The sequence below is a fragment of the Tachysurus fulvidraco genome, chromosome 22 (assembly GCF_022655615.1).
Source record: "Tachysurus fulvidraco isolate hzauxx_2018 chromosome 22, HZAU_PFXX_2.0, whole genome shotgun sequence".
Taxonomy (NCBI): Eukaryota; Metazoa; Chordata; class Actinopteri; order Siluriformes; family Bagridae; genus Tachysurus; species Tachysurus fulvidraco.
Genome location: NC_062539.1, coordinates 13,322,651 through 13,383,709, shown reverse-complemented (window position 1 = coordinate 13,383,709; position 61,059 = coordinate 13,322,651). Strand labels below are relative to the sequence as shown.

At 38.9% G+C, this 61,059-nt stretch overlaps 1 protein-coding gene and 1 long non-coding RNA gene across 3 annotated transcripts; one reads left to right on the top strand and one right to left on the bottom strand.

The window, feature by feature from the left end:
• The first annotated feature begins 337 nt into the window (after positions 1-337).
• Positions 338-47,777, top strand: cdh12a (cadherin 12, type 2a (N-cadherin 2)). Its single transcript, XM_027142706.2, has 12 exons — positions 338-934; positions 13,916-14,287; positions 21,008-21,302; positions 26,939-27,058; positions 27,552-27,719; positions 29,713-29,900; positions 36,170-36,420; positions 38,444-38,580; positions 41,118-41,239; positions 41,549-41,663; positions 45,321-45,572; positions 46,867-47,777. The coding sequence occupies exons 2-12, from the start codon at positions 14,069-14,071 to the stop codon at positions 47,376-47,378; spliced, it is 2,379 nt and encodes a 792-aa protein (XP_026998507.1). The 5' UTR covers positions 338-934; positions 13,916-14,068; the 3' UTR covers positions 47,379-47,777.
• On the bottom strand, positions 37,300-45,420 carry LOC125139960. Of its 2 annotated transcripts, XR_007139152.1 has the most exons (4): positions 45,286-45,420; positions 41,116-43,550; positions 38,593-38,848; positions 37,300-38,493 (listed from the first exon to the last, which is right to left on the bottom strand). It is a non-coding gene; the product is annotated as an uncharacterized LOC125139960 (long non-coding RNA). The 2 variants fall into 2 exon arrangements; XR_007139151.1 differs by lacking the exon at positions 45,286-45,420 and having other exon boundaries at positions 41,116-43,813.
• Positions 47,778-61,059: the final 13,282 nt, after the last annotated feature.

The following is a 61,059-nucleotide window of genomic DNA, read 5'->3' as shown; positions in this document are numbered from 1 at the left end:
AGAGAGAGAGAGAGAGAGAGAGAGAGAAGGTAAAGTATAAAGAGCTGGAGATAATTGGAGACAATTAAAAATAGCAGGAGATTAGGAAAGAAACAGAGATCAAAGGAAGAGAAAACAGAGAGAGAGAGAAAGGGAGAAATGGAGTAAGAGAGGGGGAGGAGATGGAGAAAAACAGGAATACAAAGATATCATGATAAAAAAATTAAGAAATAAGTAGAAAAGAAGACAAGAGACAGAAGCTGAAGGGGGAAAACAATGAGAGAGAGAGAGAGAGAGAGAGAGAGAGAGAGAGAGAGAGAGAGAGAGAGAGAGAGAGAGAGAGAGAGATGGAACTAAAGAGTGAGTAAGAGGAGCAGAGGGGGCGGGACGTGTGTGAAAGCCGCAGCATGTTTTTCCAGATCGTATCTGCGAGACCTTCGGACTCTGATTTAGCTGTGATGAGCTCCTGAGGGACGGATGCAGGGGTGGAGAGAGGGATAGATGCAGGAATGGGAAAAGAGACAAATAGATGGATAGATACAGTGACAGATAAAGAGGCAGAGTTGCAGGTAGGTTTGGATTCTGCTGCTTTTCTTTTTCCACTCAGGAGAAACAGCTTGTCGATGTCCTGAGTGAAGCGGACAAACGAGTCACGCTCTGCCTCTGATCAGACACTTTCTCATGTCGGCTCACTGCTTGCTCTGATGTGAGGTCAGCTGTGATAGATGAGTCCAGGTGTTGGACGGCCAGTTCTGCAGCTGTTCTGCCCTTTTCTGAAAATGTGACTGCGGAGCCCGAGGGTCAGGACACTTCACGTATCAACACAGTGACAGGTGGCAGAAGTACTGCTGCTGAGGGAGGAATCTGAACGCCACGCCAACACCAGGAAACTAAAGCGTTTATCTTTCACGTCGTGTCCTGCTGAAGTTGGAAAAAGTCTTCAGAAGCTCGACTGGTACGTTTGATTTAATTTTCAGTTTTGACGCAGATTTGATAATCAGTTTGTTAAATTTTAATGTGATTCTCAATCCAGGATATGAGGCGTACCTGTAAAGCAGGTTGTAATTTAACGTTATAAAATGTTTTGTTTTTTCTATGGCATACGATGGGATTCATTTTCACAGAAACTATATATATTTTTTTTTTTTTAAAAACAATGTTCGAAATGTAAGCAGACGTGCCTCCATTATTGTGAAGCCACAGAGGCCACACCCCTTTTACTTTGAGTGACAGGTCTACTTTATTGGTGCTGAAAGCATAGAGACCATACTTTCATTGATGGATACAGAGGCCACACCTCCTTTACTAATGTTGACAGGTACTGAAGCCACACCTTCTTCAATAGAACTTACAGGGACAGAAGGCACGTCTTCTTTACTCATACTGACAGGTACTGAAGCCACGCCTCTTTCACTAAGACAGAAGGCACAGTGGCCACATCTCCTTTATTAAGACTTACAGGTACAGAGGCCACATCTCCTTTTCTGTGCGTGACATTTACTGACACCACGCCTCCTTTTCTGAGACTGACAGGTACTGAAGCCACGCCTCTTTCATTAAGAGGGAAGGCACAGAGGCCACATTTCTTTATTAACACTGACAGGGACAGAGGCCACATCTCCTTTTATGAGACTGATATTTACTGAAGCCATGCCTCCTTTTCTGAGACTGAGAGGTACTGAGGCCACGCCTCCTACACTAAGATGGAAGGCACAGTGGCAATAGGACTGACCATGTGACAGGCCACACCTCCTTTACATTGACTTAATGCTTTATGAATCAGAGGAAATAACCCTTTAATAACATAAACGATGCACAGTTTAAACGTAAACACTGCATATCAATCATTTACCTTACAGGCCGAAAAGGAAAATTGATCTAAACAGCATTATTCGTTTTTCACTCCTGACACCTTGACAAGTCATTTGCCGTGTGACTCAGTAACATACGAGCAAAATCTTACAGCTCGTAACTATTACTTACATCACACTGATGAAGCTGAGATACTTAAAGTGTCACAGAACTTGAATGCTAGATTAAAAAACCTGTAGAGCTGTGATAAATACTCTAATGAGGGGCGTGGCTTAATATGCTATCCTTCACTCTGAGACACTTCTAGCAAGTTACATCTACCAAATACATCAATCATTTATCACAGTAGCTTCACTTACTAAATTAGCTTTCTGAAACTAGGCTAATTTTGGTACTGTATATAGGTTAGCTTGCTAAACTTGTTACATTAGCTTTTGCACACTTGTTTTGCTTTAGGTTGCTAACTTGGCTTTTACTCCCAAGTAATATGTGAATATTTTAGAACTCACTCACTGGGTTAGCTATTGCCTACTTAGTTCTCTCATATTCTAGAATAACTGTTGCTCACTAGCTTAGCCTTTGATCACTGACTTAGTGTTTACTAGCTTGCTAGCTTTCCCTCTATACTGTACTGTAGGTTACATTTGTTGAAATAAAAGTTCTGTGTGACTCTCTTGTGAGCGCTGTGTGGCGTGGTGTAGCTGATGTAGCCACTGGAATGTTCCTACTATTTTTTCCTAAATGCTATTTTATTCCTTCAACTTTAGTGCTAGCACCAGTGCTAACAACGCTGTGATGTAATCCATACAGGTTTCTCTGTAGCTCCTAAAATCGGCACCATCTAAGACTAATGATGCATTAAATTAGATTCGGACAAAGCCCTGCAACGATCTTTTATCTTCCAGAATCTTCCAGCGTGGCCGATTTAGTTCAGTGAGCTTTGCCGTTGCTAGCAGTGTCATCATGTCAGCGCAAGCTGAAGAAGCACCGTGGCCAGTGGCTGCCTGTTGAATTTCATGAGGGTGGAGGAGGCAACAAAATAAAATCACTTTTTATGAATCATTGCAGTGTAGCCGGTTGTAACGGAGAACATAGAGAACCTCTACAGCAGTGAGCTGGAGTGTGATGAAAACAATAAATATAGACCTTGTCTTCTCGGGCAGCCTATAGTTAAGGTTCATGCAATTATATCTATATCTTTAACAAGTTTCTTGTAGATACGGTATGCTAACTACATTTTCACATCTAATGCTAGTTTGGTTATGCTTTACCTGAGATTAGCCCTGCCCACTTTACCGTGTTGTTCAATTATTCTTAATTTTGTATTAGAGACTATGGCCATGTATCATGTCGTGCTGTTAGAGGAAAATACTCTGTGACATTGTGATGGTGTGATGAGGCGGAGTTACTGCTGCTACACTAAGATCCAGGTCTGAGATCATCAGTTTACAGTCATTTCACATTCTGAAGTGTTTTAATGACATGTTTTTAATTATTTGATTTTATTAAAGAGCGATCTTTCATACTTTTCATAAAATTTTTGTTATATTAAATTCTCAGGAAAGAAGTTAATCCCTGTTTTCACTTACATTATAGCAGCTATAAACAGTCACAAGCCAGTTGGAAAGTTTTGGCACACTGGTACAGTACATAATTCATTCATTTGTGTTGAATTAATGCTTCATTCATGTGTAAAAACATCTTGATTATATATTATATATGATTAGTTTAGACAACAGGCCATGCCCCTTAATGACAGCATTTCAGAAATGTCAGTGAATGGGGACACAGTTGTGTTTTTAGTAATTAATAGATGCTAAACATTAATGCTATAGCTTGAGCTTAATAGTTCTCACTCAAGTGTGTGTATGTGTGTGTAACTCATTTGTGAAGCTATTCCGTTTCTTGTCTCTATCACACAGCATTTCCAATTCCATTAAAATGAATTCCTTTAGAGCTGTGCAGCATTAACACACAATTTGCTTTGTTCCTCGCTGTTGTTTTTTGACAGTTCTCCTGAGGAACGCTCCCACAGAGAACCATCGTGAACAAGCATAGCCTTGGCCATTGTGTTTGTGTGTGTGCTGCTTTGTGAATACCAAGGCAGTTCATTTGAGCTTTATCTCGAAGGTCCACCGATTCTGTGAATATGAGATTAGACCCGGAGTCTGAAGCTCTGAGAGAATGAGACGCACAATAAAATGCTCGCATGCCTACATCTGTCTATTTACACTGGTCTTTGTGAACAGCACATACGTAACAGCATCCGGATGAAATAGGACAGAGTATGAAAGTGGACAGGAGGTTAATGTAAAACACATAATGTTCTTCTTTATACCATTTTTAAAAATAGAAATCAGAAAAAGTACATTTCTAACCCTTGGGTCTGGTGAAGACTTATGTGGTGGAAGTGTGTTATTTTTGTACAGCAGCATGATCTGGAGTGCGTTATTGCTCCTATAGCACTATACCATATTGCCAACAATGCTTACGTTATTAATGAACGTTTGCAATTACATTTAATATTGTGGAACATCTGAGAGACAAGTTAGCTCCTGTTCTCACTTACATTAAAGCTGCAATAAACCGTCAATCTTCAACAGCCCAGCCCCCCCTCTCTCTCTCTCACACACACACACACACACACACACACACACACACACATAGTTGTATAATATCAGGCCCTTAAGTGTTGCATGTAGTGTACATTGTATATACTGAACATAGTGTTTTTTCTCCTCTTCTTTTTATGATAATTTTATCTGTCTAGCATAAATGGAGTAAAAGATAAAATCTGAATACATAAAACCAAATCTACACAACACATAATGAACAACGCAATACCCTAGGATTGAAAAACTCAAAGAGATAAAGCAATATATATATATATATATATATATATATATATATATATATATATATATATATATATATATAGAGAGAGAGAGAGAGAGAGAGAGAGAGAGAGAGAGAGAGAGAGAGAGAGATGTGTTCAGAACTTCTTTAGATTAGATTAAAAGTGGTGCAGCTCATCTGGCGAATCTCCCACCGTGGAGCCAGGACTGGATTTGCCTTTGTAGTCGTGGACGATCCGCACCACCTTGCCACGAGCACAGTGACTCAGAACCCTCTCTCTGGGAGTTGGTTTGTCCTTGTACTTCTTTTTGCAGAGGTGAAAGCTTTTGAAATGTCATAGCAGAGATTTCTGAGGAGCGGCTTGTCACCCGAGTTAAAAGTGTAGATCTGTGCTTAAGGTCTGCTTGTGTTTGAGCGAGAGCGTCTTTTTGGGTGTTAGCATACATTCGTCAGAGCTCAGCGTTGGAACATTAAGCCTGGTTGTTAATGATCAGAAACACTTTACTGCTACATGGAGTTTTATAGGGAGAACCTGGCTTCAAAACGCCTCTGAACACCTTTAAATGCTAAGAGGATTTTATTGTGAAGAGTCACTCGAGAGTACGAAGGACATCAGAGAGAGTTTTACAATAAATAACAAATTCTCTGAATGTCCTTCTGACATATTCAAAGAGAAGACTTTATGTTATGAGGACTTTATTGATCCTGGGAGAAAATTCTAGCTTTTGCCATAAGAATATTAAGAATAACAAATTAAATAAGAATATAATATAGATAACTGTGATAATAAATGAAAAAAAAAAAAACATTTCATAAAAACTGACACTCCACAACTGAAAAGTGACTAAAAGTGAAGTGTTGATTTCTTTTTTGTCAATGCACCATTCAGCCTTTACATTAAAACTACTAGCATGTGACATAAATAACGTTAAATATCTGTTTACATCGGCATCTGTCAGGGTCAGATTCAGAGCAGCAAGCAAACACTAAGTTGATGTGTTAGAAGCAGGAAAAATTTGGAAGTGTAAGAATCTTTGACAAATTGTGATGGCTAGGCGGCAGGCTCTGACTGGGTCTTACTGGGTCTTACTGGCTCTGACTGGGCCTGACTGGTTTTGACTGGGTCTGATTCGGTCTGAGCTTCTCCACACAGTAGGTGCTGCAAGTTGTTAGTGTAAGTGTTGTTAGTATATAGTGGTTAGAACCTACGAAACATGCTCCAAGCTACAACAAACTGTGACCAGGCAACAGGGTCATGGGCAATTAAGGCTCCAATTCCCATCTGGTCCGATCCATTCAGAAGAACTACTGAAGAACAAATTCCTGAAGTCATGAATGCTGACTCTGACAGAAAGGAGTCAGATAACACAGAGCATCACAGCATGCTGGAGTTGTGTAGCTGAAGAGGGTCAGAGTGACTGACTGCTTAACACCAACTAAAGCTCCTACAGTGGACACACGATAACTGGACGCCTGCTCTGGGTGTGTGTGTGTGTGTGTGTGTGTGTGTGTGTGTGTGTGTGTGTGTGTGTGTGTGTGTGTGTGTGTGTGTGTGTGTGTGTGTGTGTGTGCGCTGCTTACTTGGGGGAAGAGATGAAACCAGGATACACCATGGGAGCAAGGCAAGCCAGCAGAGCCAGAACCATGCTCCAGGCAATGTTCTTCTGGAAAACCTCAAGTCCTGCATTCATGTAGATGTTGCTTTGACACATACCACCTACCTAAACACTACTGGGTTTACTTCTTCATGGCAATGGTGTTCCCTGATGGCAGTTTCCTCTTTCAGCAGGATGATGCTCCCTGACACACTGTAAACATTGTTCAGGAATGGCCCAAATAACATGAAAAAGAGTTCAAGGTTTTGACTATGACTCCAAATTACCCAGCTCTAAATCTGAACGAGCAAATGTCAGATCCATCGAGACCCACCTTGTAATTTGCAGATACAAAGATACCGGATACAAAGATGCCAGATGCAGATACAAAAATGCAGATACAAAGATGCCAGATATGACAGCACACCTTCAAAAGTCTTGTGGAGTCCATGGTTTGATGAATCAGAGCTGGAGAAGCACAAGCTACGCAATATTAGACAGGTGGTTTAAATGTTATGGCTATTCAGTGTATATTTAAAAAACTATAATAATAATAATAATAATAATAATAATAATAATAATAATAATAATAATAATAATAATAATTTATGAAGGATCTGAAGTTTTTTCATACAGCTTCAATGTCCTTAATGACTGTAATATAATACAGGTTTAAGGTGATACAAGCATGTGTTTTAGTTCCCATATTTTTCATCATTATCTGGTTTGTTGCTTAGTTTTGAATGACCGACTTTCATACAGATCTGGCAACCCTCATGACCCAAACTGAGGCATTTATCTTTATTTAATTGAATTGGCTTCATGTCTAGGATTGTCCAAGGATTTCTCCTTTCTATCATCTGTACTGTGTGTGTGTATGGGTGGAAAGTATTACATATTCATAGGTACATTCCAACTTTTGACATCTTTTCACTGTGCCAGGAAAGGAGAGAAAGTCAAAATTTGAAACAGAGGCAGCGGCCAGGGGCAGAGTCCCATTAACAAGCTGTCTGCACAAAACACCAGAAAAAGTGATGGTACTGTCGACTTCCTAAATTATAACTTTTAAAAGCGGGGAGAAGTTTAAGAGTTTAAGAAGTTGAGAGAATAGATGTGGCAGATCAAGAGTAGAAAGGAAGTGAGTGATGAGAGGAGGGAAGGAAAGGAGGGAAGGAAGATAAGGACAGAGAACAGAGGTCACAGGATAGAATAAAAAAGGAAGGAGATGCACTAGGACTTTGTTCTACAGAAATAGAGCTAAAATGTGTGTAGAATATTCAGTATCTATTTAATTTCAGGTTCAATAATAAACCCTTTAAACCTATAAAATTGTTAGTACTATTTTATAAGTCCTATTCAGCGAGTAATAAAAATCCTGGGTTTCCTCTATGTATTAGATAACAATGTATAGAAAAGCATTGTGAATGAATGAATGAATGAATGAATGAATGGTTCTAGAGGATACGTCTGCACTGGGGCAAAAAACTCAACAAAACAAACACCAGGTTAATTAAAATGGGCATTAGCATAGTCATGAAGTTCCATCCATCCATCCATCCATCCAGCCATTTATCCTTAATAACTGCCTGGTCAGGGTCACAGTGGTAGGAATAATAACTATGTGTGTGTATGAGTGTATAAATATTCTGAAGTTGAGTGATGAAGCTGAGGATGAAGAACTGTCAGAGTCACACCATGCTCACACTGCTGATGTTTCTACACCCGGGTGTTTTCTAGCGAATTCCAGACTTTTCCAGAAGCATGTAAATTTCCACTCTAGGTTTAAAGGTGTCACTGCATGAGACTTCTGCTCTACATACACTCAACTCTACATTCCTTTGCATTTCATAACGTGTTTAAACCTACAGTAAATCTGCATCTATGTTCAAACTCACCCTAACAACCTTCAGAGTTCACGTTCACAGTTTCCATATTGTTTGCTTTTGCCATGTTTATTATATAATAATAAATCTGTACCGTCATCTGCCTCATATTAAAAACCATGTACAATAATCCAGGTTTTCTCCAACTCACATTTTTCCTAGCATTCAAGAGTACACCGAGAGTACTGTATGTGGCAAATCATAAATTCATTGATTGTTGTGATTTTTCTTTTCTCCTCTCTGGTGTTTTTGGCCAACACTTTTCTCTCCCCTGGGCCAAGCCATCTTTCTCTCCACACTCAGATTCTCAGCTCACTGGTCTGTGCCAGCCTCGGAAATGGCTGGATGAATATTAACTCATGTTTTACCCAAACTTCACATAAAATATGCAGGAAGTTTAAGAGTGCAGGAGAAATGTAACTGGATTTCATACAAGTAACACCAGAAAAGACTGAATGAATCAAGCGGAACAAAAACAAGAATGAATTGTAAAATAAAAATAAATAAATAAATTGACCGAATGTTAAAAAAAAAACAACAAAAAAAAACAACATATTTTTTTCATAAAAAAAGAAATCAGATTTGAAAATAAAATAATTGCATATAAATCGCATGTGAAATTATATGAATTCTGTAGGAATCATATGTGAAGTGAAAAGAATCTCTTGAATCACGTGAAATAATCCCTGAAAAGAGATGAATGGTGTAAAATAATGTAAAAAAAAATGAACAGCTCAAAATATATATATATATATTTGGACAATTGAATCAATCAAAAAGAAATCAATTTTAATAATCTAAAAGGAAAGATACATTGATCCTGTGTGTAAATGTCAGTAAAAATAAATGAATCGTGTAAAAAGCACATCATGTGACTCTTTCCCTGATGTGTCAATATAAAACCTATACAATCAAATCACAATCCTCAAGCCTCTAAACATGAAATCTAGTCCTCTTTACAAGAGCAAATGGAATGATTTTCTTTTTACCTTGTTGAATTTGACAGCAACAGAAGTAAACAGAGCTTCATGTCACGTTTTAATTAACTCTCTTAAGAGCTGTTGACAAGCCTGGCTCCGAAAAGGTCAGTAAGCTCTTCAAACAAAGAGCATGTGAGACCAGGAACACTTTAGCGGATGTAATGCGTTTCTTAAAAACAATACAGGACAATATTGACATGTCCTTCACTCAGAGACAAATCTACAGCCCCTGAAAATCTGCTAATTGGTGTCCTAGCCCTTGCTGCTGATTGCTCCAGCATTTCGTTCCTGTCTGAATTTCTCCGAATCAGTCCAGGATCTAATCTTTGCCTCCTATTATTTCAGGCTACAGGTTTTAGCAGGTATTTGTAACATGAATTTGAAGTTCATCTTATCCGCATATTCCACAGGATTCCAGTATTAAATTATGCTCCAGATCGTAGACCAGCGCGGCCCGATTGTGTCTTCCCCGAACGGCGTAATCACTCACGCTGAAAAACGAGCAAGAAGAGGCAAGGAGCCAATATGGCGAAGTGTTAATAATAATGAATAAAGTTAGAAAAAGACAATCTGTTCACAGCTTCTCTCTGTAGGTTTGAAAATGATCTTCTACTTACACCACAGTGCAGCTGAGATCTGGATTCTGACTGGTGTTGATTAATTGCCCCTCGCAGGTTTACATTAACACACCAGTTCTGATACGTTTCTATAGTAACAGTTCATTCACAGGGAAGAAATGAGGATTAAAGAAGATTAAAGATGTTTTGTCAACGTCTTCTTTCAGGAGATGTTAATTTAACATTTAAGGAAGGAGTCTCCAGTGTCAACACTTTTTCAGAATACTTTCTCAAGAAAGAGAAACAAAGGCTGGTGATAGAACTGTTTATAGCTAACTGAGATCAGGTATTTGTTCCACAACATGAAAAAGTAATTAGAAATGAATAAAAAAAATTGCATACAGTATGCTGGCCTTTGTATCGTGCTTATTTTTTAAATGGTGTTACACAGTGCAGTGTTAAATATTAAAGCAGATCCATAATCAAAGTCCATGTTCATAGCATCGAATCAACTAATCAGGAACTAGCGTAAATTTAGCATAAAGCTTAAAATAAATAAATAAATAAATAAATAAATAAATAAATAAATAAATAAATAAATAAATAAATAAATGAGAAAAGACACAAAACAGAAATAAAGAAAATACAAGGACTGAACGTGAATACACAACACAATTGGCAAGATTTCACAATGAGACAAGGACACAGGTGCAAACACTCAGGTAACACAGCAATCACAAGACACATGAATAGAATTACAAAATCATTTCAAACATGTTTCCTGTATAGGCCACACCCACTTTTGGTTTAAGTCCTATACAGAATTGAATATTTAGAGAATTACACAAATACAGATAGTGGTATTGTGTTACACTCCTACTCTACACACATTGTCAATGTTTGTGTTTCTCAGCTTGTATTATTTCCAGATTTTTTATTTTATTTTGTAGAACAGGTTTATTTGTCCCTTTGGGCTGTTTGGTATTTGTTATAATACTCACATCAGCTTTAAGGAGAGTTTTCATAGCTGGTGCGTAAGCGTGGCCATGTTACGTCACGTCATTATGTGTTAATCACCCTGCACGTAAATCAGTTCACAATTAGGAGTGAATACTGCAGTAAATCATGCTCCAGAAGTGAGACACAAACACTCCATGTGTCTTCCCTGGATGCTGTAATCATTCACCGAGAGGCGGACAACCAATCTGGTGCAGCGTTAATAATAATAAATGCAGCTTTAGAAAGCCAACAATCTATTTGTTCTCTTTCTGTTGTTCTCTCTCTCTCTCTCTCTCTCTCTCTCTCTCTATCTATCTCTCTATGGACTACATCTTCATTTTAATCATATCTGCTGGCAAAAATAGCATCATCACTCTGTATTTTCAGGGAAACGAAAGCATCAATTTGCCGATTCGCACCACTGCCATGTTGACTGTGTGCCAGAGGCAGCATATGTCACTGCTGCCGACTCTAAACATGCTAATCCCTGCTCACTAAGAGCATGTTTTACACAAAGTTTTAAAAGAGAGAGATATTGCCTGTTAATTGGAATTCACTTCAATCAGAGTTACATTGGTTCTCAAACCTAATTATGTGCTGGTCTGATTAACAAACAAAGGCACTTGTGAGGTAAAGACTGTTTGTAGCTGCTATAAGATAAGTAGTGAGAGAAAACAAAGGCACTTGTGAGGTAAAGACTGTTTGTAGCTGCTATAAGTATTGAGAAAAAACAAAGGTACTTGTGAGGTAAAGACTGTAGCTGCTACAGTATATGGTAATAATGATGCACTAATGTCATGTCATTATACTGCTGCCTTCACGTGCTATCGGATTTAGCATAAAATTAATTTCCCGCTATAAAGTTGCACAAGAATGATGCATGTGAATTTGTAATTTTGACTGAAACTCAGAGATCATTCCCAAATTTCCGAGAGTGGGGGAGTCCTAAACCTTCAACAAGGTGGAAGAGAGTGGAGTTTCTTTACTGAATAATGTGTTTTGTTCATCAATGCCATTTTCTGTGCACTATTCTATGCATGGTGAACATTTTTACATAGTAAAATTGCTTGTATTTCTGATTGCAAAGCACATTGAATGTGACATACTCGTAATTACTACAGTACTTCAGAAGAGGAAAGTAGAATCAATTGCTGGTGGCATTAAAGACTTGTGTACGTGGTGTTAAAAGAAAATCTAAATAACTCATCACTCCATGTACAGTAAATGATTATTTTCCTTCCTATTTCAGAGACAGACATCACAATAGAACATTTTCAGGATACAGCAAACCTTGAATTATAATGTCTTACATTTTTTGTCTATCATGACATTTCCTTCCTTCTTCTAGCAGAATAAATGCAGAAGAATATTAAGAAATTACCTTCATTCAGTTTTAATCTCGTATGTGTGGGTGTGCTGTCAGCTCACTTCCCTTCTCCGGACAACCCTTTTGCTTACCTCTTAACTTTCTGCTTAGCCGCAAGCTCCTGGCTAACAATAGCCAGTGTTTCTTTAACTGAATGTGACAGTGCAGGTTCAGTGATTCGGCCAGTTGCAGAAAACTGAAACGACGAATGTTTATTCAGCAATAAGCAGCTTAGTTCTGTAACTACTCCAGACTGCTAATGCAAAGCGCCCTGAAGCGGTTTCCTGTTAGTCACGCTCCAGAATAACAATGCACATCTTACACATCAGCCAAGACTGTTTACTTAGAGAGAGCGGTTTATAAAACCAGACAGATTAAATTCTCACTGTCTTTTTATTGTGTAGAAGCTGCAGGACCCTCACTTCATTGCGTGATACCATTATTTACAGCTCTAATTCCTTTCATCCAGATGACTTTAACAATCCTGTAAATGCATTACTGTAAAGAAATACTTCCTGGTGTTTATACATTTTCATCTTTTCCTGCTATGAAAGTAAATAAAAATACATTCTAATCACTCAGATGTGCATTGCTAGCTGTCAGGAATATAGTTTAAAGTTTGGGAACACTCTGTGTCATTCATCGGACACTAATGAATGACGGTTTGTTGTGTAGTTGGGAGAGATGACAGATGATTATATTCCTACAACAGAATGTCCGAAAGCATTTTATTTTCTTTAGACTCCTCCCATCAATGTTAATCTGTTCAGGTAAGGCGTTCCACCGTCCAATTCTCATTGAATGAGATGTTACTGTAGAAACATCAGGATATGAATCGAAGTGCAGAATCAGACAGCGCTGTGTATAACGGGATGTAAGTCCGCTCTCCTGGGATGTACAGTACCAGCGATATGAGCTGCATGTCTGCTTCAAAACTGTCATCACTTGCTATTTGAGGCTGTCTTGTGATTAGCAAATACATTTTCCTCCAAGGCATCTACAGTAGCACGTTAGATTTGCCTTGAAGTCTTCTCACACCTTTAACTCACCCTTAAAGGAAAGAAAGAAATCACTAAAACACACCCCCAACCAGCTGTCATTTGTTAGCTGATTAGCATTGTTAAGTGACATTTTCTTTACTGTTTTTAGCCACATTAGCATTTTTGATTGACATTTTCATTCATGGTTTCTTTTTGTCTACTAGGTGGATAATTATGGAGAACGTTCTCCACAGAGATCCGAGTCGACCTGCCCTGGATTTTCATATTTTCAATTTCAATTTCACCTCAATATACCTTCGGTTATCACACAACATAGTTCAGGCGTTTTCTCCTGTAGTTGTGGAGTGTGTGGTCTTCTATTTTTTGACCCTGAACCTCAGGGCTAGCTTTTCCCCAGTGCTTGTAATATCCATTTGCATAATCAGTCCATAAGCATCCTTGATCCTGAAGCAGACTCATTTTAGAGACTAATGCATTGCAAACAACCAACACATTACAATGCTAACATACTCTTGGAGTCCTGTCAAAACACTTACAGCCCTAAAGTTGCAAAATTTATTCCTATTTTTAAATTTCTCAAGCCTCTCAAAACTACATTCTAGAGCGCTAATTATCCTTGAGTTTGCTCCAATTCCTTTTACGCTGTGATCCATAAAAAAATACAAAAACAATCCTCTCTGTTTAGTTACATCATATCCAAGAAGCTAAAAAGACAAACACATTACTGCTTCAGAGACAAAAACGGAATAGGGCATTACAGACAAGACATCCAATTCTTTCTCCTCTATACATATGGATGATCCAAACAACCCTATAGATCATCCTGGACGTGCGCAGAAATATGGAACGGGAATGTTCTGATCCATGTAATCTCCTCTTTCCTACAGGTAGAACACTGGACAATTTCAAGCTGCTCTGAATCTTCATCAATGTCATCGAAACACTGTGGCGTGTTTTACCCCGGATTCGAAGCTCGTCTCCTTCCAGTTTGCAGAGTCATTTAGTATTCCAAGCTGAAGGTCCACAAAGAAAGGTTTCCAATGCTCATGGGGAACTGTGTGCTGCTGTTCCTCTGGTGTCTCCTGGACAAGAGCTTTGTTTCTCCAATGCACAGGTGGGGAAAGGAGCATCATGGGGCCCTGAGGGACCACAGGAAGCCCGGCATGGCAGCCGTTCAGAGAGTCAAACGAGGATGGGTGTGGAACCAGTTTTTTGTTCTGGAGGAATATATGGGGTCTGAACCACAGTATGTTGGAAAGGTAAAGCACATATTCAAGATTTTGTAGTAAATCAATATAGTTGTAGTAAATCAGTAATAAAATCAATTTGATTTACTTCATGACATTCGGAACATGATCAAAATAAGGGTTTAAGCAAACAATGTTAACATCAGTATATCGTATCACTGGAAACACGTTTGGAAAACTGAGATCTGATCTGGATGTTTTTATAGACATGCCCCTGACATCCCTTCACCCCATTTTGCTTTGTTTAGTTTTGTAAGCACGCAACATAGACATTTTTTACTATTATCAAAGAAAAAAAAAACAGAGAATATTAACATTAGTAGCAAATTTCCACAGGAGAAAGATCGGTAATAATTAAATACAAACATTTTTAAAAGTGAAAAAGATGAATTAGTAACAATCCTCTTGGCTTTACATGTAAACACATCGAAATGTAAAAACAGAGGCATACTTTAAATCATGTAGCTAACTCTTGTGCAGATAATGATGCTAACTAGCTAACACCTACTGGTAGAGCTAAAACATGGTAATTATGGCACTCAGTGCCATTTTCTTTCAAACAGCAGTCAGTTGGTATGATTTATAATACCTACAAATAAAATATTTTCCATTCAGGTCATCATATCTTGAAATGCATCTATTAGCCTCGACTCCACCCTCTGTTTTTGTGGTTCTGTGGGGGTTGATTTGCTCGTATTCAGTAGATGGCAGAATAATTTACAAGCGCCTTCAGTAAGTCAGCTCGACCGTTTTTTTGGTGAGTTTAGTATTTGTCATGACATATTTGTCTACAAATCCCCAATCCTTCAGAGGTTCATAAGTATGCATCACTTCACCCTGTAATGAAATGTAAAGCTCAGATCCATCTGAGACATGTGCTTTTCCTTTTGTTTGGTCTTTTCCTAAGCTTTCTTATTAAACAGTTCCTCAAAATAACACCTTCTAATAACAGTCGATCTGTAAATATCGGTTTGTTGCCTAGTGAAAAAAAACCCATCTGAATGCTGATGTTTTTCCACTGGTCTTACAAATGACCAGTCTGTGAACGTCTGTGAAATTTCAAAGGCCAAAAGAGGACTATATGGGATTGTGTTTGGTGATTGCTTACTGATTTATGTTGACCGCACTGGTCTAATCGTCCATGAGGAATACTCTATTATCCGTTGCTTATGGCAGGCTAACTTGGTGGTATAACTTGTAGCCGTCGAGAGCATTGATTTTGCATTCAGCGCGAAGGCGTCGGGTTAAAGGGATTTTATTCTCTCAGATGTTCCAAATTGAATATCAAGGCTCGGTCGTTGAGGAAGCCGTACCTTAAGCTTAAATGGGATCATGGTTAAATTGAACCATCACGTTAGGTCTAGTGGAGTCGTGTCAGAGGCGGACGAGGGATTGCCAAGCGGTTTTGTTCGGGTTATCAAGTCGTCCTTCAAGTTAAGAGAAGAAGTCACGGCCCTCAATTGCTGATCAATTTAACCCAAAGAAAGCTGGCGGCTAAACAACATCAAGCTTCACTTGATAGGCTTCAAAAAACTTCATCCTTCTCTCACCTGGTTAAAAGGGAATCGGATGGAACATTCCAGAGTGTGAAGGAGGCAGTCAGTGCTCCTGGATTCGTTGGATAACATGGTTGAAGATCAAAGATTGGAAAGTTGGATGAGGCAATGACTTTGAGGTGTGAAAGCAAACTTTGAACACTTTCCCTAATAATTAATGTGAACTTCACACCACAGAATGTGATCACAAAGAGTTCCGAGTTGTTTCCTTTGATTTTAATAGCATTTTAATAGCAGTGGCATGTTCCCACAAATCAGCTGAAACGCAATATGGTTGATGCAAGAATGTTTTTTACTAGTTACTTAGTTAAATTCTTAGATGCTGGAAACACTTCATAAAAATGAGGAATATACAAGTTTTTGGAAACATTGACTAATCTGAAGCTAATCTGTGTTACACATGTGAAACCGTGTCAAACCTGAAACATGATCATTTTTGTTAGGAGTTTATGATAAAGAAACGTCTTTGGATTGAAGTCGGAAGGCGCAGCGTAGATGATGTCCGTTCCAATGAGAAAGGCAGACGCTATTTATTGTTCCTTATTGTTCCTATAAGACCTACTGTATGTTTCTGATTGGCTGTGGTGGTAATGTGGGGAAACACAGCACACTGTGATCATCTTTCAATTACCATATGAACTACTATACTATTTATAACATACTTTACTTATTTAGGCTGCACCAAAACATTCCACAGCACATTAGTTTTTAAAGTCTTTGCTATTTATAATTTAGGAGCGACTTTATACTCAACTGGTGCCGACGGCTGCAGGTAAAAACCAAAGTGGAGCTGGTCACAGCCTTGGTGTGTTGGTTTATTTGTGTCCGTAGATGAATTTAATTTGAAATACATGCTTTCAATTTGGACTTGTACACAAGGACTAGGGGCTGCATACTTCATATTCTGCAGGATATTATTTGTCTAAATAATGAATGAAAGATTGAGAGTTTTTAATCTCATCACTGCCTTGGAGTCTGTGAGGCTACTTTCGTTGCAGGTTTCCTATCTTGATCATGTATGTAGGCTTAAAAAGCCACATGGAATCATTTAGCAAACACATTTCCACAAAGCTCAAACTTTCCAAGAACACAAAGTATATTGCTAACTCAAATGGCTCAAATTATTGAAGTGCCAAGAAGCCATGTTCTTCCTTAAAGGTTAAGACACCAATCCACAAGTAATTCCCGCTGAATGCTAACGCGGTGTGTGTAATTTATACATGAACACACCGAATTGACATTTTACAGATCTTTCAACTCCAGTTATTCTTATTTGAATGGTACATTTTCAGCAATCAGACGTTAAGAAGAAACCGAGTCGAGGGAAGCCGCAGTGAAATATGAAACGTGATCAAAGGTGGCACCTCACTGTAATCCATTTTCGGCAATCTGAGCATTTTATACGACTTGATAAGAGAGTGGGATGAAGGATAAGGTAAAAAAAAAAAAACTAGCACAACAGGAAGTGAAAAAAGTGTAATTGTGCTTTTCACAGAAATTCGCATGAATTCTGTAATAAAAACTCTGTATGAGGAAAACAGGGAGAATATCTCTCTCACTCACTCATTTTCTACCACTTATTCGAACTTCTCGGGTCACGAGGAGCCTGTGCCTCAGGCGTCATCGGGCATCAAGGCAAGATAAACTCTGGACGGAGTGCCAACCCATTGCCGGGCACACACACTCTTATTCACTCCCGCAATCACACACTACGGACAATTTTCCAGAGATGCCAATCATCCTACCATGCAAGTCTTTGGACCAAGGGAGGAAACCGGAGTACCCGGAGGAAACCCCTGAGGCACGGGGAGAACATGCAAACTCCACACACACAAGGCAGAGGCGTGATTCGAACCCTGACCCTGGTGGTGTGAGGCGAACGTGCTAACCACTGGGTTTCAGTACCAGCATCTTTGAAAGTAGCACATCTGCACATCATATGATTAGATTATATCGCTCCTTTTACTATTGTTTCCGTAGTAGCAGAATATTTACAGGGTTTTGTACGGCAGATGCTTCACGTAAAGGGTTTTAGAAAAGGAGAGTTTTATTTTACATTTATGGAAGTTATGGAGTCTCCAGTGCCTAGTTTGACAAAACAGAAAAAAATAAGAGAAGCTTTGGTGGTAAACAAGCGTAGTTACAAGGAAGATGATGTGTCCTTCTTTAATATGTTAAAAATGCCACATTGCTGCAGTATAAGAGAAATAATTCTGCCATTACAAGAAAAAATAACCAAATTTAGAGTTCAGTTCCACTGTACCTCGACTCTACTCGAGATTCATTCCTTCGGTATTTCTTCATAATCCGTGACCTGACATGTTGGTATCAATCCGTTTTCTAATCAAGACCAAACAAATACTGTAGCAGAAAAGCTTTGGAGGATTTGTCCCAGATTGCACAGAGAAAAACTTTCAGATGTGTACTTCTGGAGTGCTTTAAGAGTGTGATTATATTGCACAGCATGTGCAATTAAATAATCGGTAAATTTACCCCATGCTGAGAGTCAGAGGAAGAGTGGCAGTGGTGCAGGCTCTGTGATTAAGGTTCTATAATAGTGACTTGAAGGATGTGAGTTTAAAATCCCAGGACTGCCAGAAAAACTATAATGTATAATTGCACACTGGAAATGCAAATGTGTAGGCTTATTATGGCTTAGCAGTCTGTTAGTTCTCATGGTGGTAGGGGGTCTGATGAGTATCGTGTGGTAACAGACCTCAATTACAGCCTTATCCCGAGCGCCATTAAATTCTGGGTTCTGACTGATCAGAAGGTAATGATACATTTTTTAGAGCAGCAGCTACAAATGACATTGATATTAATGTGTTCAATCAAATAGTTTCCATAGTAACAGCTCAGTCACTTGGACGTTTAAGAGTTCCACATATAAAAGTACAAAAAAATCTTGATATGGTGAAGTTTGCTGTAAGGAGACGTCTTCAGTGTCAGTTCTTCATCACGGTCTGATGTAAAGCTGTAATATTAAGTTTACACTTACTTGGTAACATGGCAAACTTTGCCTTATTAGAGTAATATAAGAAAGGATGACGAGGAAAGGAGTGTTTATAGCTGCTATGATGTAAATGAACTTGCTTCTATGTTTTAAAGACATTCCACAACATGACATTCTCTAATCGGTCAAAATCCAGAGCAGAAACGTTTAAAAAAAAATACTCAAATCTGTCCACCATTTTATGGTATTTAATTTCCAATCTGTTTTTGAGATTAATTCTCAATTAATTAAGATTTGTGCCTTTGACCAATCCACACTCCTACACTCACAGCAAACATGGTTCTTTGGGATAATTAATAGTTCTTTGCCACTACTTCTACTTGAAAGCATTCTGCTAGAGGAACATTGTCCTAGATTTAACCTTTTCCCTGAGGGACGACTGCATCCAGTCAAATATTCAATCCACTTCAACTTGCACTGATTGAGATGCGAGAAATTAGAAGTGTCGATTCTAATTGCCCTAAAAATCTATAAACTGGGGTCGACGAGGACAGAGTCGGCTGAATCAGCCGAAAAAAACAGGCTTTAAACTGGGGTGATCTGCTAACACACATGCTAGCCGAATCAGGATCACCCTTGGCACGATTCAAACAGGTTGATCCTTGATTATGGAATATAAATGAAAAAGTGTAAGTAATTGCTTTCATATGAGGAGCAATCAGCCTTTTACACTAAGGATAGATTATCTGAGCAGGACAATTTGTTCTCTCAGCATGACCTTTAAAATGAAAATTAATCATACTAGCATCATTAAGAGACTAAAGCCAGTGTACCCTAAGAGCATCTCACAAGAACACACTGGCAGCTGACATCCTCGGCAGTGTGAATGGAGATTGAATGAGGTCTGAGCTCAATTTGCAACCCAAACCATAATGATGTCCTTTATAAAAGATTAACCGTATAAATAAAGTGGAACATGGAGCCTGTTTTATCCCCCTGTTAGGAATCAAGGATTATCTTGTACCATAAAGCCAGCTCAGAGGGCTAAGTAATTAATTCTTTATTCAGTAGTCCTTTATGCTTTAGTGAATGGGATATATTTATTAATTTGATGTGGAACTGTTGCGTGACCGAGGATGGATCTTTTGGGCTTGGATCCTATGAGAAATATGTCTATATTACAGGGACAGCAGGGTAAATTTTCTCCAGTGTGAAATACTGTAGCTCAGTCCATTGCCTACACCCAGCTGCCCCTAGGTGCAAATGAGCTTGTGTCTTGTCCTCTAATGGACTGGCATCCCATCTAGGACATATTCACATCCAGAGATAACAAAGAAGGGCTCGGGATATACCCTGACCAGTTCTCAGTGAAGACTGGGGACATTTTGTTGTGTAGAGAAACTTCTTACTGATTGGTGGGACATTGTCAGTCCATATTGTATGTGTTTTTTTTTTCCATTTGAAGCACTATGCCAGATATGACCAAAGTGTTTGAATATAAAGTAACACAGTACAGTAGGTATTGTTGCCTCTTCACAATTCCATGAACTATGGTGGCATCTTATGTTTCTCATGTTCTCTCAGTGGCTGCTTGTGTTTCTTAAGGTTTCTGCCCACATCTAAAAACCATTTCTGTTGGTGCACTGGTTACTCATACTTAGGTTGTACCTAGTGAATTAGTGGGTGAATGTGTGTGCAAGGTGTCCTGGGATGGACTAACTTCATGTCCAGCATGTGTTCCTGTTTGACCCTGACCACTATAAAGCTGTTAATGGAAATGTGTGACTGATTGAGAAGTCTATACAAATGCTCTGTGTAGCATCGTTAATCTGTACAACACAGTAATGCTAGCAGAAAAACCTGAACTTTCTAAAGCTGAAAGGCAACATGACTGACAAGTCAGTAGTGGGTGTGTGATTTTTTTTCTCCTCCATTTACAAAGCTTGAGCTTTCACAGATTTTATTTTGAAAGCTTTACCAAAAATTCCGAAGAGTGTCCTGATTAAAGAGTCACTGACTTGCTCATCTCAACTTAATACCATCTCAACAGTTCAAATAATGGTTGAGGACAGAATCCTTTGATGATCCTTGTGCTTAATGAGCCTTGGCCAGCTGATGAATCTGCTGACTGTTACTGTAGCTGTGAGCATCTTTTTGTTCTGCTTCTCCCCATCAGCGTAATGTGATTTCCGCTGAATTGTCTCATTATGATGAACCTTGCAGCTACACAGTGACCTGGATCGAGGAGATAACTTGGTGAAGTACACGCTGTCTGGAGAAGGAGTCGGTTCTATTTTTACTATCGAACCCACCACCGGAGACATCCATGCCTTGAGGAGCCTGGACCGTGAGGAAAAGCCATACTACATGTTGAAGGCGCAGGCTGTGGATGTGTTTACAGGAAAAGCTCTCGAACCCGAGTCCACGTTCATCATCAAGGTCCAGGACATCAATGACAACGAGCCGAAGTTCTTGGAGGGTCCGTACAGGGCTAGCGTTCCTGAGATGTCCCCTGTAGGTAAGCTGAGCTTCTTCACATAAGTGTAAATCAAATTTGCTTCCATGAAACACATAATAATTTTTTCCAGGCTTTGTTGTGAAATCCATTTTTTGGTTCTATTAAAGTTTAATTCCATATCTTATTCCAGTGACATATGTACAAACTTACTGAGAGAATTGCTTTTCAGCAATAAAGATACAACAATAACCAGGTTCACATCCAGCGGAATCATTAAAGAGGCCTTGTTTTAGTTGTGTTTTATTTATTCACAAAATAGATAAAAATCTTTATTTTTGAAGGTATGAATTATTTAAGCCAGACAACATCACCGCCTGTCGGAGAACAGTAAGGACTTTGTGAGCAGTGTGTAAAACAGAAACGTTTGGTGGACTGTTTGTGAAAGAAAAGAAAGAATAGAGAAAAAGGAGAAGAAATATTTCATGTGTCGCTTTAGAGTCAAAACCAGAACAAGAAGAGTCATAGTTTGGAAATTGCTCTCTGTCCTGCTCCTCCTACACATAACCAATGTCAGAGAATCTCTTATAAAAAATACTTTACTGGGTTATTCCTTTGGGCTGATAACAACCGTCAAATATCTACATTTCCCTGCTAGAATGTGGCTTTTTATTTTTACATATTTAGCATGGCATACTGTATTGGTGCTTGATGATGAAGCACAAATATAAGGCAGAGGCTAATCATTCTGTTTTTTGCTATCAAACCTGGCCTATAATGTTAGCTGGCTTGCTACTGCCTAATTGGTGGGATTCCAACGTCAAATATAATAAACATATATTGGTTACAAATATAGCAATAAACTGTATTTTCCCAACACAGTAATCCATAGTGCAATCGTTAGTGTTTTAAACATTAATGAGCGGACCGATACTTACAGACGTCCTCTCATTGAGCGCTCTGCAGCAGCTTCTTGAGTATTGACCCGGAGCTTCGTTATTGACCCACTTCCTCATTTCCCTAGTGTGTAGTCCTCTGGCAGCCGCTCTTCGTGTCGTATTGGACATACACTCACTTAAAAGTATTTTTGGTAACAATTTGTGGGTTACAATAAGTTTCTATCAGGTTGAAAAGATGTTTTGAGGACAGGAGCATTGCTACTTTGACATTCCAGCTAGCAAATTTCGAACGTACAATAATGTACGTAATTTTACGGTTTACTTCGGATTCAGATGATCGGAATTTCCACATTGTTAGAAGGGTTTACAAAGGGCCAAACAAGCATTGAAAACATCAACATTTTTCTCAGTACATATATTTTTAAAGCTGACATGAAATTTTCACCAGATGTCAGTAACAACCCACGTAATCCATACACAAATAAAGCAAAACAAATAACTTCAGGAATTGAGTTGTGTTTAAAATGAAATAACACAGGAAAAATATATTGAATACATGAAGAAAAGGAGGTGGAAAAAGGCATAGGAAGCCAAGGGGTCGCTGAAATCTATCAATAATTAGAAACCAATCCTGCCCTTGTCAGTGGAAATTAATATCAGTTGGTTCAGTCCCACCTGATGGCCTATGAAAAGGTGTCTCATTTCCAAGGTGTCACACAAGAAACATGTCATGATGGGTATAATCACAGAGCTCTCTTAAGATTTTCACAACATAATCGTTGAAAAACATACTGTTGGCATTAATTTCTGAACTTATTTGTTTTTTTTTCTTTGTATGTATGGAGTATTTGGGTTATTACCGACATCTGATGAAAATGTCACGTCGCTCGAAATATATATGAACTGTGAAAAATGGTGACGTGTTTAATACTTATTTTACCTGCTATATTTTAAAACTTTATATAAATTTTCTAACAATAACACTTTGAAGAACAAACTCTGGTCATACCGGTCAGATACGATAGACAATAAAGAATAATATTTATGTATTTGATACAGAAATTCTGAACATACACATACTCGCTTGATGGTTACATCATGATTTTATTTTTCGCTCTGAAATCTGATCCCATTTGAGGAAAAACGAATAACGGAATAAACCACACCTGCAGAAAATTCCTGTAAATGGAATTGCGATGAAAATCTTCGAAGCTCAGCGTTTATTCAATTGTTATTAACAACATTTCTCTCGAACACGTCTGCGAACAATTCCCAACTAACAAAACAATCTGCTGAAATATTGCGAAATAAATATTAAACAGGGAAGTTGCTGCGCTTGGAAGCACACAATTAACAGATGTCAGGATTTTCAGTGCAGTTGTGTAATCAGATGGAATAACATTTAGCATTGTAGTGTTTCTGATTGATTCGAGTGAGATAAGAATTTATAATGGGACTGTCTTTATGCTCCATCCTGTAGTAGTTTTCGTGTCTATTATGTATAAACAACATATATATATACATATATAACCTGGAGCTCATTTTATTTCCACTGCTCATTTCCAGCACTGCCCAACATACAGTAGATCAGTAAAATGACAGATTTGGACTAAAATCTGAGAGATATTCTTTTATAAGTACATTAATCACCTCCATATGGAACATAATCCAGTTTTATCTTATGCCATTTATTTCTCTTTATTTCTATATTTAATGTTAAAAGCCTTTCAAACTAATTTTCCACATGGTTAACAACAATGAATTAAGAGGTTGCTAAAAATACTTGACTTTAGATTCTATATATCTAAAGAATGCATTTTTTAACTAATTAATTTAATAATTGACCTCTTAAAACTTAAGTTTAAAGTTGAAGCTGTTTACTATGGGAGTCGTAATAATGCATGCATTATTATATTTTGTATCTTTCTTGTTTTCTTATTTTATTTATCTTATAAATTTTTTTATGATCTTGACGTAACAAAAGTTTTGTTCCCGTTATAGCGACAATTTTCTCGTGATGTCAACATGGAAAAAGTTGTATTCTCGTGATCAAGACGTAAGTTTCTCAGAATTTCGGTGTAACAAAAGTGAGAAAATTAAGTCATGATCAAGAGAAAACAAGAAAGAAATAATACAATAATGCGTGTCCTCTCATGACGTCCGGGGTTTACGTCTACTGAATAATTACAGTAAAATTACTGAAACACAAAATACTTCATAGTAGCCTCAAACGCTGCCTGGGACAAAATCTGGTAACAGATGCATTAAGGATTTGGTCAATAAATTGTTTAAAATGAATGCACAATTTTCTAACAGTTAATTGAATTGAATATTAATTTAACTCATTAATTGTTAAAAAACGTTTAAAATTATATATAATGTATTCATATTTACGGGGGGCACGGTGGCTTAGTGGTTAGCACGTTCGCCTCACACCTCCAGGGTCAGTGTTCGATTCCCGCCTCCGCCTTGTGTGTGTGGAGTTTGCATGTTCTCCCCGGGCCTTGGGGGTTTCCTCCGGGTACTCCGGTTTCCTCCCCCGGTCCAAAGACATGCATGGTAGGTTAATTGGCATCTCTGGAAAATTGTCCGTAGTGTGTGAATGCGTGAGTGAATGAGAGTGTGTGTGTGTGTCCTGCGATGGGTTGGCACTCCGTCCAGGGTGTATCCTGCCTTGATGCCCGATGACGCCTGAGATAGGCACAGGCTCCCCGTGACCCGAGGTAGTTTGGATAAAGCGGTAGAAAATGAGTGAGTGAGTGAGTGAGTGAGATGAGAGTATTCATATTTAAATGTCAGGTTAGAATTTTTTAATTAAAAAGTGTACTAAATTAAAGGCAGGGTCTCTGATGTTTGAAAGCCAATGTTGACATTTGAAACCACCAAAACAAACACACCCCTAACACAAATGGGTCCCACCCCTGTATTGATAGCTCCGCCCACACATACAAACGTAACCCAGGCAACTAATGAAAAGAATTGTGTCTTTATCATAGCTAAAGGGAAGAACAATACAATTGATAAACAAACAAGCAAAAATGACACACAAGCATAATCATGTAAAGGACAAAGGCATATATTAGTTCTGTGTAACAAAGCAAAGCAAAACCAACGTTACTCACCTATCGAGAAGGAAAAAAGCGCCTCGGCGTCTTAAGTAAAGTTGAATTTCCTGAGTCAATAACTCCTGAGCTAAACGCTGTTATTACACAAAACACGGTTGTAGCTGCCTCTCTACATTACTACGATAGAAAAGAGGTGTAAATTGTGTAGTAACAGCGTTTAGCTCAGGAGTTATTGACTCGGGAAACTCCAATCTGTGAATATGTGGCCAACTTCCTGCTCCTTCAGTTCTCTCCAGCGCTGGAAAGCTGATCCTACAGTATATTAACACGTCCTACTTCTTGCCTTAGCGTAAGTCTTTCATTGCTTTCTTTCTGTTACTCCCCTCGAGTTGAATAAAAGGCTCAGGTCGTTCTTGTTTTTTAACAGACATTTATTTTGGACAAGTCTTCAACATGTCTTGTAGCCTTATGCTCCAATAATGCCAATAATGCCGAAATGCCAAAATGACGAAATGCTCAAATCCCCAAATGCCGGCAGAACTATGGAAGGACATACATAACTTAAATAAAGTGCACATTCAACAAGTGAGAAAATACATTTAAATTAGCTGCTTATACAGAAATGCAGTTACATACAAAAAAGCAATTAACAACAAACACATACCTCATTGGCTTCTCTAACTCAAGAGGAATAAACTTGAGGGTTAACAGCTTCTTCTTTAAACAAAGAACATCAAAATTAACTTCTTAATACTTATTTCAAGAGAAACTGTACAGACATTACCAGCGTGTACCTTGTGCGTCTTTTCTACCTCGTGCACCCCCCCCCAGGAAGCGATAGCAACAATTAAATAATTCCCCAGTGAAACAAAATTAGATGTTCCCGTTCACCCTTCTATGGCTTTAACTAATAACAGAATTAATTAACATCAACAAAAATATATTGCTGATTTATTCTAATCATTTGAACATTTTAACGATTTATTTCCTTTAATCTTTTTAAGTGCATATAAGGAACTGTATATACATATATAAAATGAGAGTTGCCTCTAGTGGCAGCTACACTTTCTTTGTTTTTATCCTCCATGTCAATGTTAAAACCGCTTTCTGCTAATGTCACTCATGCGCACTGAACACTCTCCGTCGCATATTGACAAGCCCCGCCCCTTTCTGCTCATTGGCTACACATTTGTTTTGATTTTTGTTTTGTTTGTTGTCCCGACTCAGTTATCTGAATCATTTCTCAAACAACGTAGACCCTACCTTTAATACTAATAAAACTTAAATAATCCTGCAAATCTTTTTTATATAATGACATTGTTACTGATTTTTAATGTCAATAGCTTTCATTTATTTTGTAAAAGAAAAAATCTCCTTTAATAATATATTATCTTAGTTACAAATCCATTTCAAAGCAATCTTTAATTATTAATGTCTATAGAATATTTCCTGATTTTAATATATAAAGTGTCACTGTTTCTCTCATTTTTTAAAACAAATTTATTTCACATATCTAAAATTGGGAGATGAAACACAAACAAAAAAAAACATGATGCAAACATGTTTTTTTTCTTGAAAATCCAAGTGCCTGGTGCAAATCATCTGGAGATGATTTCTCACCACATGATCAGTTGTAAATTGCTTGTCAGTGCTGATTACACAGATGTTACAGAAATACACAACACGTTTTCTTATAAACGATTTCTAACGAGCGTCTGCATGTGTGTTTGTACAGGCACGTATGTAACCTGTGTCACAGCCACCGATGCAGACGATCCCACGTATGGAAACAGCGCCCACATCGTCTACAGCGTCCTCTACGGCCAGCCTTACTTCTCTGTAGAACCCAAAACTGGTACGTCACGCATGTTCGACTGCCTCATTACATCATAAAAACAAGGGTGGATCTGTGACTGACTGTAATTAGGAAACGTAATTATAGTGTTTGGTTGCTCGATGTTAATACGGTAAGTCTGGATGTGAGATCAAAAGCCTGCATGCAGTTTCTGATAATCTTCCAACCTCCAAGTCTGGAAGTAAACATTTCTCTCGTTTTTCTTTTACTATGGCTCGCTTTGGCATTTTGTCGAGCTGCATTTTTCTGATCAAAAGGTGTTCCCTGTCAGAGAAAAACTATTACAGTAGATTAGCCTTTAGCGGAATGTCAACCGCTCACCTTTTACGTTGTGACTCTTAGGGACATTGATTAATGAAGAGCTATTAAAACCTGTATCTCTTCATCTCTGCTCAGACATCAAAGGAAAATTGGATTTGAGTAAACTGTTGCCTGGCTAAGCGACTCTACCTGCTTTCTCTCATCCCCTCTTTATCTTTCCTTGTGTGCTCAGGTGTGATAAGGATTGCGTTACCCAACATGGACCGGGAGATCAAAGAGTCATACCAGGTCATGATCCAGGCCAAAGATATGGGGGGTCAGCTGGGGGGTCTGGCCGGAACCACGACCGTCAACATCACGCTCACTGACGTCAATGATAATCCGCCAAGGTTTGCTAAAAGTACGTCACCACGTAACTAGGCCTGAATCCCTGAAACTTTAAATACACTCGCTCACTTACAATGCATTAACTAAAATTCTGAAGGTTTAGCTCCACCCACTTGACCAACTTGCCTTGTCCAATGTCTTTAAATTAAAGCTTTAAACCAAATGTTGTGCAAACATTTATCAATTCTTACTTTAACCAAAGATTAGATTTTTGATTGTATCAAGAATGTATTTTTATTCATTTATTTAGATTGCGCATGAGTTGCATAAAGAAATTCCAGGGATTTTTTTTTTATAGAAAATAGAATTATATTTATTTGTAAAAATGACTTGATTCACAATTAAGTGCTTTCTTTTCAAAGCTTTTATTAGCACGATGGTTTGGCTTTAGGAAAAAAGAAATAATTATATAAAAAGTAAGGAAAGATTTCTCGAATTTATAGATTTCATGGATTCTTAGAAAGAATTGTTCAGTGGGTTTGCTGTGGGAATGTCACTGGGTTCTTATGCTCTCAGAGATGTTTATGGGTTATGTATTAGAATATGGTCTGATTTCTGTTCCTTAGTGAAGATCTATGGCTTATTCATTGCGTATGTCATTATGTTTTGGGTTTTTTGGGGTCCTGTATATTTTTTAATGCGTTTCTCTGAGGTTCTTACTGGATATTAACGGCTTCTCCTTTAAAATATTGAAATATTATTGAACAATAAGATCTTACTGGAATTTTTAATGAAATGCAGACAGACATATTGGAGTGATCTGATTTCTCTGGGATGCCCAGACTTCCCTCTCCCCAGACACTTCCTCCAGCTCTTCCAGGGGACTGCTGCCCCCGTGACCCGGCCCCGGATAAGCGGTAGAAAATGGATGGATGGATGGATGGATGATTTCTCTGGGGTCCTTAATAATTTTATTGATTATCCATTGGAATATGGTCTGATATCTACAGTGATCTGTTCATGTACAGTAATTATGGGAACATCATCCATGATATATTTTAGCTTTTAATTGAAGTTGAATTGAAGTTTTTCAAAACTCTGAAAGCTAATTTGGTTTCTCATGGCTGGCTAAGTTTTGGTTTCTCATGGCTGGCAAGTGGGGGGCACGGTGGCTTAGTGGTTAGCACGTTCGCTTCACACCTCCACGGTTGGGGGTTCGATTCCCACCTCCACCTTGTGTGTGTGGAGTTTACATGTTCTCCCCGTGCCTCGGGGGTTTCCTCCGGGTACTCCGATTTCCTCCCCCGGTCCAAAGACATGCATGGTAGGTTGATTGGCATCTCTGGAAAAATTGTCCGTAGTGTGTGAGTGTGTGAGTGAATGAGAGTGTGTGTGTGCCCTGCGATGGGTTGGCACTCCGTCCAGGGTGTATCCTGCCTTGATGCCTGATGATGCCTGAGATAGGCACAGGCTACCCGTGACCCAAGGTAGTTCGGATAAGCGGTAGAAAATTAATGAATGGCTGGCAAATTCAGCTAACTCCCTTAAATTCCCTTCCATAACCGGTTATTTCCCATAATCCTCCACAGCACCTGATGGGGGAGTCACTGAAACCCCAGTGACTTCTAATCTGATCCCATTAGAGATCTTTAAATATTTGTACATTCAGCATTATATATTGCCTTAAAAGAACAAGAGGTGACTGATCGAAAGCAGCCGTGAGCAATTATTTGAATCCTCGAACGCTGTAATTAACAAGAAAGGGCCTTGTGTACAAGAAGAATCCGCCGTAAAGAGAAACCCGGCACGTTTCGGGGCATTAGATCCACGATTGTCCATGATTAAGCCAGCTGGAGGTCTCGCTGACACCAATACAAACAGCTTTGTCGGATTTGCAAATGTGATTGCAACGGCTGCACGCTCTGCCAGAGCTGCTGAAGTGATTAGCGGATAATGAGCACTAACTACCTCCAGACTCTCGCTACGATCCTTTTTATGTGTTATCCTGAGTGACAGGTTTGTTCTCTTCCTCTGAATCACAGCATGATTTTGGTTCTTGGTACCAGGTGTCTTTCACCTGCGAGTTCCTGAATCAGCGCCGGTCGGATCTTCGGTGGGGAAAATTAAAGCTCACGATCTGGACACGGGGCCGAACGCCGAGGTGGAGTACAGAGTCGTACCTGGAGAGGGCAGCTCCGTGTTCGACATCTACACCGAAGGACACACGCAGGAGGGCATCGTGCTTCTCAAAAAGGTTAAAAAACAAATCAATTTGCACTTTCTAGTTTTACCCAGATTTTTTTTACTGGCTATTTATGGAAATCACTACTGCAAAATAGTTTATTTATTTATTTATTTGTTTGTTTATTTGTTTGTTTAGCCAACAACATTTATATTAAGATTTCAGACAATAAATTGATAAAAATTAAAATAAAATATAAAATGCAAATGAATAAATATTTGTTTATTTATTGGTGTATAAAAATACACTGAAAAACCACATCAACAAATGGATGAACAGACAGTAATGGGGTAAAAAGGTCACTTTACTGCCACTTGCATGCAGCTAATGAAGGCTAACGATGTCAGAGTTCGACAAGAATACACAATGACCCAATTTCCCCCTGGGGATTAATAAAGTATTCTGCTTCTGATTCTGATGAAAATATGCTAAATGGTGTCCATTAAGCTTGTGAGCCATAAGGTTTAACATCTAATACAAGGCAAATAATGTAAATAACAACAAAGTAATTTATTTTTTACTAAAGTAAAAGAAGCAAATAAATGTAAAACGAATAGAGGAAAAAAACGATTTGCAGAAAACTTATTATAAATATTTAGCTAGCTCACTTGGAATTTCCCATATTATAATCTTAATTTTTTATAATGTATTCGTTTCTTTGGTAATTCTAATATGTAATTGCAAGTTCCCATCATTAGCTCATCAAGACTTGAGCTAACTGTTGTGTTATGGTAGCTGTTGTGTCATTTTAAAAACATTTTAGGTTTTTTTATGCTAAAACTCATAGTGCTAACAGAGCATAGTGCTTCTGTAGTCCAACATATTTTACACACGTCTGTTTTGTCCCCGAGGGTGAGCGCCTCTTATTACAGCCCACCATCCTCCCTGTGCTCTGTGAATAATGCATTACTGGGTATAAAACTGTTATTTTCTACACACTGCCCACTCCAATCAAAAATAAGATCCGTCTTCTCCTTACTGGCGGTTACGACTTTCCTCAGGACAAGCCGAAGCCTGGCGTACGAAAAGGCCCTGCCATACTAAAAAAAGCTCTGACTATTGAAACGCTGCCACGCTGTGTGGATTTTGGCAAAAAGAAAAAGAAGTGGTCCATCTTTTTGGGCTTCAGAAAGCATGAATAAATAAATTGGTGCTCGGCGATCAGCTCTGCTACCTCTTGATGCGATGTGACAAGGAGAAATCCCCCGCACATCATCTAACAGAGCCCACTCACTCGGCCCGGCGCGTACACGCGTAAGTCCTTCGGTAAAAGCTGGAGGACGAGGCTGGAGTGCACTCGTTCTCCAGAGAGATGGATTGCTCCATCATTACTGCGGTTTAGCTCAGTGGGGTTCTGTGACTCTGTGATGACTGCTTGAGACTCTCAGGCTCTCACTTCTGATGTAAAGATCTCACATATCTGCAGTGCGGAGGAGTTTGGCATGGTTAAAATAATACAAAAAAAAAGAGAATTATGCAAAAAGATCTATATCTATGATCATGATAATGATGCTAACATTCCGCGCTGAGTCTGTTTTGCAGATCATATCATCCTCCGTCCGTTACCTGAGTTCAGTTTTTGCTTCACGTGGATTTATTTCCCAGGCTGCACTCCAGAGCATCTGGAGAACAAAGTCACCTAGTCCTGACTGTGCAGAACTGTATCTGCTGACCCCCAAAAAAATACAAGGCAGGAAAATGAATATGAGAATGAGAAATCCTCACCGTGGGGCTAAGTGAGAACAGGGTCAATGACAGAGCCACGTTCCTGCTGCCATCCTTTTTTTTTTTTTTTTTTTGCATGGGCACCTTGGGGAAAATGCTGAAACAGTGCATTCTGGTGTGTCTCCTTGCTTTAGGGAATCAGGTTGCAGCTAGAAGAGGATGCTGGATGAGAAAATTGGTGGATATTTGCACTCAGACTGCGATTACCATAACACGATACCCTACAGTTCTTCTTACCGCTTTCACATCAAGACAAAACGATAGAACAGACGCAGCCTTCGGTATCCAGACTGGATATCTGTCATTAATCTTATTAATGAATTGGAAAAGTAGTCCTAAAGTGTTACCTCTGACATGAAATCTTATGAGTGCCGGGCTTTGATTGAACGAATAATGTGTCATTCGGGTGCTTTCCTGCGAGTACGGAAGACTGCTGCTGTAAATGCAAGACATTTAATCCCAGAAACATGTTTTACTTGCTGACACCTGAGTTTAATATGATTTGCACCTTTTTTAATTTTCTGCCTCATTAGTGCTCCTTCATTTCCAAACCTGATCACTTAACATATAAAACACACACACGCGCACACACACACACACACGCATGCAGCCTTAGACGCGATAATACTGTACGTGTGTTATAATACAGCTGTGTTATGGATTCACGAGTAAACGGTAATTGATGCAAAGAACTCATTAAAACCTGTTACTGTGTCAGCAGCATTGAATAACAAATCTGTAGATTTACATCTGATTTCCAGAGAAAACAGGAAGCTGTTTAGCTGAATGCAGCTGTACAGGAACCCGGATGTACTGTAGATTTGGACTGTTAACGAATGAGCCAGAGGCGACAGAGACGAGGAAAAACCTCGCTGAGGCGACACAAGGAAGAAACTCTGAAAGTTTGGAAATACAAAATCTGAGCTCAAAACCGGTTATGTGTAGGTGTACAACACCACAGAGGGTTAGATCCTGTCCTAATGTTACAATCTTAAATCCAAAGTCATCTGCGGAAATCTACCGTCATTATACATCAGCTTATAAAACAGCACCTGATGCAGTACATTTGATAATTTTGCGTTTTATTGTACAGTATTTTGATTGCACTCCGATAGTCAGTGAAGCTTAAATGAAGGTCATTGTGAATCGGATCGTGTGCAGGATGTCGGCTATTTTTGTAAGTTTTTGTAGGATTTTTTAAAAATGTTTATTTTTTAATGAGAAGCTGATAGAGCGCTCATCTGCTACACACAAAGTTCATTCAGAATGTATTCTTAAAAAAGAAAAATCAACCCTTGAGAGAATTAATGACTTAATAATAATAATAATAATCAATATGCATCTAATTAATAATTTTTACGTATTCCAATTAGTCTTGAAAGTGTATTTCTGAGCAGGATACACCCTGGACGGAGTGCCAACCCATCGCAGGGCACACACACACTACGGACAATTTTCTAGAGATGCCAATCAACCTACCATGCATGTCTTTGGACAGGGGGAGGAAACCGGAGTACCCGGAGGAAACCCCCGAGGCACAGGGAGAACATGCAAACTCCACACACAAGGCGGAGGCGGGAATCGAACCCCCAACCCTGGAGGTGTGAGGCGAACGTGCTAACCACTAAGCCACCGTGCCCCCTCTTTTCCTGATATGTCGTAGTTAAATCAAACATACAATGGTTGAGCAAGAAAATGGTCCACATTTAGAAACCCCGCCCCTTTGAGTGAAGCTTCAATCTCATGAATATCTTAATAGATTATTTCAGATGTGGTTATTTGGTATCCAGAACAGCTCTGAAATAGTTTTTGCTTGTTTCACCTGCTTGAAGTTTTTTCATCTGAAGTTCCCCTCATATGCATTTTAATGACATTCAGCGCTTTGGCACTCGATGGGAAAGTGCAGAGGATTTCGAGGAAGAAAGCGTGTGTGGGTGTTTTTTCACCAGCCATCTAATCACATGTGAGTCACGCATCGCCGTTCTCTTGTACTACCTGATTCTTCACTGATTACTTTCCTAAAATGTGTGCGCTCTGATTCGAAGGCTTCACGTTTCTGAGTTGAGTGCGCATCGTTTTTCCTTGCTGTCCTAATTGTCTCGGAGAAGGTGTACTTTCCGACACCAGACACTCGGGCAGTCAGCGAGGAAGGCTGACGTGACACAACCTGACACGTGCTCATCACAGTTTTGCTTCACATTTTTTATTATGACTGGATGCCAGAATAAGAACAGGGCGTCTTTGAACAAAGAGCACTTTTGTATCTTAGATATGGAAGACAGAAGCTGTTCAGAGAGAAGAGAAGAGTTTTATATCATGTAAAAACGATTTGAAATCATTGAAACCAAATTCTGAGAACTGTGATTCAGACATGGACAGCTTTTTATGAAATATAGCTATCAATTCTAGCATGTAACTCCGCCTCCAAAATTCCTTTGCTATGTTTTAAGGACTAAATGAGGTGTTTATTTATTTATTTATTTATTCTGCTCTGAAGGAGAATCGTGGTAAATACATATTCATTCTATCAAAGACAAAAAAAAAAATGGCCCCCTGCCACGTGCGAGCTTTAATCAACAAGCCGCAAACTGCCACCATTAACGGAAATCCCTCACGCTGCGGTCCACGTGTGATTGATCTAATATGCCTTCAGAAGCACTTGAGCTGAAATACAGATTGGATCTTAATGCAGTGTGTTTACTGCACTTGAAAAGGATAAACAATTCACCCCAAAACTGAGCTAATTCAAGCATCATTCTTTAAGTTCCACAAAGGCTGAGGAACGTCGGGTTCTTTGGGTATCTCTGTGGAACCTTCTCACAGCCTTCTGGTGTGGTCAGTGTTTCACCTGAGGATCAGTCTCAGCTGGTGTGAAGAAGTGCTGTAGTAGATGATGGAGAGAAAGTTGTTTGGATTGCTATATGCTGCATATATATATATATATATATATATATATATATATACACACACACACATATATTTGATATATAGACATATATTAGGAATATAAGGAAAGCTCTGGATCTATAAAACTCTTTTTAAAATAAAAATATATTATATATATATATATATATTTTTTTTTTTTTTTTTTTTTTTCAGAGTCATGAGATGCTGGTTGCTATGGTAATGGTGTAGCCCGAGGATCTGTTAAAACCCTGTACAACAAAAAAGTTTTATCCCTCTCAGAAACCTTATCTGTATATTAACTGTAGTTACAGTTAATGTTCTTCATCTGAAATGTAACCAGTGCTGACACTGGAGACTCATTCCACGATCTGTAAAATAAACATATTAGAACGAGTGCTTTAATATAATCCTGTAGAGAAAATGAATCAACACATTCTGACCAATCAGAATCCAGCATTCATGAGTGCCGAGGTGTAAATAATATTACATCTGACTTCCACTCAAGGAAGTGTGACCGATCCGCATAGTAGAAGTGTGACGCAGAGGAAGTGCAGAGAATCTGATGCAGCTCCTGACAACATGAGTGGAATTCAAAACGCAGCTCACTTCGTTCACGTCATGATGCACGTTGTGAGCTTGAGGAACAGAGAGCTCCTGCCGAGATAAGAGAGGAAGTGGAGACCGGAAAGCAGAGGAAAAGATGCCCTGATGCCATGCGGCACAGAGAAGACAGAAAACACTGCGCTTTTATGTGCAGATACGACAGGATGTGACACGCACTACACCCAGAACCAGAGAGATGTGAAACACCGACGCTGTGTTCAGGGGCTCTGATAGCTCACAAATGTTTCCTGTCAGACACAACACCTTGAAATATATCTTACAAAAGTATAAGAAAGGTTTAAGTCGGGATTTTGGCACACCGTTTATACATGTAGCTTTAATCATGACTTCATTCAGTGAACATTTTTAAAGTACAATGATGTTCAGAGTGCTTTAGTAGATAAGCTGCATAGACAGAGAATAAAGAAATACTGGTGAAGGAAAGAGTGTGTGTAGCTGCTAGAACGTAAGTGACAACAGGAACAGGAAACTCATTTCACTGACATTCCACAACCTTAAACAATATATAATTAACTTAACATAATAATAACAATAATAATAACAATAATAATAACAATTATTATTATTATTGTTATTATTATTGTTATTATTATTATTGTTGTTGTTATTATAAATATTAACAAATATGCTGTATTATGTGATTGTATTTAGTTTATTCCTAAACTATTTAAACCTTTTAGAACCACTTTTTCAACTTTTTAAACATTTATGATTTATATTTATAACTTTGTATATTCATTCATTCATTCATTCATTCATTCATTCATTTTACATTTTTTTAAACCCTTTTTTTAGGCACATTTAACAGTACATTTAATTTACATGTTACCATTAAATATTAATAAAAATATATTTTTACATATTTCTTTACACCTATTTCGCTCTTCATTATGTTCCTCTTAATTTACACTTTATTATGCAACAGCTTTTGCACCTTTTTACACTTTTTTAAAAATATATTTTTTATACCTCTGTACAGTTTAACTCAGAGGTTTTACACTTTCCATCATCTCTCTCTGTTTTAGCCACTGGATTACGAAAGCAGAAAGCTGTACAGTTTTAAAGTGACGGCGTCAGACCCACACATGGACGCCCGTTTCCTGCAGAGTGGCTCACACAGTGACTCGGCGGTGGTGAAGCTCAGCGTGATGGATGTGGAGGAAGCTCCGATCTTCAGCAGCTCAGAGTACAGCATGGAGACACGAGAGGGAGCTGCAGGGAACGCCATCGGGACCGTAAACGCTCACGACCCAGACATGGGGCACAGTCCCATCAGGTCTTTTCTCACACACACACACACACACACACACACACACACACACACACACACACACACACACACACACACACACACACACACACACACACACACAATCCCATTCTGAAGCAGTGAAGTTGTGCCTCTACATTTTTTCCTGTGATGTTGATCTTAAGACCATGACATTGTTCTAAACAGTATTTGTTTCTGGATGAATATTTCATAACAAGGATAAAAAGGAGTCAACAGTGATTGAGTACACGCTGGCTGTTTGTGCTCCTTTTAATATTTCACTATTGCCATCCAGAGTTCCTGTGAGACGACACACCACAATAACGCACCATAACACACAGTAACACACCAGCGGTCAGTGTTCAATGGACCCTCTCTCTGTGTGGCAACAATCTCTCATACTCTTCAAATATTCATGACTAAACAGCAGCTCTTTCTCATGAATGCCATGAATAAATTGACCAACACGTGCATGCACTCGACCCAGACCAGGTGGTAATACTCTATGTCTTAGGGTAGAAATGCTTAAGCAGGATTTGTAAAGATATGATATATAACACTGTGAAGCCTGGTCATGGCAGCATCACCTCTTCTCTTCTCTCCTCTTCTGCTTCTCTTCTCTGCTCTTCTCTTCTGCTTTTCTTCTCTCCTGTCATATTCTCTTCGCTTCCTCTTCTCTCCTCTACTCTTCTGCATCTCTTCTCTCCTCTACTCTCAGCCTTTCTTCTCTCCTCTCCTCTCCTCTTCACTCATCTTCTCTTCTCTTCAATTCTGCTTCTCTCCTCTTCTTTTCTCTTCTCTCCTCTTCTCTCATCTTCTTTTCTCTTCACTTCTGCTTCTCTCCTCTCCTCTCCACCTTTCTTCTCTTCTCTTCTCTTTTCTTCTCTTCTCTCTTGTCCTCTTCTGCATCTCTTCTCTCCTCTCCTCTTCTCTCCACCTTTTTCCTCTCCTCTCCTCTTCTCTTCTCTTCTCTTCTCTTCCTCTGGTCAGGATAAAGAGAATCATAGAAAGCTCTACAGTAAATACCAAACTATTTTCACACAAACGCTGCAGATCTTTGATAGACAGCTGAGGATGAAGAACATTTCAAATTTCAGCACGATAACAAACCCAAAGCACAAATCCAGTCTAACAAAGGAACGGCTTCAGAGGAAGAAGATCAATATTTTGAAAGAGATCTAAATCAGATCGAAAACCTGTGAAAGGGATGTGTGAGGAGATCCTCTCACAATGTGATAGAACTGGAATATTTCTGCAGCGAAGGCATGATGTGTCGAGTCTGAGGACTGTTTACTAACATCTCTGTGTGCCCAATTAGTTAAGGGGTGTTCATACTTATGCACCATTACAGGTTATTGTACACGTTTTCATTTTCTTTTTCATTTCTTATTTGTCGTTTACTTGAATATAAAAATAGTGTCAGTTGCTGTACTTTAAAGGTGGAAAAAGATCTGAAATGTTTAACAATAATCATAATATAATATAATATAATATTTTGCTTTTCTCATAAATAATGAATTAGTAAATTCTACATCATTGTATTGAGTTTATTATTATACTGATATTAATTTACTTTTTTTCTTTTCTTTTTCATTTCTTATACATTTTTAACACCTCTTTATACCTTTAAACATGTCCATCTTATTTACATATATATATTATTAGAATTTACAAATTTTCCACTCATTAATTTTCTTATCTCTGTAATATTAGACCACGCTCCATGTCCACTTTCCTATCTCCATACCCTGAACCTTACACTCCTTACTGAATTATTATTACTGTATATCTGCTTTAATTTACATTTACAACATTTAGCAGATGCCATTAACCAGAGTGACTTACATCTCATTTTATACAACTGAGCAACTGAGGGTTTAGGGCCTTGCTCAGGGGCCCAGTAGTGGCAGCCTGGTGGACCTGGGATTTGAACTCACAACCATCTGATTGGCATCCAAATACCTACAACATCCCCATTTTGAATTTGCTGCTTTAAGATGCTTTTTATTTCCATCTTTCTGCTCTGTAGGTACTCCATTGAGTGGAGCGCAGACTCAGAGAATTACTTCGACGTGGATCCTGTGGAAGGCACAATTTCATCTCGAGAAGCTCTGGACAGAGAAACTACACCGAAACACAACATCACTGTTGTTGCAACTAAAGTTAGTAAGTACGCACAGAGAGGAAGTCACGTCTCTGACACGTGCAGCTCATCGTTAGGCTTCGTTATTCCTCGCACCTCAACGTTCTCCTTCATTCTCACCTCATCAGCTCATCAACTTGCTCTTCATCATCTTCATGACTGTTGACTGTTAGAGAAAATAAAACACACGCGTGTAGTGAAGAGACAAATGAAGAATTTACAGACGAGGTGGAAATCTTACAAAGGTCTCATCACGCCATCTGGTGGAGTTTAAATGGAAATGCAGCCGTGCTGCAAAGAAAAGAAAAACAAACAAAAAATTAGACAACGAATATGTTCTTGTGAATGTTTTTGTGCATTAATCATACAATTAACAAACTTGTTTAAAAATAATTTCATTTAGTTTTCATTCATTATTAATAGAATTAATAAATAAATTATTAGAATTAATTAATAAAATAATTATAGTTTACATGGAAACATCTTTAAAGTATTAATATTAAAAGTACATCAGTGTGAAGCATTGTGTTTCTGTTGTGTGTCCCTCAGGGTTGTGTCTTTATCAGCATTGTCAGTCAGTCTTCTTGTGTATTTGTCATTGTTTTGTATCCAGCGGTCCATCAGTTGAGTTGTGTATCCATCTGTGTTGTGTATCAGTCAGTCTATTAGTGTTGTGTGTGTCAGTGTTGTGTATGAGTCCGAGTTGTATATCCATCTGTGTTGTGTATCAGTCAGTCTGTTAGTGTTGTGTGTGTCAGTGTTGTGCATCAGTCAGTCTATTAGTGTTGTGTGTGTCAGTGTTGTGTATCAGTCCGAGTTGTATATCCATCTGTGTTGTGTATCAGTCAGTCTATTAGTGTTGTGTGTGTCAGTGTTGTGTATGAGTCCGAGTTGTGTATCCATCTGTGTTGTGTATCAGTCAGTCTATTAGTGTTGTGTGTGTCAGTGTTGTGTATCAGTCCGAGTTGTGTATCCATCTGTGTTGTGTATCAGTCAGTCTATTAGTGGTGTGTGTCAGTGTTGTGTATCAGTCAGTCTATTAGTGGTGTGTGTCAGTGTTGTGTATGAGTCCGAGTTGTGTATCCATCTGTGTTGTAAGTAAGTAAAGTAAGTAAGTAAGTAAGTAAAGTTTATTTATATACTGTAGCACCTTTCACAGATAGAATCACAAAGTACTTTACAAATTTTGTTTGTATTCAAGTTGTGTATCAGTCAGTCTATTAGCATTGTGTGTGCCAGTGTTGTGTATCCATCTGTGTTGTGTATCAGTCAGTCCATCAGTGTTGTGTATGAGTCAGAGTTGTGTATCCATCTGTGTTGTGTATCAGTCAGTCCATCAGTGTTGTGTATGAGTTAGCGTTGTGTACTGTATCTATCAGTGTTGTGTATCAGTCAGTCCATCAGTGTTGTGTATGTGTCATTGTTGAGTATGTGTGAGTTGTGTATCCATCAAAATTGTGTATACTTCAGTCCAGCAGTGTTGTGTATATGTCAGAGTTGTGTATCCATTAGTCTTGTGTACCTGTCAGTATTATGTGCGTCACTGTTGTGTATTCATGAGTGTCATGTATTTGTTATTGTTGTGTATATATATCTTCATTGTGTACCAGTGTGTTTCAGTGTAATGTATGTGTCAGTTTTGTGTATATGTGTCTTTGTGTATATGAGTTGTGTTTGTGCGAGTGTTGTGTGTGTGTCACTGTTGTGTTTATGTGTCAGAGGTGTGTATGTGTGTCAGAGCTGTGTGTCAGTCCACCAGAGGTGTGTATGTGTGTCAGAGCTGTGTATCTGTCAGTCCACCAGAGTTGGGTATGTGTCAGAGTTGTGTATGTGTCAGAGTTGTGTGTGTGTCAGAGTTGTGTATGTATTACTGTTGTGTATGTGTCAGAGTTGTGTATATGTGTCAGAGTTTTGTATGTGTCAGAGTTGTTTATGTGTCAGAGTTGTATGTGTCAGAGTTGTGTATGTATTACTGTTGTGTATGTGTCAGAGTTGTGTATGTGTCAGAGTTGTGTATGTGTCGGAGTTGTGTATATGTGTCAGAGTTGTGTATATGTGTCAGAGTTGTGTATGTATCTGAGTTGTGTATGCGTCAGAGTTGTGTATGCGTCAGAGTTGTGTATGCGTCAGAGTTGTGTATGTGTTAGAGTTGTGTATGTGTGTCAGAGTTGTGTATGTGTCAGAGTTGTGTATATGTGTCAGAGTTGTGTATGTGCCAGAGTTGTGTATGTGTCAGAGTTGTGTATGTATCTGAGTTGTGTATGTATCAGGGTTGTGTATATGTGTCAGGGTTGTGTATATGTGTCAGGGTTGTGTATATGTGTCAGGGTTGTGTATATGTGTCAGGGTTGTGTATATGTGTCAGAGTTGTGTATATGTGTCAGAGTTGTGTATATGTGTCAGAGTTGTGTATGTGTGTCAGAGTTGTGTATATGTGTCAGAGTTGTGTATATGTGTCAGAGTTGTGTATGTGTGTCAGAGTTGTGTATATGTGTCAGAGTTGTGTATATGTGTCAGAGTTGTGTATCAGGGTGGACATGTCCCTTCTTTGATCTTACAGATAATCCCCAGCTGTTCACTCGGGTCAGTGTCACAATCACGGTGCTGGATGTCAACGAGTTTCCTCCAGAACTTTCTTCTCCATATGAAGCGTTTGTTTGTGAGGATGCAAAAGTAGGCCAGGTAGGTGTGTGTTTGTGTGTGTGTGTGTGTGTGTGTGTGTGTGTTCAGAACAACTGTAATATGATTTGGTGCAGGATCTAAAACAAGTCGTTATAATATCAGAGTTGCACTAAAACACTAAAGCTCTAAAGCTTGCTTGGAAAATCCCTTCTGGATTGTGATTGGTCAGAATAAAGCATTTGATTGATTTTCTATAACAGCAGCACTGAAGGTAGCACAGGTTTATATTATACTCGTTCTAATAGGTTATCGTTTCTATAGTAACAGCTTAATGACAGTAATAATGGTCTTTGTGTTATTGGTATCCAGGTGATCCAGATCCTCAGTGCTACAGACAGAGATATGCCTAATCTAGGACACAGATTCTTCTTCAAATCTCCCAGAGACATCCGGAACAAGAACTTCACCATCCGAGATTATGGCAGTAAGTGTTGCTGGTAGCCGATACTCACTTCTATTCGCTAAAAAAAAAAATCAAATTGCTTAAAAGTATACCTGACTGGTTCCTGAACGCTGGAGTCATCTGAGGGAAGGTTGTGATTCCCAATCAGGATGATAACTTATCATCATCATCATCATCATCATCATCAGCAGCAGCAGCAGCAGCACCATCATCAACATTATTGTATTGCTCTCAGTTTAGAAAGGATGGACTTGAAAGCACGTACAATTCTTCCTTTTGCTTTGTTCGCATGTTAGACAGTTATGTATAAAGAACATTTCAGTGAGGATCCTCCATGTTGTTGGACTGGTAGCTCTCAGACACAAATGGAAGCCCAATATAGTGCCACCAAAATAAATAAAATTTATGACCTCCACTTTACGTCATCAATCGCTCAATTTCATAGCCTGCACTTGGAAAACAAACTATTTTCAGAAATGTGGGAAGCGATCTAAATAACTCGCTAGGACACAAACATATGAAAGTGAAGAACTACCTAAAGAACTTTTCACCAAGAGCATATCTACGCTGACATTTCCATTAGATGGAGGTTTAAGCACAGGGAAAGACTATTTTTACCAACATGGAACGTGACATGACAGAGTCTTCAAAATCCAGCTTGTCAGCTTTATTAATTATTAAGCCTGTTATGAGTTAAGCCACATGTGCAGAGTCAGAAGAGCAGATCTGGGTTAAGGGCTTTACACTTCTATCAATTAGCCCTTTACTGAGGATACTGGATGCATCCAGAAGGACTATGTGTCTCTAATTTATCTGGATCTGGATCTCCCAATGGTTCTTCATGATAATAATAATAAACATAAAAATAAATGAAACAAGATCTGTAGTTTTGTGACAGTGAGGATCAGCAGCCAATTCTAGTGGACAGGACAACTCATTTAAAGCTGAGCAAGTGGCCACAACATTCTCTACTACCCCTCCTGCCCTGTCAAGTGCAATCTGCTGCTCAACCAGCCACAAAAAACCCTCAATGACAGGGTCAGGGGACCTCATGGTTAATAGCAGGCATGTCTGCACACATTCACACAGAGTTAAGAACACTCTCTGCTGACCAAACCCTCAACCAGGGACGCTTTGTCTTCTCTGGTTGTGAGAAAGGTTTGTCGTGGTGCTTAAAAGCATTAGTGCCACTGTTTTTTGCTTTAATGTTTTGGTCAACATGGGAAGAAATTCCACATATAATCTTAGACAGCCTTGATTGACAGAATTACAGCCTGATTCAAAAATGTGTAGCTACTGTACATTGGAGGAAATCAGGCATCAGTTTCATCAGCTTTCACATTGCTCACCTCCAAAATTCTGATCCAATCAGTTCAGATTTCTTCACAGAATGAAAGAAGCCAAATTCTCAGCATGGGCATTACACACTTATCGTCTTGCTCTTAGTCTCATTAAACGTTTTCTAAGAGTGTCTTAATTTTATGCAGATTAATTCAGATTTTCCCAAGTGCTCCAAGAACATCTGATAATAAGCCATATTTTTTCATGCCAGAACTACCAACTCGACTCCTCCATGTCTGATTCTGGTCCAATCTGTAGTTGATCCCCAGAGGACATTTCTTCACAAGTCTAGAGAGACTAAACCCTTCATTCAACAAAATCTTCAGGAATGTAGGTTGTCATTTTATCTCATTTTATCTTCTGTGAGTGCTAGTCCTCCCAGCAGGTCAGAAAGCTGGTAAAGCTCATAATCATTTTACCTTCAAGCTCTGTCACTGGATCCTCTTTGATGCTACATTTGATAAGTCCAGCGTGTGACTTGCCGAGTTGTAATTCTTCATTGCATCACTCGCAATCAATAAACATCTTTTCACTGGGTAGCTTTAGTGCTGGAACTCTGATCAGGATCTGAAACGATAGTCTTATAGATCGTGGTGCATTTTCACTTATAGCAAATGAACTGTAACATAGGAAGAGACTTGACTTGTGTTATGTGGTTTATGTAAGTAACCATATTATGTGGTTTATGTGAGTAACCAGTGGTTTAAAACAGTGGTCCCCAACCCCCGGGCAGCCCAAGGAACATTAAATTATTTCCATTTTATTTACCGTGGTGTATTTCTCTCGGGTTTGTGCGACTTTCCATGGATGAGAGATTAACCGAGAGACGTCACCTAAAGCCGCACCAATACCACACATGTGCAAAATATCATGATATCGGCCCGGGTTTAGGTGACGTCTGGAGATGAGCGGCTGCTGCGTTGTAGCTTTGGTGTATCGCTCTTCTCTCTGTTCACCGGTACTTTGTCATGTTTAACAGTGCTTGGTGTACGTGTATATTGTGTTTGCTCAAATTTAACCCACAAATTAGCAAAAATGAGCACGAAACAGACGTCGTTAGAAAGTTAGAAACTCTGCCGGTGTTCTGGATTAAAGTCATGGCGGAATCTCATACCCTGAGATTGTCACCACAGCACTTACATCCCTATCGCCATTTCCGACATGCTATCTGTGTGAAGCGGGGTTTTCTGCAGTGACGGCAACCAAACCAAAACAACGGAATAAACTGGGCATAAGCAACACACTTCAGGTGTCATTGTCTCCTATTACCCCAGATGGAACCGTCTCGTTGCAAACAAACAAGCTCAGGGTTCTCATTGATTTAGCGTTGTAGTGAGTTAAAAAAGCATGTTTAAATATAATGAAATAAAAATTATTAATTTTAATTTAATTGTATAGCCGCCACCCCCCTCCCCCAGCGGGCCGCGGTAAAATGATCAAACATTGACTAGGTCCGCGGTGAAAAAAAGTTTGGGGACCACCGGTTTAAAAGGAGTAAAATGGTGAACTGAACAAACCGTTCATGATCAAGAAAATTCCAAAATGCCAAATCTGTATCCAGGAATCAAAGTCCAAATATTTTAATTTACAGCAGACACCTTTATGCAGATTGAGTTACAATTGAGCAATTGAGGGTTGAGGGCCTTGCTCAGGGGCCAAGCAGGGGCACGTTGGTGTGCCTGGGATTCAAAGACATGACCTTCCAATCAATAGTTCAATACCTTGGACTAAAACCACTAGGCTAATACATCCCTACACATCTCTACAAATCTCAACAAAGCCTCAAAGTGTCTGCAAGACCCAAACAAGTGTCCAGATTCCAAATGGAGGTCCAAATCCCAAACTGTGGTACCAATCCCAACCCGGGATCCAAATCCCAACCGGGGGTCCAAATCCTAACCGGCAGTCCAAAACCAACCAGGGATCTACAGTAAATCCCTGTGGGTCTAAATCCCATTTGGGGGTCTTAATCCCATTTAGGTTTTCAAATCCCAAATGAAGGTCCAAATCCTAACCGGCGGTCGAAATCTCAACCAGTGCCCCAAATCCCGATAGTCCCACATCTATGGCTTTGGGTCTTAATGACAGGCCAAATTCCACTGATGTGTCCAAGAGAGAAAAACTGGTCTAAAATTGATGTGAGGGACAGGGTTTATCAGATTGACCAGTCATGTTCAATAACAACAGGTGTTGCAGGAAGTGCCCCAACCTCTTTGGGTATGTATTTAAGCTAAGAGGTGAAAATTAGCAGATAAATGTTTGGAATTTGGAAGTATAATATAGCTGGTCAAGGAATACTCACATTTGGATGGGACTCTTGCGTGTTTGTGTTTCCAGACAACACTGCCGGGCTTCTGAACAGGCGTGCGGGGCTTCGGCGGATGGAAAAGAGTGTGTATGAGGTGCCGGTGGTGGTGGAGGACAGCGGGTTTCCCATCCAGAGCAGCACAGGGACGCTAAGCATACAAGTCTGTGCTTGTGATGTCTCCGGCTCAGTCCGAAGCTGCAGCACCAAAGCTTTTCTTCTACCTCTGGGTCTCAGCCCTGGAGCTCTGCTGGCCATCCTGCTGTGTGTGATCATTCTTCTGGGTAAGACACACAGCACACACACACACACACACACACACACACACACACACACACACACACACACACACTGCCAACACTGTCAAATCTCAGTGTTCTTGTTTTTAAAAATACCTGAGTCACATTGGACACAAAGTGTTGGAAAGAAATATTATTTTGCATTTTTTTTATTAATTATATAACTGATTGTTTATTTATATCATATAAAGAAGGCCTGATGTTTATGTCTGCTAGTAATAATTAAGCTCAATCTCAGTAAAGGAGGGTGTGACCTCAGTGTGTCAGTCCCAGCACAGTCCTAATGTAAGTGTGGCCTCAGTACATCAGACCAACTCAAGAAGGTGTGGTCACTGGCTGCTTTAAACTGTAAGATCCTATGTGATCACAGAAGTCAACACACCCCCATGTCCAAGCATGAGTGAGGACAGTTATTCTTTGGCCACCAGGGGGCAGTGCAGTAAAATGAAACGGGAAAGCTGAAACTGGAGCAGAACCAGAAAAGAAAACACAAATGGCTTCTTAATTACAGTCTCAGGTTTATGTAGCCAATTTTTCACGCTGCTTCTCTGCGGAATGAGTCCTAACAGCTGATTCATGGCCTTGTTAAAGCCTCGCACTTTCTCTTTTCTCTCTCTGTCATTCTGTCAACGTCTTGCTGTCTCCATTTCGTTCTGTTTCTGTCTTAGCCCTCTCTCTCTCTCTCTCTCTCTCTCTCTCTCTCTCTCTCTCTCTCTCACCCATTCTCTGTTTCGATCACTTCCTCTATCTTCCCACAATGTTTTCTCCTTTTTTTCTTCTCTCCCAGCCTTTAAACCCCCATCTCTCTATCTATATATCCCTCACTATTACCATGCTCTTTCTATTTATCTCGCTTGTCTTTTCTTTCTTTGCCTGTCCTTCTCTCTCTCTCTCTCTCTCTCTCTCTCTCTCTCTCTCTCTCTGTCTTTGTGTTCTGTCCTTTGTCCTCACTGTAAGAGATGGAAGCTGAGTCTATGTGTCACTCAGAGAACACGACAGCACATCAACACAGTGAGGAAACAGGAAGTCAGCAAATCTCTCTCTATCAGACACACACACACGCACACATAACCTCTCAGGGTCACACTTGTCCTGTTTCAGCACCAATGCATATGGAAACTGCTGCGTACGCATGTTCACACACTAAGTACATGTTTTTGCATTTGTCATTTTTACACAATTTATTTTTAGTATTCATGAATTCATGTGATCACATAATACCTATGTGTGTGTATGTTAGAAATTTGTAACACCTCACGCTTGGTGCTATCTCTTGCAGCAATTGTGGTTCTGTCCGTCTCTCTGAAGCGCCACAGGAAGAAAGATGCTCTGATGTCGTCCAGAGAGGACGCGAGGGACAACGTGATCCGCTACGATGATGAGGGCGGCGGTGAGGAAGACACGCAAGCCTTTGACATCGGGACTTTACGCCACCCAGAGGCCATAGAGGACACACCTGCCCAGCGTTACGACCTGAGGGATGATGAGGACGGAGAGGACGTTCATGTGTACCTCCAACAGCGCTTACAGGAGAACCACAGAGACGACACGGAACCGCCATATGACTCTCTGGCCACATTCGCCTACGAAGGTGAGGGCTCGATGGCCGAGTCACTCAGTTCCATAGAATCACAACGTCACGATTCTGATATCAACACCGATCTGACGTCGATCGGAGACCTGGGGCCGCGTTTTAACACTCTGACTCTGATCCTCACCGAAAGAAAGGGAGCCGAGGATGAATCACGTCTCTCGCACGCTGAAGGATCAGAACCGAGACGAGACGACTGACACGATTTTATTTTCAGAAAAGAGCTGTGTGAAAGTGAAACGCCTGGAAAGGTATTATTTCAGGCATAACACTTCGACAGAGACAGTAGGAGAGGCGTGCGTATTTTGTTTTTTTCCCCTTCGTACGCCTCTCTTCAACCCATTTTCAACTCATTTCAGTTGAAACTTGCAAATCCTTCCAACTGTGTTTTCGGTTCAGCTTCATGTTTGCACTTGTCAGAAACTGAGTTTTCAAAAAAAAAAAAATCCTTTTGGGGGAATTTGAAGCGCCCCTTTGATATTAAAAAAAAGTGCCTCAAAATTTTTCTTTTCTTCGCACAGTTCACACACTCATTCTTCGAAGCTAAGCAACTTCGCTCTGTAGCTTGAGCTTCTCATTTGTTATGGAAAATAAAAATATGGACGAATAAATAAAGAAATAAAGATCAAAGGCCTCCGGTTTGCTCCTTAAATCACTGACGTCGTGTTCAGAATAGATTTGTCGTGATTCAATGCACACTCGGTATTGCGCTAGTAATGTATAAGACTATCTACATTTTTATCTACACAATTAAGTGAGTACAGTATGCTGTAATGTGTGTGTGTGTGTGTGTGTGTGTGAGCGAGCCTCTGTGCAAATATATATGCTAAGTCACACTAACTCCCGGTGTACAAGAAGCCTGGGCTGGCATGCTAATATATTCCCATGCTAGCTTGCACACAAGCAAGTGTATGACAATGCAAATGCAGTATATTAGTATAAAAATACACTAATTACAATAATTACACAAATGTGAATGCTTATGAAAGTCAGCTAATATGCTAGGATGCGACTGTTCATAATGCTAATAAGCAACCATCCAATATATCAGGATATAATTACCCAAGTGTGTAAGTGTGCTACAGTAGTATGTGTGTGTATAATAGTGTGCGTATTGTAACTGTAAGGTTCCTTGTATGCTAATATGTAAAAACGCTAACATGACATTCAGCTACGATAACTACTCGTGAGTCTGTGACAAGACATAAATTAGCATCACCGAATACGTTCCTCTTCATTCACAGGTGAGTGTGTTGGGGATATCGTGTGTCATATAGCGAAGGAGAGATTTTTACATGTTTTAGTGCATTATTGAAGTCTGGAGAAGGTGTTGATTTGTTTTCAAGAGCAGCAGCTCTGAAATTAGTGCAGGTTTATAATAAGGCGCTTATTCTGTTAGCATTTCTGTAGCAACAGCTTTTTCACAAAGACCCAAGGACGTGCTAGGAAAAACAAGCAATGTGATATTTAGTGCTACATTTCTGGAAGGAGTCTCCAGTGTCAGCCTTTTGTAAAACTTTCTAAAACTTTATATTTGGAGCTAAATTTGGAAAGATCTAAACAACAGCATTCCCTTTTTTGCTGTTTTATTTGGCTTTGAATTGAATTGAAGCACAGTAATTTATGAGGAAGAAGGAAGACTTTACATTTTTAGGGTATTACTTCATCAGATCCAACCGAATTATTTGATCACACCAAGTGTTTGTAGTTCAAACTGCCGGAGATGCAGCATGGACCGAGGTTTTAGCTTTATCACAGCTTTTGTCTCTCCAGATTGATGATGTGGCTCAAAAAGCCTCTCAGAACGAGCACACAAGTGAATACAGTTCAATAATAAATCTGCTCGTTTGTTCCACCGGAATTTATGATTACAATTTCAAACAGCAGACCCACAAACCCCATTTCATAAACAAAGACAAATGAGACAAGGCTGAAAAAAACAGACAATTGTTTTCTTTCCATTTGCAGTTCAGCACTGCGCTCATAATCACGTCCACAAAAAGTGGGATCTTTACACACATACACGCGCTCGCACGCCTTCGGCCACGTCTCATTTCCAGCGTCTAACCAAATCCATCAACATCTAAGAGACCCAAAAAGACAACGCCTTGCTTCTGGTTTTATGGCTGACTTTAATATACCAATCTCTTAATTTAAGCTCAAATGTCAAGTGGATTCCAAATGTCAGACGGCATACCACCTTTTTTCTCATGATAACAAGCTGCCAGAATCTTCTGTCTCAACACGACTGGGGTAATTACAAGCTTTTGAAAAAATCTCACCACATGAAAAAGGGGACCAGACCTTTCACAAATTCGATTTACTTTAATGGTGAAAACATTTGTCTTTAGAGTAAAGTGCGTGACAGAAGGACAGCTTCAGAAAGTAGGAAAAGTGCATGGTCTGGGGATAATTTTGGGGTCGCATCAATTACTCGACTAATATACGCACTACGGAGATCAGACAATAAAGACCCAAAATATGTGATTAGTAGAAGTATAAGTCCCGCCCACATTGATATCATGTTGATATCACTTTGTATCACACAAACTTTAATATCACTTATTTTGTCCCACCCACTATGATGTAAATTTTGTGTCCTGTCTATTTTGAGATCATTAATTTTGCCCTGCAAACTTTGATATCACTTTTTTCCCCACCCTCTTTGTTATCAGTTTGTGTCCCGCCCACTTTGTTATCAATTTGTGTCCCACCCACTTTATCACTCTGTGTCCCGCCCAATTTGTTATCACTGTGTCCCGCCTACTTTAGTGTCCCACGCTCTTTATCACTTTGTGTTCCACTTATTTTTGTGTTTTCACTTTGTATCCCAATCACTTTGTCACTCTGTGCCCCGCCCACTTTGTTATCACTTTGTCCCACCCACTTTTGTGTCCCGCCCACTTTATCACTCTGTGTCCCGCCCAATTTGTTATCACTGTGTCCCGCCTACTTTAGTGTCCCACGCTCTTTATCACTTTGTGTTCCACTTATTTTTGTGTTTTCACTTTGTATCCCAATCACTTTGTCACTCTGTGCCCCGCCCACTTTGTTATCACTTTGTCCCACCCACTTTTGTGTCCCGCCCACTTTATCACTTTGTCTCCCACCCTCTTGATTACTTTGTGCCTTGCTCTCATTTACATTTACAGCATTTAGCAGACAGTCTTATCCAGTATGACTTACTGTACATCTCATTTTATACACCTGAGTAATTGAGGGTTAAGGGCCTTGCTCAGGGGCCCTGCAGTGGCAACTTGGACCTGGGATTTGAACCAGTGACCTTCCGATCAGTAGTCAAACACTTTAACCACTGAGCTTCCACACCTCACATATCACATATCAGAGGGAGTGGAAGAGAAACATATGGAGAGTGACGCAAATCATGTTGAGATGTTGATCAGTGTTCGTTATTGTGTCTTTCGACGTTCAATAAGGAGGATAAGTGTAAATTATGAACATAATCCTGCGTGATCCATCCAGTGTTGATGATTTTGATGATTCACAGCTGCATACAGAAGGAATTCATTCTTCCTTAAATAACTCCTACATGTTAATTAAGACATGAACTCCTAACATGGACATGAACTCGTGAGACCTGTTGTACTTAACGTTAGTTCTTTATTAGGTGGTGATTATTACAAGGCTTATGATGTACAGTACCTCATGTTTAGTTCATATTTAAATGATTAGTATCAGCATCATGTATCAGTGCAGTTAATTATTCATATAAGTGTTGTGGAGGATGCAGAAATAACAACAATCAACAAAATCCTACTTCAATTATCAGTTTTGAAATCTAACATTGTGTACCTGTTACCTGAACACCACAGCAACAGTGTCATCTTTTATTTTTAGCCATGTTTGTTCTGCTGCTTTATAAACACACCGATTTATACGCTTATGGAGGCTGGTAAAGTGACCGAGCACGCCAAGGTACATGCAACACCGGTTTATGTGCAGTGATTGATCTGTTTCTATAGAAACCATCATGTATTACATCACTGCTTTCAGAGCTGCTGTTTTAGAAAATGAATCAACTCCTTCTGACCAATCAGAATCCGGTTCCCCACAACACTGGTGCTGTCAATCTGTATCATACGTATCCTTTAATCTGTATTTATACCAGAGGCTCTTTACTTGTATCCAGCTCTTCTTTGTTGGGAGCTCGAGGAACAAAGAGATCTGCCTGATAAATAGGCGATAAATGTCTTTTAAAGCTTATTAGGTTGCGTAAACTTAATCTAGCCTATATAACTGCAAGTAATAAAAGCAGTAATAAACTTTATTTTATCCACAAGGTCGCAGTCATTTACTGTGAGGCTGAAGAAACGGCTGCAGCTGAAGGAGTGACAAAGCAAAAGAAAAAAGGTAATAAAGATTTGAGAAAACTTATAAACAAGGAAAAACACACGGCAGACGCTGGGCAAGCTGCTTGCAATGAGCTGTTACCATGGAAACTATAACGTATTAGAACAAGCGCATTAGCCTGTCATTTTTATTAATAATAATGTATGTGTGTTTGAGTCAATAAAATAAAAGAATAAAAGAGAATAAAGAGAGGCTGGTGGGGGAACAACTGTTTATAGCTGCTATAACATAAGTAAGAACTTTCTTTGTGGATGTTCCACAAAATTAAACGTAAATATGAACGGATAAATAGTACGTGTCGTTCTTTAAGAACTATAAAATCCTAGTTATTGCTGTGCTGCAGTTAATCTTACAGCAGAGCAACATAACATTCCCATTGCTGTTATTTTATTTGTGTGTGTGTGTGTGTGTGTGTGTGTGTGTGTGTTTACACCTCCTGTAAATGAGAAACAGGTACAAACGTCTCTGTAGAATTCCGACTCCTGTACTGTACATTTCCTGTTCGAGGAATAAACAGCAACTTAGCATAAAGCACACAGGATCTCTTGGTGGTTGGTGAAACAACTTTCCAGTGACATATTTAGAGCGCTGAATTTGACACAACTTCAACGCAGAAAACATACACACACACACAGGCTCACAAGCTCCAGTGCAAGTGTAATGTTGAGCTTTTGGGAATTGGGACATGCTGAGAGGAAGAGGGAAGGATCGCTCTGGAAAAACCTGTACGCTAAAGAAATAAATATCTCATTGTCGCTTCAGCACGGCCTATTTCCACTGAACTCCATGATTCTCTCCTCCATGGCTGCTCTCTCTCTCTCTCTCTCTCTCTCTCTCTCTCTCTCTCTCTCTCTCTCTCTCTCTCACACACACACACACACACACACGCACACTTTCTCTCTCCAACACAAAATATTCTTACTAATCTTTCATCTTCCAGGAAGACATTGTACTGCACACGTCCCAGATACAGCAAAATAGGCCAAACGCCTTCCCTGCAAATCATCTGAAATGCACAACTTCCTGTTTTGCTCTGCTACTCAAGCATAAGAAATAACCACCACTGAGTCGTTCTGCGACAGTAAAGTAATCAACTTTGGGATGATGTGACAAAAAAAATAGTTAATTCATTCCTGAAATAGTTAATTAATCTTCTACCACAGCGATTCGTTTAACTAAAAGCTTTTTTTAATTTAGAAAAGAACAGCACATGTTATTTATCCATTTCTTGTTACATCCTAGCAGACGTAAACGGCCGTTTCTTCAGGAGTGCCACTTCATTCTCACTCTATTAAAAGGTAAAGAGAAATATACACAACGTGAAAAGTTCCAGCTTCACCGCTGACTGTTACAAAACACTGATATAATTGTTGCATTACCATTTAGCTGTTACTATAGAAACGATGACATCAGAACGTGCATATTAAAATAAATCGACAGCTAAACAATCAGAAGTGAAGTATATCCTGCTGCTCCACTCTATGCTCCATGAGCCACACCTCTAGTTGTTCCTCTGGACAAATAAATGATAAGTAGGTAGCCTCTGGATTTTTGGAACGAAGTGGAATTTACGTCGAAATAAATACACTTTATTTTAGCTTCGCCGTCGCAGCAGTCAGACAGAGCACACCTCTTTACGCCGTCCATCTTTTCTGAAATGAATATCGATTGTTGGATCATTGTCCAGCAGTTTCAGTGCAGACTGTTTCCACCTTTTCAGTGCTCTCTGATTGAACACAGGCCATAAACACTGAAATGGAGTGGAATATAAACATGTATTGATGCAGAGTTTTTTGTTGTTCTTTTTTTTTTTCAAACCCCCAAAATCTCATTACTATGTTTACTATTGCAATAAAAAGTGATATGTGGTTTGTTCTTATTGAATTGATGTGAAGTACGCGTGCTTGAAGCGTTTACTCGGCTTTTCTAAGAAAATATTCTTTAGATCTGAGACAATAAAACTTTGTCTTTGCTGGAAAAGAAAAGAACACCGTGTTCCAAAGATTTAAAAAAAGATTGTTCAGAGACAACTGTGGGTTATTTTTAACATGTAATTAGTTTATAGAAAGCCACTTCTCTTTAAAAAGTGTGTACAATAATAAACCTATGCTAAATGAACTACATTACCCATCAGACCCAGCATGTCATTTGTCCATGTCACATAATCTCTTTGTTACCACTTATATAAAGTCCCTGTTGTAGTTCTCTGCATTTCTCTGTCAAGCTTTTGTTGTCCTTGCCTCGTGCTCATAGGTTATGATTCTTGTTTTTTCATGTTTTTCTTCGTTTAGCTGTTTTTAATTTCTAAATCAAATCTAGCGGTTTTCCATCATCTTCCAGAGAGAAGAGTTACGCTTCTTTTCTGTAACATGACAATCAGCGGTTCATAGACTTTCATAAACTAATTAGGATTCCATTTTTTTCTCCTTTATAAGGTATTATGTAGGTTATATAAAATCTCATTATTCTTTTGTACAGTAATACCTTCACTTTTGTTTTAAAGAGCAGCTTGTTGTCTGGTAAAGTTGTAAAAGTCAAATTCTTTTAAACCTAAAAATTTGTAAAATACAGTGAAAAATGTTAAAACAAATGGATAAACCAGATATGGGGGACTCGGGTCATATGACTTGACATAAGTGAGTCAGACTTTAGTCGCAAATTTGAGACTTGCTTGACAAATATTAAAAAAAAAGACTCTACTTGACTTTGACTTGACATTCATGACTTGAGACTTGACTCTTACTTGAGTTAAATGATTCAAAGACGGGGGACTCATATGACTTGACTCGAGTCAGACTTAGTCACAAATTTGAGACTTGAGACTTGCTTGACAAATATTAAAAAAAGACTCGACTTGACTTTGACTTGACATTTATGACTTGAGACTTACTTGTGACTTGCACATGTGACTTACTCCCACCTCTGGGATAAACCGTAGAAAACTGACTTCAGGTTCGGAATGTTTGTTTGGATTTGTATGCGTCTTTTGTGAGTTAAACCCACCGAAAAAGACTGGGCTCATATTCAGTGCATTCTCAGCGTGAAGAGTTTCTGCTAGTGAAAAAATTCTAATAAAATTCATAGAAATGTGGGTGTTTCCCCTTAAAATTAAAGAGAAGATCCTAGTAAAGATAAGTTATTTTTAAAGCATCTTAACCCTTAAAGCATCTTAAAGCTTGTGAGGTCAATGAGGCTTAAGATTTCCTTTATCAGAGGAGAAAATGGCTGAACGGTGATGAGGGGAAGAAAGTATTGTATACACTATTTAATAATGATACAGTAGTGAGTTAATAAGATGATACAGATTAGATCGTGTAAGGATAATTTTTGTGACCAATCATATTAGAGATCACAGAGGTGAAATGCAGAAATGATATAATTTGTCTCTATGACATTTCTGCTCGGTGTCGGAGATGTTTATATTTACATCACATTTATTACCGTATTTTCCGCACTATAAAGCGCACCGGATTATAAGGCGCAGTCTCAATTACGGGGTCTATTTCTGTAAAACTGATAGCCTGTAGTTTGAATTGTGCCTCGTAAGTATGTCTCTTCACTGGTGCCATTTTTGGGGGATACCTACCGGAGGCGTGGCAATGCGGAAAATACGTTACATACAGATTTTAGTGCATCTCTAATATGATCTGTCACAAACGTGATCCCTAGACTCAAATACTCTCTTAACAGAGACAACGTGATGGATTAAAAAAAAAAAACTGATTTTAAAGTGCTCCTTTTTTTTTATTGGACAACCAATCACAGTCTTCAAAAGAACGCGTCATACCTAGTAACAGGTTTAGCTCCGCCTCCTCTAAGATAAACGTTGTATTTTCCTTGTTCAGAGTTGCTCTGAGATGGGTCCTGAATCTCTCTAAGGCTAAGATTCGAGGTTTTTTTTATTTATTTTTTTAAGCTAAATTCTTACAGTCTTTACCAATACGGGACCTGATGTCATAGCTATTTCACTTTTGTTATTTTTTTGGATTATTTTTCCGTGCAGCAGCTCTGAAACACCAACCATAATTACCTCACCTCAGATCTGAGAATTCCCTACAACATTTCATTAGTTTTTACACATTCAGGAAAACTTATTTTTCTATTATCCAGTCTACACTTCTCTCTCTGAATGGCTGCTTTGCCAATTAGCTTTTATTTATTTTATTTTTTTACAGAAACATCAGAGGTATAAAACATCACATTACATCCCCTGCCTCAGCAAAATTCCACTCTTTGACTCTAATGAGGAAAAACTTCACAGGAGATTTCACAGGGGCTGCGATATATCGGGAAAATTAGTGCACCCACTTTCTTCAGGAGAGGAGGAGGAGGAAGAGGAAGAGGAGGATGTAATGTTTTGTAATATTATGGTGCAAGGATGAAGTGAAACGCTGTAGAAAAGAAAAGAACTCGTAAACATCAACAGGGCTTGGAAGATGATCTGAAGAATTTTTTGCTCGTCAGTGAGTTAATGGTGCAGGAGCTACAGATCAGTGTGTGGAAGTTTCAGAGTCTTCAACTTTCTAAGAAACCCATCGTCATAAATCATTTTAACTGTGCTCAGAATTCCTTCTGTTCTCTATTGAAAAAGTAAAAACTCCAAAATCACCTTAAAAGCTCTGCTGCATGCTAAAGACGTTGTCACACCAGCGTCATCGCTTTATTATTCACGCGCACCCCTAGCGTAGATAACTGATCATAATGATCTGTGAATATTTATAGAGACCTTATTATTTTTCATTACTAATGATCAAAACATGACGTCATCGCTGAGAGAATTAAATCCTATTAAAGGATTAACTCTGATATGTTTTATAACATCAAATGTAGCAAATATGTATAAAAATACTCTAAAATACTTTATCAAATAAAATACTGTGAGATTAACAACAAAACAACAGAAAAGTTATTCATGTAGCACTTAGGGTTGTCTAAAACTTTGTTTATAACATTTTTTGTTATCGAATTATATATGAAATAGATAGACATTCAGGTGGTCCAGCGGCAGGATCCCTCTCTCTCGTACTATTGATATATTGTATTATTTTGTCTTATTTTATAGATAAACAGTTTAAATGGGTCGTCGCTTAGGACCAAATGAATACAATAATAAATCAATGATGTGCTGGATCAAGTGCTATTCTTACTACATTGCTGAATAATGCATGTGGATGCGGGTTGGTTAATTTAATGGCTATACATTCGACTCAGATTCGATTTTACTCAGTTCTCACAATCTTCTCAGTCATATCATCATATTAGTCTGTTTTTATTGTCTCCTGCAATTATGTTACTTTAAAAGAAAAAATACTTTCTTCTTCAGTCTGTATTTTCTATCCATGGATTTATTATTATTATTATTATTATTATTATTATTATTATTAGGCTAATGCTTAAATGAGTGTTTTTAATAATCCGACTGTCATTCACAGAAGTCTACTTCTGTTCCTTTTATTATTAGAGCTTTTAAAGAGGTTATTAGAGTTAAATTATTACCAGAAATCAGCAATGTGGAAATAGACTGTTTGAAAAATTTTAAATGATTTTTGTAACCGGCCAAGCTGATGAGTTCCTGCAGGAATTTCTCTTTTGCTCACAGATTTCCAAAAAGGATTGAGTGCTTTTAATTTCCGCAAACTCAGAATTTTAATCATCTACTGCCTACTCGTTATCAAGATCCAGCTCCATCAATCTCACCCCTAATCTTCCACTAAAGCCCGAGTACTCCACTTTACTGAAAAGTCACATGAGCTTTACCAGAAATGTATGAGTTTTTTTTAAACTCTTCATGTTAGACTGTTCACATACTGTATAGCGCTTGTTTATTATTAGGGGACAAGCATTGTATGTTTTTTGTTTTTCTTCTTCTTCTTCTTCTTCTTCTTCTTCTTCTCACTTATTGTCCTACAAATTTTGTCCAATATCACAAATTATAAAAGTCCACCCTTAACCCAGTAAGCACAATGTTTCATCCATGACCTGCAAATTAATTAGAATCCTAAGCCATCAAAACAGGAAGTGAGGTCAAATCTCATGCAATTCTTTTCTGTATTGATACAAAATTTGTCATATATTTAACAACGTAATTTAATCTGAACAAACAAGCCTGTTTGAGTCCATTTGAAAGTAGGAGTTAAAGCAATATCTCAGCAACAGCTTGACATTTTGCTGGTGCTTGGCCCCGTTAATTGCTACTCGCAGCTCTATTTGTTGTGTGAAACTCTTGTGTCGATTAATTTGTACATGTTGATCACATATTGTTGAGGTCACATGGCTTTACTTGAAGTCTTGTACATAACATAAAATACACTTTCACAGCTTTTATTTTATATTACTCAGATAATCGCGAGTAAAAAGGATGTGACTTTCTTCCACAGGACTCTAAGGGTCTTGCACGATCAGCTGAAGTGATATGAGGTCTGAAGTGTGTGGCTTGTGTCTAAACCTGCACCACTGCACAAAGGGGGTTATTTTTCTCCGGCAGTTGTAACGAGACACTCCTGTCACCGCAGACAGTTTGATCCAGCATTGAGAAAGCGCCAACTCTGGCCATCATCCAATTAAAATCTTTTAGGTGAAGGGAGAAGTGTGACTGAGATCTCATCTCCACTCTGACACCTTGCGCTCCACTGACCTTGGACAGAGATAGCATGGATTTCAAGCCATGTTTGTCACTCGCTTCTCTATCCACCTGTCTGCCACTTTCCCAGGTCTGGAGGTTTTATAGCTTCTCCTCTCATTTCCGCTCTTAATCTCTTATTTCCTTTATTTCCCCATTGCTAACTTTCCTACATTTTTGTTCCCTTCCTTTCCTTACATTTTATCCTATCCTTACTTATCTTTTCCTGTCCGGTACATTTCCTTTCTTTTCTTTTCCAATATTTTTTTTTTCTGTTCCATTGCTTTTCCTTTCCTTTCCTTTCCTTTCCTGTTATCCTATTGTTTCTTATCCTTGCCTGTACTATCTATCTTTTAATTCTTTAAAGTGTTGCTTTAACTTTGAACCTTAAGATTTATTTGACTCCTTCAGTTCGGTCTAAATGATCTGATCTCAATTCCAATCATAAAAACATAAATAAATAAATAAATAAATAAATAAATAATAGGCCACGAGAATCTGAAGCGACTGTTTCTCTCAGGCAGGACTGACCTATATATTTCTTTCTTTCTTTCTTTCTTCATTTATAATCATCTTATTTGTTTTGTGGATGAGAAACAGAAATGTCACATTTTTGCTGATCTTCCATCACCAACTGGTGAACGTCTCCTCCGTCACTGGAGATTTATTCTATATCATAAGTAGAACAGTTATTATTTCTCTTTGTATCCACTGCGTTACGCTTCCTGACACGTTACACGCTCTGCTTTCTTGTTTTGTTTTTTTTTTTCACCTCGAATGCTGAACCGAACCCAGATCCCTTTTCTATTAATATCATCATAAAAATAATTTCAGACAGAAGCCGTTCTGCTCTGAGACACCTCATAATTACGGGTCATTACCTTTTAGCGTGATGTTATTAGAATTCAGCGTGCGGTTCCAATAAGGTGCGTTATTACCCCCATGGGGCAGCTTGCACATGGTAATTATATCATACCATGCGCCTTAAAATATCTCAGAAGGCTGGAGCTCGGAACAGTTCACAGTGAAGGACGAGAGAAAGTCTTAAAAAGGTGTTAGAGTTTAGTTCAAAAAGAAGAACGTCAACGTGCTCAGGTTTGTTTCTATTTTCACAGAAAGGTTAGCAAAGCATGCTAGCTATACAGTATATTCACCAGAGGCACCAACAATCTCTGTTCTTAATTAGTTGCATATGACAGGATAAAATGTGTGGGCTTAACTGTGCTGAACTAGATAACTAGCTAGCTGTATGCTATGATATCATTTTAGCTGTCACTTTTCTAGCCTGGTCAGTTAGCTGTCAGACAAATTATTTATTTATAAGCTAGCCTTTAGGGGAGTAAAAGCTCCAGCATGCCGTCCAGTTCCATGTCATGTTGCCTAACTGACTAAGATTAAACGTGATAGCTAGGGTGCTTTATGTTATTATATAATGCTAGCTCAGTTTTGAGTCTTGACAACAAAAAGAGAAGCTTTTCCATTTTGGATATTTTAGTTTTTACATGCCTATTAGACTAGCTAATAAATCTTGGGTGAAAAAACTGCACGCTAACTCCAAGTCCAGCCTTTTTATCTTTACTCCAGTATTTATGGCCAGGATGTTTTCCCAGATTTCCTTGCAGCATTTCTCACAGCCCACGCTGCATCTGACCACCTGAACATCTGCTGCAGCCTTCCAAATGATTCCAGCACTGCGAGCTGTCTCGTCGTGTCCTAGGGGAGAAAATCAGTAATGCAAGTTTCTAACCTGAGCAAATTTCTTGACTGACACTGTTCCAACTGCTCGGGCTGTTTTTTGGAAGAAGTGGAAAAACCTCACACCGACCGCTGCTTTGGCTGCTGCTCAGGCTGCCTCTTGTGTCTTGTATGTGTTAGAATAAAAACAGCAGCTGGGCTTCTGATAACACTCTCGATCCACAGCGTCTAGCTAAGTAATCTCAACCTGTTAATGCTAATCATTAAACCTATACACACGCTACTGATGTCATTTTACATAAAGTGGCTACAATAAAAAAAAAAAAAAAAGGAAAAACTAAACCGTTTGCACATCTCTGTCATTTCTGCCTTAAGGTTCACAGCTTTTTATTTAGATTTGGTTTAATTCGCACTGTTCATGCCTGATTAAGCCAACTCATCAAATATGTCACCAACACAGTCCCACACAGAAACATTGAATTTTTATTAATCCATAACAAATTCTACAAAATATTAATATTTTCTCTGTTTTTATTTTAATTCTACTCTTATTCTATTTTGATAACACATAGTCGATTTCGCTGCATGTTGTTTACAGTGTTTGGTTGTGTGTGAGGAATAAAATTGGAATCTGAAAGCGAATTGATTTACTAGTTATTCCGAGTTGTCATGGAGACGACTGCCACTTGTTTGTGTGTCATTGTTGTTTTGAGTGTTTTTAACAGTGTGATGTTACCATGCTAGACATTATTTTAACTCACCTTGCATCATCTACAAACATTTTTTTTCACCTAAACAGCATTTGCAGGAACTCGGGAAAAGAAGACTGAAGGAAAACATTTCCAGCTGAATAGCATAATAGCATAAAGCTGCACAGTAATAGTAAAGATTTAGCATTTTCTTAATGTTTTGTTTGGCTTCCTTTCGCACCAAGAGTGCGGAAAAATGCTTCATGTTTCTCCGGCTAATCTGACTTCAGTTTGATCCCGTACCCACTTCATCATAACGACATGAACAAATCTCTGCCCAATTCCCGGACGACACTTTTAATTGCTGTTTCATAAACACTGCACCGTAAATACCACAGTACCCGAGAGGATTGAAGCGTCGATCCGAGCTACGCCGCCTGCTGTGCTTGCGCTTTCCTGCGCTCCGGAGCTCATTTTCTGCAATCTGCACCCGCTAACTTTCCCCAT

Excerpts from the sequence above, each read along its gene's own strand:
- cdh12a (XM_027142706.2), top strand. The coding sequence starts at position 14,069 with ATGCTCATGGGGAACTGTGTGCTGCTGTTCCTCTGGTGTCTCCTGGAC. Across the intron at positions 36,421-38,443 it reads ATGGGGCACAGTCCCATCAG|GTACTCCATTGAGTGGAGCG; the intron begins GTCTTTTCTCAC and ends TCTGCTCTGTAG. Across the intron at positions 41,240-41,548 it reads AGGATGCAAAAGTAGGCCAG|GTGATCCAGATCCTCAGTGC; the intron begins GTAGGTGTGTGT and ends ATTGGTATCCAG.